This window comes from Arachis hypogaea, chromosome 9, assembly GCF_003086295.3.
Source record: "Arachis hypogaea cultivar Tifrunner chromosome 9, arahy.Tifrunner.gnm2.J5K5, whole genome shotgun sequence".
NCBI classification, from domain to species: Eukaryota; Viridiplantae; Streptophyta; class Magnoliopsida; order Fabales; family Fabaceae; genus Arachis; species Arachis hypogaea.
In genome coordinates, this window is record NC_092044.1 from 50,408,242 (window position 1) to 50,480,330 (window position 72,089).

The 72,089-nt window shown below is 38.6% G+C and overlaps 2 non-coding genes across 2 annotated transcripts; both read left to right on the forward strand.

The window, feature by feature from the left end:
• Nucleotides 1–25,590: 25,590 nt before the first annotated feature.
• On the forward strand, nt 25,591–25,698 carry LOC112713240 (small nucleolar RNA R71). Its single transcript, XR_003158214.1, has one exon. It is a non-coding gene; the product is annotated as a small nucleolar RNA R71 (small nucleolar RNA).
• A 17,928-nt stretch (nt 25,699–43,626) lies between these two features.
• On the forward strand, nt 43,627–43,730 carry LOC112714070 (small nucleolar RNA R71). Its single transcript, XR_003159025.1, has one exon. It is a non-coding gene; the product is annotated as a small nucleolar RNA R71 (small nucleolar RNA).
• The last annotated feature ends 28,359 nt before the right edge of the window (nt 43,731–72,089 follow it).

Sequence of the window (72,089 nt, forward strand, 5' to 3'; positions counted from 1 at the left end):
TATTATGGTCTGTCTGAGTTCTCTAAGATGTCACTGGACCATTCTGCAGGTGGATCTATTCACCTAAAGAAAATGCCTGCAGAAGTGATAAACCACTATTTTATGGTTTATCTTTGTGCTCAATTGAGTGGATTTTATCAACTCTTTACCCACTTATTCATAATATTTGCATAGTTTTATATTTCCTTCCTGATTTTATACTATGATTGAAAACGTGCTTCTTTGATCTTATATTTGCTTATTATTAATCCTCTCTTATTACCAATAGATGCCTTGATATGTGTGTTAAGTGATCTCAGAGATTACAGGGCAGGAATGGCTCAGAGGATGGAAAGGAAGCATGAAAAGTGGAAGGAATACAAGAAGTTGGAGAAATTGCTAAGCTGTCCAGCCTGACCTCTTTGCACTAAAACGGCTATAACTTTAGCTACAGAGGTCCAAACGACGCGATTCCAGTTGAGTTGGAAAGCTAACATCCGGGGCTTCGATTTGATATATAATTTACCATAGCTGCCCCGACGCCAGGTGATGCGAATGCGTGGGTCACGCGGACGCGTGACCTGGCAGGAACACAACCCGCGCGACCGCGTGAGCCATGCAGCCGCGTCACTTTTCCGCGACCTGTACGTACCAGAATACGCTGGGGGCAATTTCTGGGCTGTTTTTAACCTAGTTTGCGGCCCAGAAAACACAGATTAGAGGCTATAAAGTGGGGAAATCCATTCATTCTTGAGGAGGCTCTCACATTCACAATTTTAGGAGTAGATGTAGTTTTTAGAGAGAGAGGCTCTCTCCTCTCTCTTAGGATTAGGATTTAGGATTTCTCTTAGTTTTAGGAGTGACTCTCAATCCCAGGTTCAACGTTCTTTTACTTTATATTCCTCTTTTTACTTTCAGATGCTTCAATGCTTGTATTAGATATGTTGCCTATTTGGCTTATGCTACATTCATGTTATGATTTTCTTAATTAATATTATTTGAGGTAATTCAGATTTAAGATTGCTTTGCTCTGTTCAAGATTGCTTTCAATTTAATTTAGATATTTGTCTCCCTTTTGGCCTTGGTTAAATAATTGGTGACTCTTGAGTTATCAAACTCATTGTTGATTGAGAATTGGAATTCTTCAAGAATTAATTCATCCACTTAACTTACCTTCATAGTTAGAGGTTAATAAAGTGGGAGAAAAATCCAATTCTCATTACAATTGATAAGGATAACTGGGATAGGACCTACAATCTTCATACCTTGCCAAGAGTTTATTTTATAGTTATTTATTTATTTTATTTCTTCTTATGCAACATACTGCTCCCTAATTTCTCAAACCCCCAAATTTACAATCTCCATAACCAATAATAAGAACATACTTCCCTGCAATTCCTTGAGAAGATGACCCGAGGTTTGAATACTCGGTTATCAATTTCAAAAGGGTTTGTTACTCGTGACAACCAAAACGTTTGTACGAAGGGATTTTTGTCGGTTTAGAGACTATATCTACAACGCGACTGTTTTTATGATATTCTTTATTGGCAAAAATCCTAACGTCAAAATGGCACCGTTGCCGGGGAATTGCAAACGTGTGCCTTATTATTGGTAATTGTAAATATTTGCTTTTTGATTTGTTTTTATTTTTTATTTTTATTTGCTTTTTCGTAAATTAAGAGGTTATTGATTTTTATTTTAAAACTTTTATCTTATCTTATCATATTTCAAAAATCAAATTTAAAAATTTTCAATTTTCAAATTTCAAAAAAAAATTCAAATTTCAAAAAATTAAAAATTCAAATTTCAAAATTTAATTTTCAAATTCAAAATTTAAATAACCTTTTAATTTCAATTTGTTTTTATTTTTGTTTTTAATTTTTTTTATTTGCTATCATGAACTCTCACCCCTTTGGCTTTGAGTCTGGTTACAATAATGTTGCAGGAAGAAGAAATTACAATGAGAACAGGCATCAAGGTTGGAACAATCAAAGATGGGAGGAGCCACAAGGACTTGATCAATCCTCATGGCAACAACCACCTCTAATGGACTATCAACAACCACCACCATATGCCTATGAACCCTTTTCTCAACATAACTTTGGACCACCGAACTCACAAGCCCCTTTCCGCCACTCACCTTCATATGACCCTAACCCTCAACCACCATACCAACCACCTTATGAGCCATATGAACCATATATAGAACCACCCCAATTCCAACCCAATTACTCCCAAGAACCACCACTTCAATATTCATCATCTCCATATCCATCAATCCAAGAGCACTATGATCCTACTTATGAAAGCCGAGTACATCAAGAGACAAAGGATCGTTTCAAGGAAACAGTGGATCGATTTCAGGCAACCATTCAAAAATTGGAGCAAGTAGTAATTCAATGGGTTTCTAGGCGCTCAAATATACAAGGATCAGCCACAGCTCTATGTGGACAGTCTACTGAAGAGCGTAGCATGACGGAGATACCAGAAACCCCAGTGGACAAGACAGAGAATGAATTCGTACTAGAACAAGTAGAAGACGCTGTCATTGTTCAAGAAGAAGAAGAAGTGGTTGAAGACTTAGGAGATGCAGAACCTCCATGGGAAAGTCAAGACATAGAGCCTCCTTCCAAGACAGTTGAAATTGATGCTGAGGAGGGTGTACAACCTCCAAAGCATATCATAGTTGAAGACTTGGAAGAGGTTGATCAAGAGATGGAGATTCAAGAAGAAGAAGCACAACCTACCATGCCCTTGGAAAGCAATGAAGAGGAGATTGAATTGAAAGAGAGCTACCAAGAGGAAGAGGTTGAAATTGAAGAAGCTTGCAAAGAGGTGGTAATTATCAGAGAGGAGCACAAGGGAGTGGAGCTTGCAATTTCATTAAAAATACCTCCCCCTAAGTTGCCATCATCCTTCACAACATTCAAGTGGGTAAAATTCATATCCCTTAGCTTTCTAATTCCACTTGAATATGGGCTACTGGAGACGAATGGTCAACTTATAGCTCTTTGTGGCATCAAGAGTAAGAGGAAGATGGTCAGTGGTAAGAATTGTCCTGTAAGGTTCATCATGGTTGGAAGGTTTAAGTTTAAACGCAAAGGTTGGTATAAAGCTCAACCGAATGGGTCTAGGAAGCTGTTTGGTCACTACAGTGAGAATTCAGAACATCTTTCACCCGGTTGGAAAAATGCAGATCGAGACGAAAATGGGTATAAAAGTAAAGTTTGGGATCCTGGAATCTGTTCTGGCATTTGTCACCCCGGGAGCCTAAGAATCTGTTTGAAGCTTCTTAAGGGCTTTACATGCTTAGTTTGGGATCCTGGAGGACACTGGAATCACAAACATTGGTGGAGATTCCTAGATGAGTTCAAGCACAAGCCACCATAACAGGAAGCTCACCAAATGTCCAACTTAAGGACTTTAACTAAAAGTGCTAGGTGGGAGACAACCCACCATGGTACGTGATGTGTGGAAAACGATCCAACACAAAACTCACCGGCAAGTGTACCGGGTCGCATCAAGTAATAATAACTCACATGAGTGAGGTCGATCCCACAGGGATTGAAGGATTGAGCAATTTTAGTTTAGTGGTTGATTTAGTCAAGCAAATCAAGTTTTGGTTGAGTGGGTTGTATTTAACAGAAGCTAAATTGCTTGGAATATAAAGGGAGAAGGGAGAATTGCAGTAAATTAAAGGACATGAGAGTAAAATAGACTGAATCTTAAAGGACAAGAAAGTAAATGACTGAAACTTAAAGTGCAAGAAATGTAAATTGCAGTAACTTAAATGGCAAGGAATGTAAATTGCTTGAATATAAAAGGGATTCGAGGACTGGGATTGCAGAATCTAAACAAAGAAAAATTGAATTGCCACAATTAATAAAGCAGAAATTAAATTGGGAGTAATGAGAACTCAAACAGAAATTGAAAGTAAAATGCAGCAGGGTTCACAGAAGAACCAAAAGTAAATTCGGATCTCAGGACTCCAGAGACTAGGTAGCAGAGCCTAGATCTCAATTACCTTCCTAGATCCAAGTTCTCAAAGCAATTGATAAGAAAATTAAGAAGAAGCAGTAAAGGAAATTGAAATTAAACTCAATTGTGCAGAAAGATGTTTAAAGAGATTTTGAATGGAGATTGAGACAGAATTTCCTCAATTCTTCACACCCAAAACTCAAAACAAGGAAATTAAAAAGGCCTAAGCAAGAACGAGGAAGAAGAGAGATCAATTCTCCTCCCCAATTCTCTGAAATATCAGTGAAGTCACCAAGAGAAGCTCCCAAGTGCAAAAATAAAATTCAAAGCTCAAAGAAAGTGCAAAATTCAAAAGTCAAGTAAAAGGTCCTAATTACATCAAACTAGCTCCTATTTATACACTCTCTATTCTTGGATTTTGGGATTTGGATGGACTTTTGTTTTGGTGAAGAAATGAATTGAATTAGATTTTTAATTCAATTTTTGGCCCAAAATTAATAGCTTCCAGGAGGCTGCCCTACCCTTGCGGAGGGCAGGGAAGGATTTGATGCTTGGTGCGTGCATGGTGCAGCTTGGTGCGGTCTTGGTGCGCAGAACGCTACCCTGCCCTCGCGGAGGGCAGGGCAGGAAAAATTGGTGCGCCAGAATCATGCCACACAAAATGCTGCCCTGCCCTCGCGGAGGGCAGGGCAGTGTTTACTAACTGAAGTCCCGCGTTCGAATCCTGACTGCTACACACGCTTATTCATTTTCTTTGGCTTTCTTGGCACGGTAATGGAACTTAGTTCCTTGCTTCCTCATGGTCCCGTGTTCAACTCTTGTGGCAAGCATTTGGAGATATTTTCCTTTGATTTTCTCCCCTTGTGAGCCCGATACTGCCCTTGTGGAGGGCAGGGCAACATTTTCTTCTTCTTGATTCCAAGGCACAGATTTGTGCTCTGCCCTTGTAGTGGGCAGGGCAGAGTTGCCTTTTATGCCTTGTTCCCTTATGTTGCCCTCCTAGAGGGCAGTGTGCCCTTGTGGAGGGCAATGCTTGCCTCCCCCATTGCATGCGACACACTTTTCCTTCCTTTGACCACGCTTCCTTCTCCTTGGGTCACGCTTTCTTAGGCCACGCTTTTCTCTTTTATTCTTTTCTTCACCTAAAATAAACCAAAACAACCACTCCAAGTATCACTAAATTCATAAGGCTTATAAATCAATTAAAATTCAATTAAAATTAGCTTAAACCTCATGAGTTAACATTAATTTCATGGTGGTTGCTTGATTTAAAGAAGTTATGCATTTTCACTCCAAATCACTTACTTAGGATGCAAGAAAGTGTATAAAGACTAATAAAACAAGTGAAATTAGCTTGAAAAATGGGTATATGATGACTTGTCATCACAACACCAAACTTAAATCTTGCTTGTCTCCAAGCAAGCATCAAACTTAAGAGCAATTGAAATGAATTAAGAAAAGAACACATATCCTTATTAGGCATATAGTAGAACTTGATTTATGGGATCTTTATGCAGACAATGATAACTCAATTATTATTGCTGTTACATAATATACATCTTTCCTCAAAGGCTTGCTAAACTTGCTGTTAGAAGACTCACTTTTTAATTACTCCCTTGCTAACTTTTCTTGGCATATAATGCTTAACAAGCTTATTATTCCTTTAGAGGTTTGGTGTCTAATGTTGCAGTAGTAGCCTTTGGTTTTATTTTTTTTTCTTTTACTCAACATCTTTCCACCACAGACACATGGCTCACTAATTCTTCCTAGGATCATTGATGCCCAGCATCTCTTTGGATAACTAAATGTTCTGTATCTAAGTTGCTCTTTATTGTGGACTTTCAATTGGCCATCCCAAATCAGTTGATCTAAGTGATCGGGTTTTAAAATACCCCTTAGAATTTACTCATCCAAGCATATCTTAGTACAAGAACACCACAGGCATATGTCCTAGGGTCCAAGCTATTGGTGTCCAACCTTTATTCTTTGTTTTTCTTGCCATTTTGGCTTTTTCTTCTTCCTTTTCTTTCTGTTTTTGTTCCCAAGGGCTTTTTCATTATTGATAAGAGTCTTTGTAACAGCAAGCTAACTCACAATTGAATGAGAATGATATTATGCAACAATTATTTCATGAGTTATGCATTTAATCAAACACATATACCACCATTAACTTCCATTCTTACTTATGCAACATTGGATATTTCACTTTTCAATTCAAACAAATCTCTTTTATTTAAGTATGTGGGAAACAAGACAAAATTTTAAGCTAAGTGATGGATAACAAGCATTATGCAGATTTAGCATTTCTCTAGCTATTTATTAAATAACTAAAAATGAAAACAAAGAACAACAATTGCATGAAGTAAAAAGAAATAGATGATGGAGGCATATCATGTTTCAGATATGCATCTCCTTATTAGAGACATGAAAGAGGAAATATGAAAGAACTTTGCCACCTTCTAATGGTCGTGGCTGCTGCTTGATTCTCCCTTTTTCTTCTTTCTCTTCCCTGTCTTGGAATAATCTCGGATCTCTTCACCAGGACATCTTCTACCCCAAACAGAATCTAAGAGTCCTGAGAGCCCAACGTCTTCCAATCTTTTAAAAGTTGCCTCAGTATATTGATGAGATCTTGCCTGTTGCTTGGCTAAAAATTCAGGGCATTGCTCAAATGGCTTGATCTCAGGATTGAGTGTTGGCAAGTTGTGGGTCAAGTACTCCAACCTTGCTTGCATGTTTTCATCATTCTCCATTCTTTGTGCGTATCTAACTTCTCCCATGGTGTGATGAATATTCTTCCATTGATACAGGTTGTGACTATATTCCCCTGCTTTAGCTTGACTAAAATACAGCTTATCATATGATTCTTTGAATTCTTTATATTGCTCTTTTTGTCCTTCAAGAATCTGTGCTTGAAATTCTTGCTGCTGAGTCATCATTTGTTGTTGCCATCTCTCTTGTTTCTCTTCCATTTGATGCTGCCAAGCTTCTCGTTCCTCTTTATCTTTCAAATATTGCTCTATAAATTCTGGATGGGGCTCTAGATATTTCTCTTGGCCCCCCTGATTTTGGCCTTGTTGAGCCTGCATGAGTTGCTGAGATAGTTCTTCAATTGATCTTTGTAATCGGCTCATGTCTATGGCATCATGAGCTTGATTTCGTCCTTCCTCTCTTTGTGATCTCCTTTGTCTAGGAGCTACCACCCCTTCTTGATCTTCTTCTTCATTCATTCCCTCCATACTCTTTTTGGTGATTCCTTTTCCCTTTTTCACTTTTTCTGTGTCCTCATCTTCAAAGATTACTCTAGGTTTGTCACATAGCCTGAGGATGGTACTTGGATGTCCAAGACTACTTGATTTGCTTGTGCTATTGGCCATCTCTTGAATACTGTCGGCTATGAGTTGTGCGAGGTTGATTTCACCTCCATGTAAGATGCAGTACGTCAAGAGTGCCCGTTTGATTATGACCCAAGAGGCGTTTCCAGTAGGAAGGATAGATCTTCTCCCTATTTCATACCATCCCTTGGCCACAGGAGTAAGATTTATCCTTCTCAAGTGACTTGGAACTCCCTTTGAATCTCTTTCCCAATCTGTATTCTCTACACATAACCCTTGCAAGATCTCATCAGGATTGTTTTCCATCTGCAATCTGGTTTCATAACTGGGCTCTGCATAAGTTATGGTTCTCAACTTGAGGGCCCTTGTGATGGCAGCTGGGCTAAAACTCACTTCAACTCCTCTGACATAACTTGTGTAAGGGGCACTATCTTTGTTTTCTTTTACAGCATTTGCATAGAACTCCCTGATCATGACTGCACTGATGTCAACAAGAGGAGCACATAAGAGTTCCCACCTTCTTTCTTTAGTGATTTGCCTCATGATGGGATATTCTCCTTCCTTCAAATCAAGACCTTTCTCATAGATGACATTCTTTGTCTTCATGAACCTATGATATCTCCCTTCATGGAATTGGGATCTAAATTTGGTTACATCAAATGAGGGAGGTTCAGCTACCATAGGTTCCTTTCCCGGCCTCCTTTTTGAACATGAAGAGGCCATTGAATTTGAGGTGAAAAGAAAGGAAAAGTGAGAGAAGAAGAAGTATATGTTGTGTTTGGGAAGAGTTTTGGTTCGGTTCATTTGTGAGACAAGGGAATTATGTTGGTTTTAGGAGTAAAGAGGATTATGATTTTCATATGAAGGTAGCTTGAATGAGTGTGTAAACCGTTTAGTGCTACGTCTATTAATAGGCAGATTCTTCAAGCTTTCCAACAAAACCACAATGAATGAAGAAAGAGCTCATTGGTGCTTATGAAGGGTTGAGATTGAGTTGTTTATCTAAGGGGTTCATGGGATGGATGGTCTGCATGCATTGTTGAGGCTTTGACGAGGATCCTCCTCCCATTGGTTGCATGCATTTAGGCGTTCAATGATGCATGCATGCATGCAAATTCTGCTTCCCCATGAGCGCATTCTTCTAGGCACATGTGACCATCCTCACATAACTTATCCTAGCCGTGGCCCCTCCTTGCTTTTGTCTCAATCCTTTTCTCCTGCATGAATCAAGAAAGCTAGCCTTAAATCATTAATATAGTCGTTGGCAATTGATTTGTAATAAAAGATTTGTTTTGTTTTGTTTATTATTATTTATTATATATAATTTTTTTTCCTTTCATGGTCAATTGTGTCCCTTAATTAAGGATGCTAAAAGTTGGTGAACACCAAACTTATCTTTTATTGAGGGAGTGGCTTAACAATGCAAACCATTCTTCACAATTGATGCATTTTATAAAAAAAATTGATGCATGATCCCTTTGTGTATGGTTTTGAGTCCATGATTGGGAAATGATCTTCTGAACATTGTTACATATGCAGATACCAAACTTAGCGTTTGGTCATATGCTTCATCAAAAGCATTATGCATATGTTCTAAGAATAATCCCTTTTTTTTTTGAAAAATGAACTTGGGTGTGCCTTAAGGTACACCAAACTTAGAAGTTTGACATGTGCTTCAAAACAATGTATGTATTTATCAGGCATGAAAATTCAAAATCATACTCAGAGAAATCATAGCTTATTAAATGGAAGAGAAGACAGAAATCTTAAATCATGGGTTGCCTCCCATGAAGCGCTCTTTTATTGTCACTAGCTTGACATTGAATTCCCTTTAGGGTGGGTGATGTTGGTGATGTCTCAACTTGTCACCTCTCACTGTAAACTTTCTCTGTGTGCCTTGATGCTCAATTTCCATATGCTCCAGAGAAAGTACTTGGTTGATAGTGTAATAATCTTCTGTTCCTAGCTGTTGATATACTAATTGTACTTTGTCACCCTTGGAAAATCCCTCAGTTGGAATTTTCTTGTTCTTCCACCCTTTGTGAGCCTTATTCTTGCTCTTCATCTTTTTCTTTCTTGTTGATCTTTCTTTCTTGACAGTGACTTGGGTTGTGATACCTTCCTTCTTGTTTATTACCCCTGCTTCCTTTTGAATTCCTTTTTCTTCTTGCATCTGCTTGTTTTTCTGTTCTACTGCTTTGTCGGTTGTTTGCTTTGGAAGGAAGTCACCACTTGTTTTGCTTGTTTCTTCATTCCTTTGTAATTCTAGAAAGACTTTCAAGATGATGCTCTCCTCATGCATCCTAAGGGTTAACTCTCCCTGCTCTATATCCATTTTCTGAAGAATCCAGGATCACAAAATCTGCAGGATAAATGAACTTGTCAACCTTAACTAAAAGGTTCTCAATCAGACCTTTAGGATATATTACTGATTGGTCCACCAACTCCAAAGACATCTGTATTGGTTTCACCTCCTCTATGCCAAGCTTTTTCACTAAGGAAGATGGGATTAGATTTATGCTTGCTCCTAGATCACACATCCCCTTGTTGATGAATAGGTTCCCAATAGTGCAGGGTAGGAAGAAACCTCCAGGATCTTCAAGCTTGGGAGGGAGTCCCTTTTTAATAAGTGCACTGCATTCTTCACTAAGCATTACAGTCTCCTTTTCATTCCAACTTCTCTTCTTGTTGATGAGCTCCTTCAAGAACTTGGCATACAGAGGCATTTGCTCCAATGCCTCAGCTAAAGGTATGTTGATTTCCAACTTCTTGAAAGTCTCAAGAAATTTGTGGAAATGCTGATCCTCTGTCTCTTTGTGGAATCTCTGTGGATACGGTAGTGGTGGTGTTGAGCTCTTCTCCACTTGATGTTGTTTTGGATTTGGTTCTTCTATGATCTGCTTTCCTTTCTTTAGATTCTGTGGTTCGTTGTTTTCCTCTGTGAATTTTTCTGGGACATTCTTGCTTATCATGTCCTTGTTGATGGCTTCATCATTCTTTGTTGGCTCATTGTCATTATTCTTGGTTGCTCCTTGGTTACCATCCATTAACACTTTTCCACTTCTTAGTTGCACGACCTTGCATTCTTCCTTTGGGTTGGGAATGGTGTCACTTGGTAGTGAGCTTGATGGTTTTTCAATAGAAATCTATTTGGAGATTTGCCCAATTTGCCTTTCTAGGTTCTTCATGGAAGCTTCTTGGTTCTTTGTTGTCAATTCTTGGTTCTTCATCATTTTCTCCATGAGCAGCTCTAGATTAGTGATTCTCTGGGATTCTTGTGAAATTGGTTGGTTTTGGGTTGTTGATGGATGATGATAGGTGTTTTGATTTGTTGGGTGGTTATTGGGTGGATAATGGTTAGAGTTGGGGTAATTATTTTGTGGTTTTCTGTAGATATTTTGGTTAGTGTTTGGCTGGGGGTTGTGGTTTGTGCTTTTCCAATTATTCTGACTTGAGTTTCTTTGCCATGGTTGTTGATTTTGATTATGGTTGTCTCCCCATATGAGGTTGGGATGATTCTTCCAAGATGGATTGTAAGTATCACCATAGACTTCATTTGTTCCAGGATTTTGGTTGTGCATGTACTGGACTTGCTCTTGCTGTTGCTCTTCTTGAGTTTCTTCACTTTGCACCCAAGTAGTTGGTGGTTGGCTTGTGGCACTCACTGATGCAACTTGCAAGCCATCAATCTTTTTGGCCATTTGCTCAAACTGCTGTTGAATCTGCTGCTGCATTATCTTGTTCTGAGCTAGAATTGAATCCACTCCTTCCAACTCCATTACTCCTCTTCTTTGTGATGGTTGGCGTTGTCTTTGATGAGCAAAGAAATATTGGTTATTGGCCACCATATCAATGAGGTTTTGAGCTTCCTCTGTAGTTTTCATGAGTTGCAAAGAGCCTCCAGCTGAATGATCAAGTGCTTCCTGAGCTTTAAGAGTGAGTCCCTCATAGAAGTTCTGTAACTTGTCCCACTCAGTGAACATCTCTGGTGGACATTTCCTCAATAGAGCCTTATATCTTTCCCATGCTTCATATAAGTTTTCAGCCTCCATTTGAGTGAATGTCTGCACCTCAGTCTTCAATCTTAGGATTCTTTGAGGGGGATAAAATTTGGCAAGAAACTTGCTTACCAAGTCATCCCAAGTGTTGATGCTTTCTTTTGGAAAGGTCTCTAGCCATTGAGTGGCTTTATCTCTGAGAGAAAATGGAAAGAGCAACAACTTGTAACTGTCAGGAGGCACACCATTGGTTTTCACAGTGTCACAGATTCTCAAGAAGGTGGATAAATGTTGATTTGGGTCCTCCAAAGGTCCTCCTCCAAAAGAACAGTTGTTTTGAACCAAAGTGATGAGTTGTGGCTTTAGTTCAAAATTATTTGCATTGACATTAGGAGGAAGAATGCTACTTCCACAGTGTCTAGCATTTGCAAATGTATATGAAGCTAGGACTCTTCTTTGTTGTTAGTTATTGTTGGCCCCTCCTCCTGGTTGATTGAGATTTGATGGATCTCCTTCCATTTCTTGGAATTCTTCCTCTCCAATAACGTTCTTCCCTCTTTCAGCTCTTCTTATTATTCGAAGAGTTCTTTGGTCAATTTCAGAGAGAATGGGGGAAGATCTTCCTGTACCTGACATACAAACACACAACAATAAACACACAGATCCAGAAAACCAATGAAACTTCAATCTATAGCTAGAATGAAGTTTTAGTTAGTTTAAGCAAAAATTCAAACAGTTAGTGTGTTAGTCAAAATTAAAATAACAGAAAAGAAGAAAAAAAAATGCTTGATCTAGATCTCCACTTCACTTAATCATTGTCAATCTATTTCAATCCTCGGCAACGGCGCCAAAAACTTGATGTGTGGAAAACGATCCAACACAAAACTCACCGGCAAGTGTACCGGGTCGCATCAAGTAATAATAACTCACATGAGTGAGGTCGATCCCACAGGGATTGAAGGATTGAGCAATTTTAGTTTAGTGGTTGATTTAGTCAAGCGAATCAAGTTTTGGTTGAGTGGGTTGTATTTAACAGAAGCTAAATTGCTTGGAATATAAAGGGAGAAGGGAGAATTGCAGTAAATTAAAGGACAGGATAGTAAAATAGACTGAATCTTAAAGGAGAAGAAAGTAAATGACTGAAACTTAAAGTGCAAGAAATGTAAATTGCAGTAACTTAAATGGCAAGGAATGTAAATTGCTTGAATATAAAAGGGATTCGAGGACTGGGATTGCAGAATCTAAACAAAGAAAAATTGAATTGCCACAATTAATAAAGCAGAAATTGAATTGGGAGTAATGAGAACTCAAATAGAAATTGAAAGTAAAATGCAGCAGGGTTCACAGAAGAACCAAAAGTAAATTGGGATCTCAGGACTCCAGAGACTAGGTAGCAGAGCCTAGATCTCAATTACCTTCCTAGATCCAAGTTCTCAAAGCATTTGACAAGAAAATGAAGAAGAAGCAGTAAAGGAAATTGAAATTAAACTCAATTGTGCAGAAAGATGTTTAAAGAGATATTGAATGGAGATTGAGACAGAATTTCCTCAATTCTTCACACCCAAAACTCAAAACAAGGAAATTAAAAAGGCCTAAGCAAGAACGAGGAAGAAGAGAGATCAATTCTCCTCCCCAATTCTCTGAAATATCAGTGAAGTCACCAAGAGAAGCTCCCAAGTGCAAAAATAAAATTCAAAGCTCAAAGAAAGTGCAAAATTCAAAAGTCAAGTAAAAGGTCCTAATTACATCAAACTAGCTCCTATTTATACACTCTCTATTCTTGGATTTTGGGATTTGGATGGGCTTTTGTTTTGGTGAAGAAATGAATTGAATTAGATTTTTAATTCAATTTTTGGCCCAAAATTAATAGCTTCCAGGAGGCTGCCCTGCCCTTGCGGAGGGCAGGGCAGGATTTGATGCTTGGTGCGTGCATGGTGCGGCTTGGTGCGGTCTTGGTGCGCAGAACGCTACCCTGCCCTCGCGGAGGGCAGGGTAGGAAAAATTGGTGCGCCAGATGGGTGCTGTGGTGCGCTGCTGGTGCTGCCAGATTCATTCCTTGGTGCGCCAGAATCATGCCACACAAAATGCTGCCCTGCCCTCGCGGAGGGCAGGGCAGTGTTTACTAACTGAAGTCCCGCGTTCGAATCCTGGCTGCTACACACGCTTATTCATTTTCTTTGGCTTTCTTGGCACGGTAATGGAACTTAGTTCCTTGCTTCCTCATGGTCCCGTGTTCAACTCTTGTGGCAAGCATTTGGAGACATTTTCCTTTGATTTTCTCCCCTTGTGAGCCCGATACTGCCCTTGTGGAGGGCAGGGCAACATTTTCTTCTTCTTGATTCCAAGGCACAGATTTGTGCTCTGCCCTTGTAGTGGGCAGGGCAGAGTTGCCTTTTATGCCTTGTTCCCTTATGTTGCCCTCCTAGAGGGTAGTGTGCCCTTGTGGAGGGCAATGCTTGCCTCCCCCATTGCATGCGGCACACTTTTCCTTCCTTTGACCACGCTTCCTTCTCCTTGGGTCACGCTTTCTTAGGCCACGCTTTTCTCTTTTATTCTTTTCTTCACCTAAAATAAACCAAAACAACCACTCCAAGTATCACTAAATTCATAAGGCTTATAAATCAATTAAAATTCAATTAAAATTAGCTTAAACCTCATGAGTTAACATTAATTTCATGGTGGTTGCTTGATTTAAAGAAGTTATGCATTTTCACTCCAAATCACTTACTTAGGATGCAAGAAAGTGTATAAAGACTAATAAAACAAGTGAAATTAGCTTGAAAAATGGGTATATGATGACTTGTCATCAGTACGATCGTTCATTTTTCATTTTTATTTAGTTTTATTTTTTTTCTAGTTTTATTTTATTTTATTATATTGAACCTAGAGTTTTGCGTCACATTTATATTAACACTGCATTCTTCATTTTTCAAAAAAAAAGGGAATTACGCACGCGACGCGGCAGCATCGCTGACGCGTCCGCGTCGTATGTGCGTTAGGAGGAAAAGAAATTGAACAGAGAGTTACGCAGGAGCAGGGTTGGAGGCATGCCAAGGGCACAAATCGTCCCACGCGACCGCATCGCTGATGCGGCCGCATCATTTGCAAAATGGCTTCCCCACGTGTCCGCGTCACCCACGCGACCGCGTGGCCCTGGATTTCGACGTAACAAGGTGTATGGCCGAAGGTTGAGCTGGAATTGGGCTGGACTCGTGCTGGAAGGCCAAGGCCTAACACGCGACCGCGTGCCCCACGCGGCCGCGTCATTTTAAGAGAAAGGCCACCCACGCGATCGCGTCGACCATGCGACCCCGTAGCCCTGGATTTTGGCAATACTAAGTTTTGAACAGAGAGTTGTGCGACCGCGAGGCTGCACTCGCGCCACTAGCACAAATCAAGTCACGCGATCGCGTGCCCCACGTATCCGCGTCGCCTAACCTTATTGCGCACCACGCAACCGCGTCACCCACGCGACCGCGTCGCCAGCGTCGCACAACCTCTCCAGATTAGTGCCAATTTTCTTATCTTTTCTTCTCCGAATCCTTATTCTTCTTATCTTTTCTTATTTTTTTCTTCTTCCTTTCTTATTTTCTCTCACTTCCATTCTATTTTATTTAATTTATTTGCATACTTTAATTCATTGCATTTTTTCTTTATTTTGTGCATATTTTTATTTTCTTTTCTAAATTTGTTATTTTGGTGTTAAAAATTTAATTGGGAAATTATTTTCTTATAAATTATTATGAAATTGTTTGACAATTATATATTACTTTTTGAAGGGTTGCTTGCATGTTCAATTTAATACTTTTAATAGCTTATTTACCATACATGCTATATGTTTGTGAAAAAGCCCATATGGCATTATGCACTTCTCTATTATACTTTATACTATTCAATGATTGCTTTTCATAAACTCCCTTTACTATTTTATTAATTGAATATAATTGTCAATACAAACATGGTGATTTATTACAAGTGATGCTTGGTCTATGCTACTCATGCCCTTTGCCGGCATGCCAATAAACACCTTGCATTCACTTGTCCTTATATGCACTAGCTATTTTCAATTGATGGCTTTTCACATGTACTCGCGAGCATGTGTTAATGTCAATTACATCCTAATGTGCATCCATCACCACTCTTCCGTTCTCTTCCTTGCTATATATCTATTTGAATTTAATTTACTTTCTCTTCCCTTCTTCAGGATGGCCACCAAGGAAGGAAAGGAGAAAGCTACTCCCAAACCGCCGGCAAGGAAAGGAACAAAAAGAGCTCAGCTGAGAAACCACAACCCCCATCCACTTGCACATCTCAGCATGCACCGAGGACGGTGCAATCTTTAAGTGTGGAGAGGTCGATACCGATCTCCATGGGTTAGTTATTTATTGACTCAACACCAAAATTTTTTTATTTTATTTGTTTGTTCATTGTTGCATTTGCATAATTGATTGCATATTTGTTTGATTTTTTGCATATTTTACCACTTGGTTGAAGTAATATTTTCTTTTCCAAGAAACCTTTTAAAGTATTTCACTAATTTGAATAAAATTTTTGTTACACTTGTTTGAAGAAATATTATATTGGAACATGGTTTAGAGCTCGAACACACAAAACCTGTAAGATTTTTGAGCCTAATTGATTGGTTGCATTTTATCAACTAATAATTTATTTTTGATGTGTGTTTTTCTCTCTAAAATTGTGATCTTTGTCTTGCTTAATTCTATATTTCCATTATTTGATGTATACATGCACTTACATAATTGAGGCCTTTGTTTCACTGAGCTCACATACCCATATGGCCTTACCTTTCATTATCCCTTGCAAAACAATTTTGAGCCTATTATACCCATTTGTTCTTTATTTTAGCACATCATCAACTCTAAGCGAAAAACAATAATGTCCTTAATTTGAATCCTTGGTTAGCTTAGACTAGTGAAAGTGCTTATGATTTAAGTGTGGGAAAATTGTGTTTGGAAACATTTGGTTTGAGAATTGAGTATGTTAGAAATTTCTGAAAATGTGAAAGAAATGTTTAGGGCATGTTTATGCATTCAATAATTTAATCATATGCATTGAGAAAAACAAAAGAAAAATAATATAAAAAAAGAGAGAAAAATAAAAGAAAAAGAAAAGAAAAGAAAAGAAAAAGAGCAAATAAAAGGGGACAAAATGCCCCAAAGTGAGTGGTGAAAGCAATGCATATGAGTTGTACTTGAAATTAGAATGTATGAATATGTGGAAAACATAGTTAATGGATGGTTAGATGTTGTATTATGATTACATGGATTGTCTAAGTTAGGTGGAAAAGTTTAAGTTAATTAAGGATTAAGATTTTTAGTCCACTTGGCCAAATACAATCCTACCTTGACCCTAACCCCATTACAACCCTTAAAAGACCTCTTGATATGTGTATTTATGCATTAAATTTTTGTTGATTATTAGATGAAGAGCAAGCCTTAGAAAGAAAGGTTAGTAGAGAATTGAGAGAGTCGAACCTTAAACAGTTGAATGATTAGAGTGTATACACTTCCAATGAGGGTTCGATGCTCGATTCTTTGTTCCTGGCTTTCATGAGCTATTTTCTTCTGCAAGTTTACTTTTACTTCATTTTTATGATTTGAATCAGTGAAATCCAGTTCATATATGTTCTTGAAAGATTTATTTATTTTTAACCAAGTAGGTAGAAACATTCTGCATGTAGTTGCATTCATATAGATAGGATTGCATTTCATATTAATCTAACATTCCTCTTCATCTTTATAGTTTCTCTTGAGCTTAGCATGAGGACATGCTAGTGTTTAAGTGTGGGGAGGTTTATAAACCACTATTTTATGGTTTATCTTGTGCTCAATTGAGTGGATTTTATCAACTCTTTACCCACTTATTCATAATATTTGCATAGTTCTATATTTCCTTCCTGATTTTGTACTATGATTGAAAACGTGCTTCTTTGATCTTATATTTGCTTATTATTAATCCTCTCTTATTACCAATAGATGCCTTGATATGTGTGTTAAGTGATCTCAGAGATTACAGGGCAGGAATGGCTCAGAAGATAGAAAGGAAGCATGCAAAAGTGGAAGGAATACAAGAAGTTGGAGAAATTTCTAAGCTGTCCAGCCTGACCTCTTTGCACTCAAATGGCTATAACATTAGCTACAAAGGTCCAAACGATGCGGTTCCAGTTGCGTTGGAAAGTTAACGTCCGAGACTTCGATTTGATATATAATTTGCCATAGCTGCCCCGACGCAAGGCGATGCGAACGCGTGGGTCACGCGGACGCGTGACCTGGCAGGAACACAACCCGCGCGGCCGCGTGAGCCATGCGGCCGCGTCACTTTTCCGCGACCTGTACGTACCAGAATACGCTGAGGGCGATTTCTAGGCTGTTTTTAACCCAGTTTGTGGCCCAGAAAACACAGATTAGAGGCTATAAAGTGGGGGAATCCATTCATTTATGAGGAGGCTCTCACATTCACAATTTTAGGAGTAGATGTAGTTTTTAGAGAGAGAGGCTCTCTCCTCTCTCTTAGGATTAGGATTTAGGATTTCTCTTAGTTTTAAGAGTGACTCTCAATCCCAGGTTCAACGTTCTTTTACTTTATATTCCTCTTTTTACTTTCAGATGCTTCAATGCTTGTATTAGATATGTTGCCTATTTGGCTTATGCTACATTCATGTTATGATTTTCTTAATTAATATTATTTGAGGTAATTCAGATTTAAGATTGCTTTGCTCTGTTCAAGATTGCTTTCAATTTAATTTAGATATTTTTCTCCCTTTTGGCCTTGGTTAAATAATTGGTGACTCTTGAGTTATCAAACTCATTATTGATTGAGAATTGGAATTCTTCAAGAATTAATTCATCCACTTAACTTACCTTCATAGTTAGAGGTTAATAAAGTGGGAGAAAAATCCAATTCTCATTACAATTGATAAGGATAACTGGATAGGACCTCCAGTCTTCATACCTTGCCAAGAGTTTATTTTACAGTTATTTATTTATTTTATTTCTTCTTATGCAACATACTGCTCCCTAATTTCTCAAACCCCCAAATTTACAATCTCCATAACCAATAATAAGAACATACCTCCCTGCAATTCCTTGAGAAGACGACCCGAGATTTGAATACTCGGTTATCAATTTCGAAGGGTTTTGTTACTCGTGACAACCAAAACGTTTGTACGAAGGGATTTTTGTCGATTTAGAGACTATATCTACAACGCGACTGTTTTTATGATATTCTTTACTGGCAAAAATCCTAACGTCAAGAAGTTCAGGAACGTATTGAAATGGTTGTAAATAACTAATTTATGTACACTTTTGAGAGGAATTCCGTGAATAATGGGACACCTCAGAGGAAGGGAGTTCTTGAAATTGATGCTCTGAATGCCATATTAGCTCAGAACAAAATGTTGACTCAGCAAGTCAACATGATTTCTCAAAGTCTGAATGGATGGAAAAATGCATCCAACAGCACTAAAGAGGTATCTTTTGAAGAAGACGCTTATGATCCTAAAAACCCTGCAATGGCAGAGGTAAATTACATGGGGGAAACCATTGGCAACACCTATAACCCCTCATGGAGAAATCATCCAAATTTCTCATGGGGAAACCATTGGCAACACCTATAACCCCTCATGAAGAAACAGGTTTAGCAATAGCAAGCCTTTTCCATCATCTTCTCAGTAACAGACAGAGAATTCTGAGCAGAGCACCTCTAACTTAGCAAATATAGTCTCTGATCTGTTTAAGGCCACTTTAAGCTTCATGAGTGAAACAAGGTCCTCCATCAGAAATTTGGAGGCACAAGTGGGCCAGCTGAGTGGTGCACGAAATTGTGATCATCAATGGCGCCATCAACATGGTACGCTCAATTGCAATCTCAACTCTTTATCACAACTTTGCACAACTAACCAGCAAGTGCACTAGGTCGTCCAAGTAATAAACCTTACACGAGTAAGGGTCAATCCCACGGAGATTGTTGGTATGAAGCAAGCTATGGTCATCTTGTAAATCTCAGTCAGGCGGATTCAAATGGTTATGGAGGATTGATAATTAAAAGATGAATAAAACATAAAATAAAGATAGAGATACTTATGTAATTCATTGGTGAGAATTTCAGATAAGCGTATGGAGATGCTTTGTCCCTTCCGTCTCTCTGCTTTCCCACTGTCTTCATCCAATCCTTCTTACTCCTTTCCATGGCAAGCTGTATGTTGGGCATCACCATTGTCAATGGCTACAGTCCCGTCCTCTCAGTGAAAATGTTCAACGTGCTCTGTCACAGCACGGCTATTCATCTGTCGGTTCTCGATCATGTCGGAATAGAATCCAGTGATTCTTTTGCGTCTGTCACGAACGCCTCACAATCGCGAGTTTAAAGCTCTTCACAGTCATTCAATCCCTGAATCTTACTCAGAATACCACAGACAAGGTTTAGACCTTCCGGATTCTCAAGAATGGCCGCCAATGGATTCTAGCTTATACCACGAAGATTCTGATTAAGGAATCCAAGAGATATCCACTTAAGCCTTGTTTGCATGTAGAACGGAAGTGGTTGTCAGGCATGTGTTCATAAGTGAGAATGATGATGAGCGTCACATAATCATCACATTCATCATGTTCTTGGGTGCGAATTAATTTCTTAGAACAAGAATAAGCTGAATTGAATAGAAGAACAATAGTAATTGCATTAATACTCGAGGTACAGCAGAGCTCCACAACTTAATCTATGGTGTGTAGAAACTCCACCGTTGAAAATACATAAGAATAAGGTCTAGGCATGGCCATGAGGCCAGCCCCATGATCTAAGATAGCATAAGACTACTCAAAGATAGCTACCCAGATGAAAATACAATAGCAAAAGGTCATATTTATAGAGAACTAGTAGCTTAGGATTTACAAAAATGAGTAAATGACGTAAAAATCCACTTCCGGGCCCACTTGCTGTGTGCTTGGGCTCAAAATTGAAGCTTTAATGTGTAGAGACTTTTCTTGGAGTTAAACGCCAGCTTTTGTGCCAGTTTCGGCGTTTAACTCCCACTTTTGTGCCAGTTCCGGCGTTAAACGCCGGGAATTCTGAAGCTGATTTGGAACACCAGTTTGGGCCATCAAATCTCGGGCAAAGTATGAACTATTATATATTTCTGGAAAGCCCAGGATGTCTGCTTTCCAACGCACTTGAGAGCGCGCTAATTGAGCTTCTGTAGCTCCAAAAAATCCACTTCGAGTGCAGGGAGGTCAGAATCCAACAGCATCTGCAGTCCTTTTTCAGTCTCTGGATCAGATTTTTGCTCAGGTCCCTTAATTTCAGCCAGAAAATACCTGAAATCACAGAAAAATACACAAACTCATAGTAAAGCCTAGAAAAGTGAATTTTAAATAAAAACTAATAAAAATATAACAAAAACTAATTAAAATATAATAAAAACATACTAAAAACAATGCCAAAAAGCGTATAAATTATTCGCTCATCACAACACCAAACTTAAATTGTTGCTTGTCCCCAAGCAACTGAAAATCAAATAGGATAAAAATAAGAGAATATACTATAGACTCCAAATTATCAATGAAACTGAGCTCCAATTAGATGAGCGGGACTAGAAGCTTTTTGTCTCTGAACAGTTTTGGCATCTCACTTTATCCTTTGAGGTTCAGAATGATTGGCATCTATAGGAATTCAGAATTCAGATAGTGTTATTGATTCTCCTAGTTAAGTATGTTGATTCTTGAACACAACTACTTTATGAGTCTTGGCCGTGGCCCAAAGCACTCTGTTTTCCAGTATTACCACTGGATACATACATGCCACAGACACATAACTGGGTGAACCATTTCAGATTGTGACTCAGCTTTGCTAGAGTCCCCAAATAGAGGTATCCAGGGTTCTTAAGCACACTCTTTTTGCCTTGGATCATGACTTTAACCGCTCAGTCTCAAGTTTTCACTTGACACCTTCACGCCACAAGCACATGGTTAGGGACAGCTTGGTTTAGCCGCTTAGGCCATGATGTTATTCCTGTAGGCCCTCCTATCCACTGATGCTCAAAGCCTTGGATCCTTTTTATTTTTACCCTTGCCTTTTGGTTTAAAGGGCTATTGACTTTTTCTGCTTGCTCTTTCTTTTTCTTTTTCTCTTTTTTTTTTCGCATATACTCTCTTTTTTTTTCTGCAAGCTTTTCACTGCTTTTTCTTGCTTCAAGAATCATTTTTATGATTTTTCAGATCCTCAGTAACATGTCTCCTTTTTCATCATTCTTTCAAGAGCCAACAATTTTAACATTCTTGAACAACAAATTTAAAAGACATATGCACTGTTCAAGCATACATTCAGAAAACAAAAAATATTGTCACCACATCAAGATAATTAAGCTAGTTTTAAGGATGAATTCGAAATCATGTACTTCTTGTTCTTTTGTAATAAAAACATTTTTCATTTAAGAAAGGTGATGGAGTCATAGGACATTCATAACTTTAAGGCATAGACACTAAGACACTAATGATCATAAGACACAAACATAAATAAAACATAAAGCATAATTTTCGAAAAAACAGGAAAATAAAGAACAAGGAAGTTAAAGAACGGGTCCACCTTAGTGATGGCGGCTTGTTCTTCCTCTTGAAGATCTTATGGAGTGCTTGAGCTCCTCAATGTCTCTTCCTTGCCTTTGTTGCTCATCTCTCATGATTCTTTGATCTTCTTTAATTTCATGGAGGAGGATGGAATGTTCTTGGTGCTCCACCCTTAGTTGTCCCATGTTGGAACTTAATTCTCCTAGGGAGGTGTTGATTTGCTCCCAATAGTTTTGTTGAGGAAAGTGCATCCCTTGAGGCATCTCAAGGATTTCATGATGAGGAATTTCCTCATGTCCATGAGTGGGATCTCTTGTTTGCTCCATCCTCTTATTAGTGATGGGCTTGTCCTCATCAATGAGGATGTCTCCCTCTATGTTAATTCGAACTGAATTACAGAGGTGACAAATGAGATGAGGGAAGGCTAACCTTGCCAAGGTAGAGGACTTGTCCGCCACCTTATAAAGTTCTTGGAATATAACCTTATGAACTTCTACTTCCTCTCCAATCATGATGCTATGAATCATGATAGCCCGGTCTATAGTAACTTCGGACCGGTTGCTAGTGGGAATGATTGAACGTTGGATAAACTCCAACCATCCCCTAGCCACGGGCTTGAGGTCATGCCTTCTCAGTTGAACCGGCTTCCCTCTTGAATCTCTCTTCCATTTAGCGCCTTCTTCACAAATGTCTATGAGGACTTGGTCCAACCTTTGATCAAAGTTGACCCTTCTAGTGTAGGGGTGTTCATCTCCTTGCATCATGGGCAAGTTGAATGCCAACCTTACATTTTCTGGACTAAAATCTAATTTTCACCAAACCATTGTAAGCCAATTCTTTGGGTCTGGGTTCACACTTTGATCATGGTTCTTGGTGATCCATGCATTGGCATAGAACTCTTGAACCATTAAGATTCTAACTTGTTGAATGGGGTTGGTAAGAACTTCCCAACCTCTTCTTCGGATCTCATGTTGGATCTCTGGATATTCACTCTTTTTGAGTTTGAAAGAAACCTCGGGGATCACCTTCTTCTTGGCCACAACTTCATAGAAGTGGTCTTGATGCACCCTTGAGATGAATCTCTCCATCTCCCATGACTCGGAGGTGGAAGCTTTTGCCTTCCCTTTCCTCTTTCTAGAGGTTTCTCCGGCCTTAGGTGCCATAAATGGTTATGGAAAAACAAAAAGCAACGCTTTTACCACACCAAACTTAAAAGGTTTGCTCGTCCTCGAGCAAAAGTGGAAATAAAAGAGTAGAAGAAGAAGAAAATTGAGGAGATGGAGGGGGCTTTGTGGTTCGGCCAAGGGGGAGAAGTAGTGTTTAGGTTGTGTGAAAATGAAGGAGTGAAGATGGGTTTATATAGGGGTGGAGAGAGGGGTAAGGTTCGGCTATTATGGGTGGGTTTGGGAGGGAAAGTGGTTTGAATTTGGATGGTGAGGTAGGTGGGGTTTTATGAAGGATGGATGTGAGTGGTGAAGAGAATGGTGGGATTTGATAGGTGAGGGGTTTTTGGGGAAGAGGTATTGAGGTGATTGGTGAATAGGTGAAGAAAATAGAGGGTGGTGGGGTAGGTGGGGATCCTGTGGGATCCACAGATCCTGAGGTGTCAAGGATAGCTCATCCGTGCACCAAGTGACGTGCAAAAGTGCCCTTTTTGCCAATCCTAGCGTTAAACGCCGGGCTGCTGCCCCTTTCTGGCGTTTAACGCCAGCTTCTTGCCCATTCCTGGCATTAAACGCCTGTTTGGTGCCCCTTTCTGGCGTTAAACGCCCAAAATGGTACCAGACTGGGCGTTAAACGCCCATTTTGCTGTCTTCACTGGCGTTTAAACGCCAGCAAGTTTTCCTCCAGGGTGTGCTATTTTTCTTTTTTTCATTTTTTGCTTTTTTCAATTGATTTTGTGACTTCACAAGATCATCAACTTATAGAAAACATAAAATAACAAAAGGAAAAATAGATAAATATAACATTGGGTTGCCTCCCAACAAGCGCTTCTTTAATGTCAGTAGCTTGACAGTGGGCTCCCATGGAGCCTCACAGATACTCAGAGCAATGTTGGAATCTCCCAACACCAAACTTAGAGTTTGACTGTGGGGGTTCAACACCAAACTTAGAATTTGGTTGTGGCCTCCCAACACCGAACTTAGAGTTTGACTGTGGGGGGTCTGTTTGACTCTGTTTTGAGAGAAACTCTTCATGCTTCCTCTCCATGGTTACAGAGGGATATCCTTGAGGCTTAAACACAAGGGATTCTTCATTCACTTGAATGATCAATTCTCCTCTGTCAACATCAATCACAGCCTTTGTTGTGGCTAGGAAGGGTCTGCCAAGGATGATGGATTCATCCATGCACTTCCCAGTCTCTAGGACTATGAAATCAGTAGGGATGTAATGGTCTTCAATCTTTACCAGAACATCCTCTACAAGTCCATAAGCTTGTTTTCTTGAATTGTCTGCCATCTCTAGTGAGATTCTTGCAGCTTGTACCTCAAAGATCCCTAGTTTCTCCTTTACAGAGAGAGGCATGAGGTTTATGCTTGACCCTAGGTCACACAGGGCCTTCTCAAAGGTCATGGTGCCTATTGTACAAGGTATTGAGAATTTCCCAGGCTCCTATCTCTTTTGAGATAATCTCTGCCTAGTCAAGTCATCCAGTTCTTTAGTGAGCAAAGGGGGTTCGTCCTCCCATGTCTCATTACCAAATAACTTGTCATTTAGCTTCATGATTGCTCCAAGGTACTTAGCAACTTGCTCTTCAGTGACATCTTCGTCCTCTTCAGAGGAAGAGTACTCATCAGAGCTCATGAATGGAAGAAGTAAATCCAATGGAATCTCTATGGTCTCAGTGTGAGCCTCAGATTCCCATGGTTCCTCATTAGGGAACTCATTGGAGGCCAGTGGACGTCCATTGAGGTCTTCCTCAGTGGCGATCACTGCCTTTTTCTCTTCTCCAATTTCGGCCATGTTGATGGCCTTACACTCTCCTTTTGGATTCTCTTCTGTATTGCTTGGAAGAGTACTAGGAGGGAGTTCAATAACTTTCTTACTCAGCTGACCCACTTGTGCCTCCAAGTTTCTAATGGAGGACCTTGTTTCAGTCATGAAACTTTGAGTGGTTTTGATTAGATCAGAGACCATGGTTGCTAAGTCAGAGTGGCTCTGCTTAGAATTCTCTGTCTGTTGCTGAGAAGATGATGGAAAAGGCTTGCCATTGCTAAACCTGTTTCTTCCACCATTATTGTTGTTTAAACCTTGTTGAGGTCTCTGTTGATCCTTCCATGAGAGGTTTGGATGATTTTTCCATGAAGGATTATTGGTGTTTCCATAGGGTTCTCCCATGTAATTCACCTCTTCCATTGATGGGTTCTTAGGATCATAAGCTTCTTCTTCAGATGAAGCGTCCTTAGTACTGCTTGGTGCAGCTTGCAATCCAAACAGACTTTGAGATATTATATTGACTTGCTGAGTCAATATTTTGTTCTGAGCCAATATGGCATCCAGAGTATCAATCTCAAGAACTCCTTTCTTCTGATTCATCCCATTGTTCACAGGATTCCTTTCAGAAGTGTGCATGAATTGGTTATTTGCAACCATTTCAAGGAGTTCTTGAGCTTCTGCAGGCGTCTTCTTCAAATGAAGAGATCCTCCAGCAGAGTTGTCCAATGACATCTTGGACAGTTCAGACAGACCATCATAGAAGATACCTATGATGCTCCATTCAGAAAGCATGTCAGAAGGACACTTTCTGATCAATTCTTTGTATCTTTCCCACGCTTCATAGAGGGATTCACCTTCCTTCTGTCTGAAGGTTTGGACTTCCACTCTAAGCTTACTCAATTTTTGAGGTGGAAAGAACTTTGCCAAGAAGGCATTGACTAGCTTTTCGCAAGAGTTCAGGCATTCTTTAGGTTGTGAGTCCAACCATATCCTAGCTCTGTCTCTTATAGCAAAAGGGAATAGCATAAGTCTGTAGACCTCAGGGTCAACCCCATTGGTCTTGACAGTGTCACAGATTTGCAAGAATTCAGCTAAAAACTGATGAGGATCTTCCAATGGAAGTCCATGGGACTTGCAATTCTGTTGCATTAGAGAAACTAATTGAGGCTTAAGCTCAAAGTTGTTTGCTCTAATGGCAGGGATAGAGATGCTTCTCGCATAGAAGTCGGGAGTAGGTGCAGTAAAGTCACCCAGCACCTTCCTTGCATTGTTGGCATTGTTGTTGTTTTCGGCTTCCATGTCTTCTTCTTGTTTGAAGATTTCTATTAGGTCCTCTACAGAGAATAGTGCTTTAGCTTCTCTTAGCTTTCGCTTCAAGGTCCTTTCAGGTTCAGGGTCAGCCTCAACAAGAATGCCTTTGTCTGCACATATGAAAGAGAAGAGAACAAGAAAATATGGAATCCTCTATGTCACAGTATAGGGATTTCTTGAGGTGTCAGAGGAAAAGAAGAATAGAAGGAGGAGGTAGAAGAATTCGAACTTATCAAGAGGGGTAGAGTTCGAATTGTGCATTGAGGAGGAGTGTTAGTCCATAAATAGAAGGATGTGAGAAGAGGGGAAGAATTTTCGAAAATTAAAGTTGGGAAAGAAATAAAGTGATTTTGAAAAAGATTTTGAAATTAGAAATAAAAAAGATATGATTGCAAACTATTTTGAAAAATATGTGATTAAAAAGATATGATTGAAAAACAATTTAAAAAAAAAGATTTGATTTTTAAAATTAATAACTTGGCTAACAAGAAATTTAAAAGATATGATTCAGACATTAAACCTTTCTCAACAGAAAAGGCAACATACTTGAAATGTTGAATCAAATCATTAATTGTTAGCAAGTATTTTTGAAAAATTAAAGAAATTGATTTTGAAAAATTATGGAAACTTGAAAAAAATTTAAATTAAAAACAAAATCTTCCCTCTTGTGCCATCCTGGCGTTAAACGCCCAGAATGGTATCCATTCTGGCATTTAATGCCCAAAATGCTACCCTTTTGGGCGTTAAACGCCTAGCCAGGTGCCCTGGCTGACGTTTAAATGCCAGTTTTCCTTCTTCACTGGGCGTTTTGAACGCCCAACTTTTTCTGTATAATTCCTCTGCTGTATGTTCTGAATCTTCAATTATCTGTATTATTGATTTGAAAAGACACAAATTAAAATTTTTTTTTTGAATTTTTAATGATGGGGAATAATCAAAATGCAACTAAAATCAAATAAACAATGCATGCAAGACACCAAACTTAGAAGTTTGTATACTATTGACACTAACAAATTGAGAATGCATATGAGAAACAACAAAACACTCAAGACAAGAGAATTTAAAGATCAGAGCAAGGAAATCATCAAGAACAACTTGAAGATCAATGAAGAACATAATGCATGTAATTTTTGAAAATTAGAAGACTAAAGACATGCAATTGACACCAAACTTAACATTAGACACTAGACTCAAACAAGAAACATAAAAATATTTTTGATTTTAAGATTTTATAATTTTTTTGTGATTTTTCGAAAATTATATGGAAAAGAAAATAAAGAGATTCAAAATTCTTAATAAGAATTTCCAGGAATCATGCAATGTTAGTCTAAAGCTTTAGTCTAAAGAAATTAGACATGGCTAGCCAAGCTTCAGTAGGACATTACATTCAAGAGCTAAATTGATGAGAATCAATCAGTTTTTGTGATGATAAGAACATCACCTTGAAACTCTAGAATTCATTCTTAAAAATTTTGAAGAAAAATACCTAATCTAAGCAACAAGATGAACCATCAGTTGTCCAAACTCGAACAATCCCCGGCAACGGCGCCAAAAACTTGGTGCACGAAATTGTGATCATCAATGGAGCCATCAACATGGTACGCTCTATTGCAATCTCGACTCTTTATCACAACTTCGCACAACTAACCAGCAAGTGCACTGGGTCGTCCATGTAATAAACCTTACGCGAGTAAGGGTCGATCCCACGGAGATTGTTGGTATGAAGCAAGCTATGGTCAGCTTGTAAATCTCAGTCAGGCGGATTCAAATGGTTATGGAGGATTGAAAATTAAAATATGAATAAAACATAAAATAAAGATAGAGATACTTATGTAATTCATTGGTGATAATTTCAGATAAGCGTATGGAGATGCTTTGTCCCTTCCGTCTCTCTGCTTTCCCACTATCTTCATTCAATCCTTCTTACTCCTTTCCATGGCAAGCTGTATGTTGGGCATCACCGTTGTCAATGGCTACAGTCCCGTCCTCTCAGTGAAAATGTTCAATGCGCTCTGTCACAGCACGGCTATTCATCTGTCGGTTCTCGATCATGTCAGAATAGAATCCAATGATTCTTTTGCGTCTGTCACCAACGCCCCACAATAGCGAGTTTGAAACTCGTCATAGTCATTCAATCCCTGAATCCTACTTAGAATACCACAGACAAGGTTTAGACCTTCCGGATTCTCAAGAATGGCCGCCAATGAATTCTAGCTTATACCACGAAGATTCTGATTAAGGAATCCAAGAGATATCCACTCAAGCCTTGTTTGCATGTAGAACGGAAGTGGTTGTCAGGCACGCGTTCATAAGTGAGAATGATGATGAGCGTCACATAATCATCACATTCATCATGTTCTTGGGTGCGAATGAATATCTTAGAACAAGAATAAGCTGAATTGAATAGAAGAACACTCGTAATTGCATTAATACTCGAGGTACAGCAGAGCTCCACACCTTAATCTATGGTGTGTAGAAACTCCACCGTTGAAAATACATAAGAATAAGGTCTAGGCATGGCCGTGAGGCCAGCCCCATGATCTAAGATAGCATAAGACTACTCAAAGATAGCTACCCAGATGAAAATACAATAGCAAAAGGTCCTATTTATAGAGAACTAGTAGCTTAGGGTTTACAAAAATGAGTAAATGACGTAAAAATCTACTTTCGGGACCACTTGGTGTGTGCTTGGGCTGAACATTGAAGCTTTCATGTGTAGAGACTTTTCTTGGAGTTAAACGCCAGCTTTTGTGCCAGTTTGGGCATTTAACTCCAGATTTTTGCTCAGGTCCCTCAATTTCAGCCAGAAAATACCTGAAATCACAGAAAAACACACAAACTCATAGTAAAGCCCAGAAAAGTGAATTTTAAGTAAAAACTAATAAAAATATAACAAAAACTAACTAAAATATAATAAAAACATACTAAAAACAATGCCAAAAAGCATATAAATTATCCGCTCATCACTGAGTAAGAAAGTCACTGAAACTCCTCCCAGTACTCTCCCAAGCAATACTGAAGAGAATCCAAAAAGAGAGTGTAAGGCCATTGATATAATCAAAATGGCCGAACCTAGAGAGGAAAGAGAGGTCGTGAATCCCAATGAGGATGACCTCATGGGACGTCTCTCAAGCAAGAAGGAGTTCCTTATTGAGGACTTAAAGGACTCTGAATATCATATAGAGACCATAGAGATCCCATTAAACCTCTTTCTGCCATTCATGAGCTCTGAAAACTATTTTTCCTCTGAAGATGATGAAGATGTAACTGGAGAGCAAGTTGCTCAAGATCTAGGAGCTATCATGAAGCTGAATGCTAAGTTGTTTGGTAATGAGACTTAGGAAGATGAACCTCCCTTGCTCATTAGTGAACTAGATACATGGGTTCAGCAAACTTTACCTCAAAAGAAACATGATCCTGGTAAATTCTTAATACCTTGTACCATAGGCACCATGACCTTTGAAAAGGCTCTGTGTGACTTAGGGTCAGGCGTAAATCTTATGCCACTCTCTGTAATGGAGAAGCTGTGGATCATTGAGGTACAGCCTGCCATATTCTCATTGCAAATGGCAGACAAGTCAGTAAGACAAGCTTACGGATTGGTAGAGGACGTGTTGGTAAAGGTTGAAGGCCTTTACATCCCTGCTGATTTCATAGTCTTAGACACTAGGAAGGAAGAGGATGAATTCATCATCCTTGGAAGACCTTTCCTAGCCACAGCAGGAGCTGTGATTGATGTTGACAGAGGAGAATTAGTCCTTCAATTGAATGGGGACTACCTTGTGTTTAAAACCCAAGGGTGTTCCTCTGCAACCATGGAGAGAAAGCATGAAAAGCTTCTCTCAGTACAGAGTCAAACAGAGCCCCCACAATCAAACTCTAAATTTGGTGTTGGGAGGCCATAGCCAAACTCTAAGTTTGGTGATGAATCCCCACATTCAAACTCTAAGTTTGGTGTTGGGAGTCTACAACATTGACCTGATCACCTGTGAGGCTCCATGAGAGCCCACTGTCAAGCTATTGACATTAAAAAAGCACTTATTGGGAGGCAACCCAATTTTCATTTATCTAGTTCCATTTCTATTTTTATTTTTATTTTATATTTTATTAGGTTCATGATCATGTGGAGTCACAAAATAAATACTAAAATTAAAAACAGAATCAAAAACAGCAGAAGAAAAAAGCACACCCTGGAGGAAAGTCTTACTGGCGTTTAAACGCCAGTAAGGAGCATCTGGCTGGCGTTCAATGCCAGAACAGAGAATGGATCTGGCGTTGAATGCCAGAAATAAGCAACATCCTGGCATTTAAATGCCAGGAAAACATCCCGAGGAGAGCTGGCACTGAACGCCAGAAACAAGCATGGAACTGGCGTTCAACGCAAGAAACATGCTGCAAATGGGCGTTGAACGCCCAAAACAAGCATAAAGCTGGCGTTCAACGCTAGAAACAAGCATCAATCTGGCGCTAAATGCCAGGATTGCATGAAAAGGGCGTTTTACACGCCTCATTGGTGCAGGGATGTAAAACCTTGACACCTCAGGATCTGTGGACCCCACAGGCTCCCCACCTACCTCAACTCACCTCCTCTCCTCTTCACACAATCCAATAACACTCTTCCCCAAAACCCTTCACCAATCACCTCAATCTTTCTCTTCCCATCACCTCTTCACCACTCGCATCCATCCACCCTTCCCCATAAACCCCACATACCTTCAAATTTCAAAAATCACTTTCCCACCCAAACCCACCCAATATGGCCGAACCTTAACCCCTCCACCTCCACTATATAAACCCCTCAATTCTTCTTCATTTTCACACAACACAACCCTCTCTTCTCCTCCTTGGCCGAAACACAACCCTCTCTCCCTCTCCTCCATATATTCTTCTTCCTCATCTATTCTTTCTTCTCTTTCTCGAGGGCGAGCAATATTCTAAGTTTGGTGTGGTAAAAGCATAAGCTTTTTTTTTGTTTTTCCATAACCACCTATGGCACCTAAGGCCGGAGAAACCTCTAGAAAAGGGAAAGGAAAGATAAAAGCTTCCACCTCCGAGTCATGGGAGATGGAGAGATTCATCTCTAAAGCCCATCAAGACCACTTCTATGATGTTGTGGCCAAGAAGAAGGTGATCCCTGAGGTCCCTTTCAAACTCAAGAAAAATGAGTATCCGGAGATCCGACATGAGATCCAAAGAAGAAGTTGGGAAGTTCTGACCAACCCCTTTCAACAAATCGAAATCTTAATGGTTCAAGAGTTCTATGCCTGTTGAGGGTAAGCCCACAAATAGAGGCAGTGTTTGTTAGACTAGTTGGTTAGTTACTAAAGGAGAAAAATCTGTTAGTTATGTTTCTCCACCTCAGCAGCTCCCCTAACCTCTCTGCTCTATAGAGATGTATATATATACAAGTGTATGCTTCATTGTATAATATCAAATATAGAAAATAGAATCAATTCAGTTATGAATAACAAACTCTCCTCTTTACACTACATTGTTAACAGCAAGACTAGTTTCTTTGATCTGAGTCTTTTCTGCTAAAGGTTCAACTGCTGAAGTCATAGAGTCAATTCATTCATGTAACATGGTATCAAGAGCAAGGTTGTGAAGATCCATGGCGTTTCTTCTTCCGAATTCAGTCTCAACTATGAAGAATGCCATGGTTCCAATACAAGACTAGCTTGAAGAAAATAACTTCTCTACATGGCAGCAAGCTGTTCTTCTCACCCTTAAAACCCTTGAACTTGAAGATCATTTGGATCCTTCAAAAATCCCTTCTGAATTCGATCCACAAGAACCTGTGCAAGAAAAGGCAGATTCAGATTCGACAAAACTAGCTACTCCCTCTAAACCACCAGCTACTCCTTCAAGCAAGAAAGAATCCAGCAAATTCAAAGAATGGAGGCAGAATGATAAAGCCCTCATGAACTGGATCTTGGCTTCCATGTCAGTAACATTCAAGCATAAGGTGGTAAACTGCAGACACTTTTATGAGGTATGGAATGTCATTCACTCTTATTTTACTACATCTTCAAGAACTCGAATCCAAAGCCTCAAAACAAAACTTTGATCGGTCAAGAAACTTCAAGCGTGACTGAATATCTAGCTAGCATTCGAAAACTTGTGGATTCCCTTTTAGCCATTGGATATCCTCTTACTGAGGATGATCATATTCAAGCTATTTTGGATGGCCTCACAGAAGAATATCATGGATATGTTACCTTGGTAATGTCACGGATGTCAAATTTCACAGTCCAAGAAGCTGAGTCTTTTTTACTTGGCTATGAGGATTTACTTGAAAGATACAAGAAGCCTGATCAGGGAATTGCATTGGCCAACTTAGCACAAACGCCTTCCACTCCGTGGTATAATTTCAATAGAAGAACTGGTGGAAGAAGAGGGCGTGGGGGTAGGTTTGGCCGTGGTGGAAGTTTTGGTACTCAGTGACCACAGTGCCAATTATGTGGCAAACTTGGCCATATGGTGCAGAATTGCTTCTTTCGATATGATCCTCAATACCAGAATTCAACCTATTCTGTAGCCTCCACTCCCCAATACCAGAACTCTACTACTTTTGCACAGTCTAACACACCACCCCCAGCACAAGTTCCTTACAGTAATTCCTTCCCACCACCACCTTCCTCATCATTTCATCAACCAAGAGCCTATCTTTCTACAAATTCAGCTCTCCCAGACACTGCAAGGTACCCTGATTCAGGAGCTAGCCATCATCTGACTGCTGACCATGCGAACCTTCTCCATACATCAGACACTTCAAATTGTCCAAAACAAGTCTTTGTCGGTAATGGCCATGGGATTCCTATTCTGCACCATGGCCCATCTCTTCTTTATGATAAATGTCGAAATATATGCTTTAAATTAAACACTCTTTTACATGTTCCTAATATCTCTCAAAAAACTTATTAAGTGTTTCTCAATTTGCAAAGGACAATCATGTCTTTTTTGAATTCTGGCCTGATTTTTGTGTGATTCGTGATCACGCTACTGGGGGATCATCTCCTTCAAGGAATGGCTAAAGGAGGAATCTATTGTTTTGATCAATTAGTTGTTCCAAGAAATGGAGTGATAAAATCTACTACTGCTAGTCCTAAGGCCTTAGTTAATCAAGATACTTTACACAAATTTGTTACATCTTTTAATTCAGTTTCTATGTTTAATAATCAGATTTGTAATGCTCTTAATAAGGATCTAAAGATGAATAACAATGATACCCATTCTTCTCCTAGTCTTACTCCATCTCTTAGTATCAATCCTGATCCCTTGTATGACAAGCATGAATCCCCTTATACTGCTCTTAATGCTATTGCCACTAATGATGCATTGTGTGGTTCTTTTCATACCCCCATTCTGTTTATGACTGTTTTACTAATACAACAAAGCCATTTAGATATCTGTAATATAATCACACTCCTACTGCCTTGAACACGCATACTAGGCCCATCTTACCTACTTAACTCTGGCATAAAAGACTTGGACATAGTAATCTAGGAACTGTCCAAAAAGTCATGTCTAAATGCAATATATCTTTTTCCAAGTCTGATTTATCATATCAAGTGTGTGAATTTTGTACTATGGCTAAAATGCATCAGCTCCCATTTAAAGATTCTGATTCTGTGTATCATAATCCTTTGGAACTGGTTTATATTGACATTTGGGGGCCAGCTCCTTTTGTTTCCAAATCTGGTTTTAGATACTACATGTGTTTTGTTGATGCATGCACAAAATTCTCATATATCTCTCTTCTTGTCAATAAATCACAGGCACTTATAGATCTTCAAAATTACAAAACACTCATGGAAAACCAAACCGGCATGACACTAAAAAGTATTCAAAGTGATCATGGAATGGAATTTCTGTCAAAATCCTGTACCTCATTCCTTCAAAATAATGGTATCTCACATCGCTTATCTTGCCCCTACACTCACCAACAACAAGGGAGTATAGAGAGAAAGCATCGACATATAACCGAAACTGGTTTATCCCTCCTAGCTAATGCATCCATGCCTTTAGAATATTGGGATGCTACTTTTACTACTGCATGTTTCCTTATAAACAGATTACCTATAGCAAAACTAAACTTTCAAAGTCCTTATGAAATTCTCTTTCACAAACCACCAGACTATATGTCTCTAAGGATATTTGGATGGGCTTGCTATCCTTTGCTACGCCCATACAATAAAAGGAAATTAGATTTTAAGTCTGAAATGTGTGTGTTTTTAGGCTATGATTCCAACCATAAAGGCTATAAGTGTCTCAATCGCGAAGGCAAGATTTTTCTCTCAAGGAATGTGCTTTTTGATGAATTAATTTTTCCCTTTCAGAGATGGAAAGCCTCATCTTCTTCTACAATGTCCTCACCTATCTTCCCTTGTACTGCACCTGCTGGAGTTATTCCCTTGATAAGTGGTGGACGAAATTGTGATCCTCAAAGTTGGTCTCCTTGTATTTGTATGAAATCAAAAATACCCCAAAGAGATCATGGTGTGATAAATTGGGATCTTAATAATCCCTGTCGTGATCATAACTCCATTCAACTTAACCAGCAAGTGTATTGGGTCATCCAAGTAATACCTTACGTGAGTAAGGGTCGATCCCACAGAGATTGTTGGTATGAAGCAAGCTATGGTCACCTTGTAAATCTCAGTTAGGCAGATTAAATTGGTTTATGATGAGTTCGAAAATTAATAATAAATAGAAAATAAAAGGGATAGAAATACTTATGTAAATCAATAGTGGAAATTTCAGATAGGCGTATGGAGATGCTGTGCTCCTCTTGAATCTCTACTTTCTTATTACATTCATCCAATCCTTCTTACTCCTTTCCATGGCAAGCTGTATGTAGGGCATCACCGTTGTCAATGGCTACATCCCATCCTCTCAGTGAAAATGGTCCTATGCTCTGTCACAGCACGGCTAATCATCTGTCGGTTCTCAATCAGGTTGGAATAGAATCCCTTGATTCTTTTGCGTTTGTCATCACGCCCAGCCTTCAGGAGTTTGAAGCTCGTCACAGTCATTCAATCCCAGAATCCTACTCGGAATACCATAGAGAAGGTTTAGACTTTCCGGATCCTCATGAATGCCGCCATCTATCTAGCTTATACCACGAAGATTCTGTTGGGGAATCTAAGAGATAAGCGCCCGGGCTAGAGTAGAACGGAAGTGGTTGTCAGTCACGCACGTTCATAGGTGAGAATGATGATAAGTGTCACGGATCATCACATTCATCAAAGTGTTGTGCAATGTATATCTTGGAATAAGAATAAAAGAGAATTGAATAGAAAGTAATAGTAATTGTATTGAAACTTGAGGTACAGCAGAGCTCCACACCCTTAATCTATGGTGTGCAGAAACTCCACTGTTGAAAATACATAAGTGAAAGGTTCAGGCATGGCCAAATGGCCAGCCCCCCGAATAATCAAGAGACCGAATGATCAAAGACTACAAAGTCAAAAGATTAAACTGTCAAAAGATGTCCAATACAATAGTAACTTATCCTATTTATACTAGACTAGCTACTAGGGTTTACATGAGTAAGTAATTGATGCATAAATCCACTTTCAGGGCCCACTTGGTATATGTTTGGGCTGAGCTTGATCTATCCACGAGCTGAGGCTTTCCTTGGAGTTGAACTCCAAGTTATAACGTATTTTGGGCGTTCAACTCCGGATCATGACGTGTTTCTGGCGTTTAACTCCAGACAGCAGCATGTACTTGGTGTTCAACGCCACGTTACGTCGTCAATTTCCGAATAAAGTATAGACTATTATATATTGTTGGAAAGCTCTAGATGTCTACTTTCCAACGCCGTTGAGAGCGAGCCATTTGGAGTTCTGTAACTCCAGAAAATCCATTTCTAGTGCAGGGAGGTCAGATTCTAACAGCATCAGCAGTCCTTTTGTCAGCCTTTTTCAGAGTTTTGCTCAAGTCCCTCAATTTCAACCAGAAATTATGTGAAATCACAGAAAAACACACAAACTCATAGTAAAGTCCAGAAATGTGAATTTAACATAAAAACTAATGAAAACATCCCTAAAAGTAGCTTGAACTTACTAAAAACTACCTAAAAACAATGCCAAAAAGCGTATAAATTATCCGCTCATCAATAAGTCAACCCATTCAATCTGATGCACAGCTATCCCACACTGATACCCTTCCAAATTCTCACACTCATTCCTCCCTGTCCTCACCTACATCCACCACTAAAACTACACCAGTAATGATTGATAGCTCAAGCTCCTCTACCCTTATTCTCTCTACTACAACCAATCCTATCCCAATCTTTGGCATAGAGACTCAACTTCCTGCCACCATCACTCCATCCCTTTCTTCCAACATTCATCCCATGACCACCAGATTAAAATCTGGTGCTATACAGCCTAAAAATCTAGTGGCCATTGCTGACTTACCTGACTTAATCAACCATGTACCAAAACAGGCCAAGCATGCCTTGACTTGTCCTCATTGGAGACAGGCTATGGACAATGAATTTCAGGCTTTAGCTAAGTGTGGGACATGGTCCCTAGTTGATGCCCCACCCAATGCAACCATTGTTGGCTGCAAATGGGTATATGCTATTAAGAAAAATACAGATGGTAAAATCCTTAGGTACAAAGCAAGATTAGTTGCAAAAGGTTTTCATCAAGTGGAGGGAATTAATTATGAAGAAATCTTTAGCCCTGTAGTAAGGCCAGTATCAGTAAGAATAATTATTACGATTGCACTCACAAATAATTGGAGCTTGAGACAATTTGATTTTGATAATGCATTCTTAAATGGGGCATTATCAGAAAATGTCTATATGCAGCAGCCTATTGGATATAATGAGGGGCAACCACACAAGGTTTGCAAGCTGCATAGGGCCATCTATGGTCTCAAACAAGCCCCAAGGGCTTGGTATAATACTCTTGCCTCGACTTTGAACACTCTTGGCTTTAAACACACAACCTCTGATGTGGCATTGTTTACAAGGAAAACCAATTCTGATGTCACTTATATGTTAATATATGTGGATGATATCATTGTTACAGGCTCCAATTCTGTGGCCATAGACAGCCTAATCAAACAATTGAATTGCTTTTTTCCATTGAAAGATCTTGGTTTGTTTCATTTCTTTTTAGGCCTTGAAACACATTACTTACCTGACCAAACACTGTTGCTTACTCAGACAAAGTATGCGAAGGACTTAATACATCATGCAGGAATGGGTAATTCAAATCCTATGCCTACACCTATGATGACATCTGCGAAGCTAAGGAAGAATGACTCAAACCCCTATGAAGATCCAAAAGGATACAGATCCATAGTAGGGGCCTTATAGTATCTCACAATTACGCGACCGGATCTTGTATTCGCTGTGAATAAAGTTTCACAATTTATGCATTCACCAACCATTGATCATTGGAAAGTAGTCAAACGGATCCTTAGATATCTTCAAGGTACAATTCAATATGGCTTAGTGTTTTCTAAATGCACTGACTATCGTATTCTCTCCTTTGCAGATTCAGATTGGGCTTCAGACCTGGATGATAGGAGGTTGACTTCTGGTTACTGTATCTACCTAGGCACAAACCTTATAGCTTGGAGAGTGGCAAGCAGTCAAAGGTTAGCAGATCCACCACAGAAGCAGAATACAGGGTGATAGCCTCAGCACAAATGGAGATTATGAGCATCCAGCAGCTATTGGTAGAACTGGGAGTACAACAACAAATTCCTCCAACCATTTACTGTGATAATCATAGCACCTATATGCTTGCTGCCAATCCTGTACTGCATAGCAGGTGCAAGCACTTGGAGATGGACTTACATTTTATCAGAGACGTGGTCCATGCTAAGCAACTTTATGTCGTCCATATATCAACTCTTGACCAAGTGGCAGATTTATTCACCAAATCTCTCTCAATTTCCCTATTCACTAAATTTAAGAGCAAACTTAGGATAGGGACGTATCCCTCTCTAAGTTTAAGGGGGGTGTTGAGGGTAAGCCCACAAATAGAGGCAGTGTTTGTTAGACTAGTTGGTTAGTTACTAAAGGAGAAAAATCTGTTAGTTCTGTTTTACCTAACCTCTCTGCTCTATAGAGATGTATATAAATACAAGTGTATGCTTCATTGTATAATATGAAATATAGAAAATAGAATCAATTCAGTTCTGAATAACAAACTCTCCTCTTTACACTACATTGTTAATAGCAAAACTAGTTTCTTTTATCTGAGTCCTTTTCGCTAGAACTTCAACTGCTGAAGTCATAGATTCAATTCATTCATGTAACAATGCCAATGCATGTATCACTAGGAACCATGATCAAAGTATGAACCCGAACCCAAAGAATTATCTTACAATGGTTTGGGGGAAATACTTAGATTTCAGTCTGGAAAATATAAGGTTAGCGTTTAAATTGCCCATGATGCAAGGAGATGCACGTCCCTTGGTGGACGAAATTGTGATCATCAACAATGGCTCCAAAGGCTTGGTGCTCTCAAACATGAATCACACTTTGTCACAACTCCGCACAACTAACCAGCAAGTGTACTGGGTCATCCAAGTAATACCTTACATGAGTAAGGGTCAATCCCACAGAGATTGTTGGTATGAAGCAAGCTGTGGTCATCTTGTAAATCCCAGTCAGGCGGATTTAACTGGATTAAGAGATTATTGGTTTAAATAAAGATAATAAAATAAACAGAAAATAAAGATAAAGTTACTCATGTAATTCAATGGTGGGAATTTCAGATAGGTGTATGGAGGTGTTGTGTTCCTTCTGAATCTCTACATTCCTACTTCTTCCTTCTACTTTTTCATCAGTCCTTTCTATGGCAAGCTGTATGTAGGGCATCACTGTTGTCAATGGCTACATCCTATCCTCTCAGTGAAAATGGTCCAAATGCTCTGTCATAGCACGGCTAATCATCTGTCGGTTCTCAATCAGGTTGGAATAGAATCTAGTGATTCTTTTGCGTCTGTCACTAACGCCCAGCCTTCAGAAGTTTGAAGCTCGTCACAGTCATTCAATCCCAGAATCCTACTCGGAATACCACATACAAGGTTAGACTTTCCGGATTCCCATGAATGCTGCCATCAATTCTAGCTTATACCACGAAGATTCTGATCAAGGAATCCAAGAGATATGCGCCCGGTCTAAGGTAGAACGGAAGTGGTTGTCAGTCACGCGCGTTCATAGGTGAGAATGATGATGAGTCTCACGGATCATCACATTCATCAAGTTGAAGTGCAACGAATATCTTAGAACAGGAATAAATCGAATTGGATAGAAAATAGTAGTAATTGCATTAAAACTTGAGGTACAGCAGAGCTCCACACCCTTAATCTATGGTGTGTAGAAACTCCACCGTTGAAAATACATAAGTGAAAGGTCCAGGCATGGCCGAATGGCCAGCCCCCAAAACATGATCACAGGATCAAAAAATACAATTCAGGATCTAGGATGAAAATACAATAGTAAAATGTCCTATTCATAATAAACTAGCTACCTAGGGTTTACAGAAGTAAGTAATTGATGTAGAAATCCACTTCCGGGGCCCACTTGGTGTGTGCTTGGGCTGAGCTTGAATGTTACACGTGCAGAGGCTTTTATTGGGGTTGAATGCCAAGTTGTAACGTGTATCTGACGTTTAACTCTGGTTCGTGACGTGTTTCTGGCGTTTGACTCCAGAATACAGAATGGAGCTGGCGTTGAGCGCCAGTTTACGTCATCAAATCTCAAATAAAGTATGGACTATTATATATTTCTAGAAAGCTCTGGATGTCTACTTTCCAACATCGTTAAGAGAGCGCCAGTTGATGTTCTGTAGCTCTAGAAAATCCATTTCGATTTCAGGGAGGTCAGATTCCAACAGCATCAGCAGTCCTTTGTCAGCCTTCTTATCAGAGTTTTGCTCAGGTCCCTCAATTTCTGCCAGAAAATACCTGAAATCACAGAAAAACACACAAAATCATAGTAAAGTCCAGAAATGTGAATTTAACATAAAAACTAATGAAAACATCCCTAAAAGTAGTTAGATCATACTAAAAACTACCTAAAAACAAAGCCAAAAAGCGTATAAATTATCCGCTCATCACAACACCAAACTTAAATTGTTGCTTGTCCCCAAGTAACTAAAAATAAAATAGGATAAAAAGAAGAGAATATACTATAAATTCCAAAATATCAATGAATATTGATCTTAATTAGATGAGCAGGACTTGTAGCTTTTTGCTTCTAAACAGTTTTGGCATCTCACTTCATCCTTTGAAGTTTAGAATGATTGGCTTCTCTTGGAACTCAGAGTTCAGATAGTGTTAATTGATTCTCCTAGTTAAGTATGTTGAGTCTTGAACACAGCTACTTATGAGTCTTGGCCGTGGCCCTAAGCAATTTGTTTTCCAGTATTACCACCAGATACATAAATGCCACAGACACATAACTAGGTGAACCTTTTCAGATTGTGACTCAGCTTTGCTAGAGTCCCCAGTTAGAGGTGTCCAGAGCTCTTAAGCACTCTCTTTTTGCTTTGGATCATGACTTTAACCACTCAGTCTCAAGCTTTTCACTTGGACCTTCATGACACAAGCACATGGTTAGGGACAGCTTGATTTAGCCGCTTAGGCCTGGATTTATTTCCTTGGGCCCTCCTATTTATTGATGCTCAAAATCTTGGATCCTTTTAACCCTTGCCTTTTGGTTTTAAGGGCTATTGGCTTTTTTTGCTTGCTTATTCTTTTTCTTTCTATTTTTTTTGCCACCTTTTTTTTTCACAAGCCTTTTGCTTTTTCACTGCGTTTTCTTGCTTCAAGAATCAATTTTATGATTTTTCAGATCATCAATAACATATCTCTTATTCATCATTCTTTCAAGAGCCAATAATTTTAACATTCATAAACAACAAGATCAAAAATATGCACTGTTCAAGCATTCATTCAGAAAATAAAAAGTATTGTCACCACATCAATATAATTAAACTAAATTCAAGGATAAATTCGAAATTCATGGACTTCTTGTTCTTTTGAATTAGAAACATTTTTCATTTAAGAGAGGTGAAGGATTAATGGAATTATTCATAGCTTTAAGACATAGTTACTAACTACTAATGATCATGAAGTAGAGACACAAAACATAGATAAACATATAACATAAAAACCGAAAAGCAGAGAAAATAAGAACAAGGAATGAGTCCACCTTAGTGAGGGTGGCACCTTCTTGAAGGACCAATGGTGCTCTTTGAGCTCCTCTATGTCTCTTCCTTGCTTCTGTTGCATGATCCCTAGTGATTTTCGTGCTCCTATCCTTAGTTGCTCCCAATAGTTGTGTGGAGGATAATTTATCCCTTGAGGCATCTCAAGGATTTCTTGATGAGGTCCATGAGTGGGCTCTCTTGATGTGCAGTCAAATGCTCTATTACTGAGCTATGGACCCTTGAGATGGAAGCTTTTGTCTTCCCTTTCCTCTTTTTAGAGGTTTCTTTGGCCTTAGGTGCCATCAATGGTTATGGAAAAACAAAAAAGCTATGCTTTTACCACACCAAACTTAGAATGTTGCTCACCCTCGAGCAAAAGGAGAAGGAATAGAAGAGATGGAGGAGATTGAGGGATGTGTGTATTCGGCTATATGGGTGGAATTGGGTGGGAAAGAGATTTCGAATTTTGAAGGTAGGTGGGCGGTATGGGGAAAAGTTGATGGATGTGAGTGGTGAATGGAAAACAGAAGGGATGACCATGAATGGAGGGAGAGAGGGTAAGGTAGGTGGGGATTTTGTGAGGTTGACAAATCCTGAGGTGTCAAGGATTTACATCCCTGCACCAATTAGGCATGTAGAATGCCTTTGCATACAATTCTGGCGTTTAAACGCCAAAGTGATGCTTGTTCTGGGCGTTCAACGCCCATGTGCAGCATGTTTCTGGCGTTGAACGCCAATTCCATGCTTGTTATTGGTGTTCAGCGCCAGCTTTCCTCAGGGCATATTCCTGGCGTTCAAACGCCAGGATGTTGCTTGTTTCTGGCATTTAGCGCCAGATCCATGCTCTATTCTGGCGTTGAACGCCAGCCAGATGCTCCTTACAGGCGTTTAAACGCCAGTAGTCCTTCCTCTAGGGTGTGATTTTTCTTCTGCTGTTTTTGATTCTGTTTTTAATTTTTAATATTTTTTTCGTGACTCCACATGGTCATGAACCGACTAAAACACAAAATAACAATAAAATAAAAATAAAATTAGATAAATAAAAATTGGGTTACCTCCCAATAAGTGCTCTTTTAATGTCACTAGCTTGACAGTAGGCCCTCATGGAGCCTCACAGATGTTCAGAGCATGATGAGGGCCTCCCAACACCAAACTTAGAGTTTGAATATGGGGTCTTCTCAACACCAAACTTAGAGTTTGGTTGGGGCCTCCCAACACCAAACTTAGAGTTTGAATGTGGGGGCTTTGTATGACTCTGTATTGAGAGAAGCTTTTCATGCTTCCTCTCATTACCAAATAACTTGGCATTTAGCTTCATGATGGCTCCTAGATACTGAGCAACTTGCTCTTCAATCACATCTTCATCCTCTTCAGAGGAAGAATAGTCTTCAGAGCTCATGAATGGCAAAAGGAGATTTAGTAGAATCTCTATGGTCTCTATATGAGCCTCAGATTCCTTTAAGTCCTCAATAAGAAACTCCTTCTTGTTTGAGAGACGTCCCAGGAGGTCTTCCTCACTAGGATTTTCGTCCTTCTCTTCCGTTGTGCATTCGGCCATATTGATTACATCAATGGCCTTGCACTCTCCTTTTGTATTCTCTTCTGTATTGCTTGGGAGAATACTAGGTGGAGTTTCAGTTACTTTCTTACTCAGTTGTCCCACTTGTACTCCCAATTTCTAATGGAGGATCTTGTTTCACTCATGAAACTTAAAGTGGCCTTTGACATATCAGAGACTAAGTTTGCTAAATTACAGGGGCTCTGCTCAGAATTCTCTGTCTGTTGCTGAGAAGATGATGGAAAATGCTTGTTATTGCTGAGCCTGTTTCTTCCACAATTATTAAAGCCTTGTTGAGGCTTTTGTTGATCCTTCCATGAGAAATTTGGATGATTTCTCCATGATGAATTATAGGTGTTTCCATAAGGTTCACCCATGTAGTTAACCTCTGCCATTGCAGGGTTTTTAGGATCATAAGCTTCTTCAGAAGCTGTCTCTTTAGTACTGTTGGATGCATTTTGCCATCGATTCAGACTTTGAGAGATCATGTTGACTTGCTGAGTCAACACTTTGTTCTGAGCCAATATGGCATTCAGAGCATCAATTTCAAGAACTCCCTTCCTCTGAGACGTCCCACTATTCACGGAATTCCTCTCAGAAGTGTACATGAATTGGTTATTTGCAACCATGTCAATAAGTTCTTGAGCTTCTGCAGGCGTTTTCTTTAGGTGAATGGATCCACCTGCAGAATGGTCCAATGACATCTTGGAAAACTCAGATAGACCATAATAGAATACATCTAATATGGTCCATTCTGAAAACATGTCAAAAGGACACTTTTTGGTCATCTGCTTGTATCTTTCCCAAGCTTCATAGAGGGATTCACCATCTTTTTGTTTGAAGGTCTGAACATCCACTCTAAGCTTGCTCAACTTTTGAGGAGGAAAGAATTTATCCAAGAAGTCCGTGACCAGCTTATCCCAGGAGTCCAGGCTATCTTTAGGTTGTGAGTCCAACCATGTTCTAGCTCTGTCTCTTACAGCAAAAGGGAAAAGCATAAGCCTGTACACTTCAGGATCTACTCCATTCGTCTTAACAGTCTCACAAATCTGCAAGAACTCAGTTAAAAACTGATAAGGATCTTCAGATGGAAGTCCATGAAACTTGCAGTTCTGTTGCATCAAAGCAACTAATTGAGGTTTCAGTTCAAAATTGTTTGTTCCAATGGCAGGAATTGAGATGTTTCTTCCATCAAACTTGGACGTTGGTTTAGTGAAATCAGCAAGCATCCTCCTTACATTATTGTTGTTGGGTTCGGCTGCCATCTCCTTCTCTTGTTCGAAAATTTCAGAAAGGTTGCCTCTGGATTGTTGTAATTTAGCTTCTCTTAGTTTCCTTTTCAGAGTCCTTTCAGGTTCTGGATCGGCTTCAACAAAGATGCCTTTTTCCTTATTCCTGCTCATATGAAAGAGAAGAGAAAAATAAAAAGGAAGAGGAATCCTCTATATCTGGACAAAGAGGATCCTTATTACTAGTAGAAGAAGAAAGGAATAAGAGTGGAGAATCCAATCACAAGGGTGAGGATAGAGGCAGTGATTGGAGATGAAGAGAGGTGAAGAGAAGTGTTAGTAAATAAATAAATAAATAGAAGAAGAGAAGAGAGGGAGAATTCGAAAATAATTTTGAAAAAGTAGTTAATGATTTTCGAAAATTAAAGATAAGATATAATTAAAATTAAAATTTAAAACAATTAAAAACAATTTTTGAAAAAGAGATGAGATATTTTCGAAAATTAAAGAGGAAAAAGTAGTTAGGTGGTTTTGAAAAAGATAAGAAACAAACAAAAAGTCAAATAGTTAGTTGAAAACGATATTAAAATCAAATTTGAAAAGATAAGAAGATAAGAAGTTAGATAAGATATTTTGAAATCAAATTTTTGAAAAAGATAAAATTTTGAAAAAGATATGATAAAAAGATAAGATAAGAAGATATGATAAAAAGATAGGATTGAAAAAGATTTAATTTTTAAAATTAAAATTAATTACTTAACTAACAAGAAACTAAAAGATATGGTTCTAGAATTTAAAGATTGAACCTTTCTTAACAAGAAAGTAACAAACTTCAAATTTTTGAATCAATCATATTAATTGTTAGTATAATTTCGAAAATTAAGATAAAATTAAGAAAAAGATTTTTTTTTGAAAAACATTTTAAAGAATTTTCGAAAATTAATAAGAAAAATGAAAAAGATTTAATTTTTGAAAAAGTTTTAAAAAGATAAGATTTTTTTTAAAATTGAAAATTTGACTTAACTTGTAAGAAACAACTAATTTTAAAAATTTTGGACCAAGTCAACTCAAATTTTTGAAAATTTGGAGAGAAATAAGGAAAAGATATTTTTTTATTTTTAAATTTTTATTGATGAGAGAGAAAAACACAATTATGACCCAAAACATGAAAATTTTGGATCAGAACCAATTATGCATGCAAGAACACTATGAATGTTAAGATGAACACCAAGAACATATTTTTTGAAAAATTTTTATGCAAAGAAAACATGCAAGACACCAAACTTAGAATTCTTTAATGCATGGACACTATGAATGCAAAAATGCATATGAAAAACAACATACAACACAAAACAAGAAAACATGAAGATCAAACAAGAAGACTTGTCAAGAACAACTTGAAGATCATGAAGAACACCATGAATGCATGAATTTTCGAAAAATGCAAGAAAAGTTTTTAAAGCATGCAATTGACACCAAACTTAAAAATTGACTCAAGACTCAAACAAGAAACACAAAATATTTTTGGTTTTTATGATTTTATGATTTTTTTGTATTTTTATTTTTTTCGAAAATTATATTTTTGAAAAACGAAAATAAAGAAAAAATTTTTGAAAGATTTTTGAAAACTTTTTTGAAAGGAAAATAAAAAGAAAATTACCTAATCTGAGCAACAAGATAAACCGTCAGTTGTCCATACTCGAACAATCCCCGGCAACGGTGCCAAAAACTTGGTGGACAAAATTGTGATCATCAACAATGGCTCCAAAGGCTTGGTGCTCTCAAACGTGAATCACACTTTGTCACAACTCCGCACAACTAACCAGCAAGTGTACTGGGTCGTCCAAGTAATACCTTACGTGAGTAAGGGTCGATCCCATAGAGATTGTTGGTATGAAGCAAGCTATGGTCATCTTGTAAATCATAGTCAGGCGGATTTAACTGGATTAAGAGATTATTGGTTTAAATAAAGATAATAAAATAAACAGAAAATAAAGATAAAGTTACTCATATAATTCAATGGTGGAAATTTCAGATAGGTGTATGGAGGTACTGTGTTCCTTCTGAATCTCTGCTTTCCTACTTCTTCCTTCTAGTTTTTCATCACTCCTTTCTATGGCAAGCTGTATGTAGGGCACCACCATTGTCAATGGCTACATCCCATCCTCTCAGTGAAAATGGTCCAAATGCTTTGTCACAGCACGGCTAATCATCTGTCGGTTCTCAATCAGGTTGGAATAGAATCTAGTGATTCTTTTGCGTCTGTCACTAATGCCCAGCCTTCAGGAGTTTGAAGCTCGTCACAGTCATTGAGTCCCGGAATTCTACTCGAAATACCACAGACAAGGTTAGACTTTCTGGATTCCCATGAATGCCGCCATCAATTCTAGCTTATACCACGAAGATTCTGATCAAGGAATCCAAGAGATATGCGCCCGGTCTAAGGTAGAACGAAAGTGGTTGTCAGTCACGCACGTTCATAGGTGAGAATGATGATGAGTGTCACGGATCATCACATTTATCAAGTTGAAGTGCAACGAATATCTTAGAACAGGAATAAATTGAATTGGATAGAAAATAGTAGTAATTGCATTAAAACTTGAGGTACAACAGAGCTCCACACCCTTAATCTATGGTGTGTAGAAACTCCACCGTTGAAAATACATAAGTGAAAGGTCCAGGCATGGCCAAATGGCCAGCCCCCAAAACATGATCACAGGATCAAAAATACAATTCAGGATCCAGGATGAAAATACAATAGTAAAATGTCCTATTTATAATAAACTAGCTACTTAGGGTTTACAGAAGTAAGTAATTGATGCAGAAATCCACTTCTGGGGCCCACTTGGTGTGTGCTTGGGCTGAGCTTGAATGTTACACGTGCAGAGGCTTTTATTGGAGTTGAACGCCAAGTTGTAACGTGTATTTGGCGTTCAAATCTGGTTCGTGACGTGTTTTTGGCGTTTGACTCCAGAATGCAGCATGGAACTGGCGTTAAGCGCCAGTTTACATCATCAAATCTCGAATAAAGTATGAACTATTATATATTTCTGGAAATCTCTGTATGTCTACTTTCCAACGCTATTGAGAGCGCGCCATTTGGAGTTCTGTAGCTCTAGAAAATCCATTTCGAGTTCAGGGAGGTCAGATTCCAACAGCATCAACAGTCCTTTGTCAGCCTTCTTATTAGAGTTTTGCTCAGGTCCCTCAATTTCAGCCAGAAAATACCTGAAATCACAGAAAAACACACAAACTTATAGTAAATACCAGAAATGTGAATTTAACATAAAAACTAATGAAAACATCCCTAAAAGTAGTTAGATCATACTAAAAACTACCTAAAAACAAAGCCAAAAAAGCGTATAAATTATCCGCTCATCACCCCTACACAAGAAGGGTCAACTTTGATCAAAGGTTAGACCAAGTCCTTATGAACATATGTGTGGAAGGAGCTCAATGGAAAAGAGACTCCAAAGGCAAGCCGGTTCAATTAAGAAGACTGGACCCCAAGCCTGTGGCTAGAGAATGGTTAGAGTTCATCCAACGCTTTATCTTCCCCACTAGCAACCAATCCGAAGTTACTGTGGATTGGGCCATCATGATTCATAGCATCATGAATGGAGAGGAAGTAGAATTTTATGAAGTCATCTCCCTTGAATTCTACAAAATAGCCGAAAAGTCCTTCACCATGGCAAGGCTAGCTTTTCCTCATCTTATTTGCCATCTATGTTACTCAGCTGGAGTTATCATAGAAGGAGACATCCCCATTGAGGAGGATAAGCCCATCACTAAGAAGAAGATGGAGCAAATAAGAGAGCCCACTCATGGAGCCCAAGAGATGCATGAGGAAGCTCATCACCAAGAAATCCCGGAGATGCCTCAAGGGAAGCACTTTCCTCCCAACAATTATTGGGAACAACTCAACACTTCTCTAGAAGACTTGAGTTACAATATGGATCAATTAGGGGTGGAACATCAAGAACACTCCATCATTCTCCATGAAATTAGAGAAGATCAAAGAGCAATGAGGGAGGAGCAACAAAGGCAAGGAAGAGACATAGAAGAGCTCAAGGACATCATTGGTTCTTCAAGAAGAAAGCGCCACCATCACTAAGGTGGACTCATTCCTTGTTCTTATTTCTCTGTTTTTCGATTTTTAAGCTTTATGTTATCTATGTTTGTGTCTTTATTACATGATCATTAGTATGTAGTAACTATGTCTTAAAGCTACGAATAATTCCATGAATCCTTCACCTTTCTTAAATGAAACATGTTTTTAATACAAAAAGAACAAGAAGTACATGAGTTTCGAATTTATCCTTGAATTTAGTTTAATTATATTGATGTGGTGACAATACTTTTTATTTTCTGAATGAATGCTTGAATAGTGCATATTTTTGATCTTGTTGTTTATGAATGTTAAAATTGTTGGCTCTTGAAAGAATGATGAACAAAGAGAAATGCTATTGATAATCTGAAAAATCATGAAATTGATTCTTGAAGAAAGAAAAAGCAGTGAATAGCAAAAGCTTGTGAAAAAAAAAGTGGCAAAAAAATAATAGAAAGAAAAAGAAAAAGCAAGCAGAAAAAGCCAATAGCCCTTAAAACCAAAAGACAAGGGTAAAAAGGATCCAAGGCTTTGAGCATCAATGGATAGGAGGGTCCAAGGAAATAAAATCCAGGCCTAAGTGGCTAAATCAAGCTGTCCCTAACCATGTGCTTGTGGCATGTAGGTCCAAGTGAAAAGCTTGAGACTGAGTGGTTAAAGTCATGATCCAAAGCAAAAAGAGTGTGCTTAAGAGCTTTGGACACATCTAACTGGGGACTTTAGCAAAGCTAAGTCACAATCTGAAAAGGTTCACCCAGTCATGTGTCTGTGGCATTTATGTATCCGGTGGTAATACTGAAAAACAAAATGCTTAGGGCCACGGCCAAAACTCATAAAAGTAGCTGTGTTCAAGAATCAACAAACTTAACTAGGAGAATCAATAACACTATCTGAAATTCTAAGTTCCTAGAGATGCCAATCATTCTAAACTTCAAAGGATAAAGTGAGATGCCAAAACTGTTCAGAAGCAAAAAGCTACAAGTCCCGCTCATCTAATTAGAATTAATATTCATGATATTCTGAGCTTTATAGTACATTCTCTTCTTTTCATCCTAATTGGTTTTCAGTTGCTTGGGACAAGCAACAATTTAAGTTTGGTGTTGTGATGAGCGGATAATTTATACGCTTTTTGGCATTGTTTTTAGGTAGTTTTTAGTAGGATCTAGCTACTTTTAGGGATGTTTTCATTAGTTTTTATGCTAAATTCACATTTCTGGACTTTACTATGAGTTTTTGTGTTTTTTTGTGATTTTAGATACTTTCTGGCTGAAATTGAGGGACCTAAGCAAAACTCTGATAAAAGGCTGACAAAGGACTGCTGATGCTGTTGGATTCTGACCTCCCTGTACTCGAAATGGATTTTCTGGAGCTACCAAACTTCAAATAGCGCGCTCTCAACAGCGTTGGAAAGTTGACATTCAGAGCTTTCTAGCAATATATAATAGTTCATACTTTATTCGAGATTTAATGACGTAAACTAGCGCTCAACGCCAGTTCCATGTTGCATTCTGGAGTCAAACGCCAGAAACATGTCACGAACTAGAGTTGAACGCTAGAAACACGTTGCAACTTGGCGTTCAACTCCAAAAGAAGCCTCTGCACGTGTAAAGCTCAAGCTCAGCCCAAGCACACACCAATTGGGCCCCGGAAGTGGATTTCTGCATCAATTACTTTTGTAAACCCTAGTAGCTAGTCTAGTATAAATAGGACGTTTTACTATTGTATTAGACATCTTTGGTCTCGGTTTTATTCCATTATTCATCTTAGGAGACTATTGATCATTCATGAGGGCTGGCCATTCGGCCATGCCTGGACCACCATCACTTATGTATTTTCAACGATGGAGTTTCTACACACGATAGATTACTACTATTTTAATGAAATTACTACTATTTTCTATTCAATTCAGTTTATTCCTATTCTAAGATATTCGTTGCACTTCAACATGATGAATGTGATGATCCGTGACACTCATCATCATTCTCACCTATGAACGCGTGACTGACAACCACTTCCGTTCTACCTTAGACCGGGCGCATATCTCTTGGATTCCTTAATCAGAATCTTCGTGGTATAAGCTAGAATTGATGGCAGCATTCATGAAAATCCGGAAAGTCTAAACCTTGTCTGTGGTGTTCCGAGTAGGATTCAAGGATTGAATGACTGTGACGAGCATCAAACTCGCGATTGTTGGGCGTGATGACAAACGCAAAAGAATCAATGGATTCTATTCTGGCATGATCGAGAACCGACAGATGATTAGCCGTGCTGTGACAGAGCATTTGGACCATTTTCACTGAGAGGATGGGATGTAGCCATTGACAACAGTGATGCCCTACATATATCTTGCCATGGAAAGGAGTAAGAAGGATTGGATGAAGGTAGTAGGAAAGCAGAGATTTAGAATGAGCACAGCATCTTCATACGCCTATCTGAAATTTTCATCAATGATTTACATAAGTATTTCTATCTTTATTTTCTGTTTATTTATTATTATTATTCAAAAACTCTATAACCACTTATTATCCACCTAACTGAGATTTACAAGATGACCATAGCTTGCTTCATACCAACAATCTCCGTGGGATCGACCCTTACTCATGTAAGGTTTATTACTTGGATGACCCAGTGCACTTGCTGGTTAGTTTTGCGAGGTTGTGAAGAAAGTGCTGAGTTATAAAGGCACATACCAAGTTGAATGCCATTGTTGATGATCACAATTTCGTGCACCAAACGCCCATTGAAATTCGTCATGGGTTCTCTTTGGAAAGTATAACTGGCGTGCCACGCCCATAGCAATCCTTGAAATTTGCTCCCTAGATATCACAACTGGTGTGCCACGCCCAGTGGTGGCGTGGCACGTCCATTTAAGGATCTTGGCGTTTGGTTGAAGTGGCACGCCCAGCTCATACGCCCAGCTCCTTTTCTTGCTATCTTCCTCTTTTGTTGTTCTTTTCACCTGAAATCCAAGCAAGACTTTTTTCAAAGTAATGTCCCATAAATTCATCATATAGTTCTTGTAAATGCATCAAATGAATGAGAATTCATCAATTCTATGGTCCTTTTAGGATAGAGAAAAAGGTAGATGATGCAAGTCATCAATGGCCCAACATATAAATAACCTAACTCAGCCTCGTTCCTTCCCCATTCATCACAAACACGCTGAGATGGAAGAGAGGTGAGAATGAGGGTTCCAATTCCAATTTCAATCTTCAATTCTCCAAAACTTTCAATCTGGAGCTCTCACTACATGAAAATAAGCTTTCTGCCACGTTTTTAAAGCATGCCGAAAAGTGCAAAAAAGCATGCCGATAGCTTTTCACCACGCTTTCTGAACTATCAGCACGCTTTTGAAAGGGTCACATCCGCTAGCGTGGTGGTTGCTCTATCGCCACGCTTTTGTTGATCTATCGGCATGCTTTTTTGTTGGGACGCTTTCACCTATTGGCACGCTTAAAAAGCGTGGCCATAGGTCTTAACCTATAGCTACGCTTGAGAAGCGTACCAAAAAGTGTACATATCGCTACGCTTTTGGAAGTGTGCCCAATGGAGTGGTTTTGGCTACCCTTCGAAAGCATGCCAATAGGGGAAGATATGGCTATGCTTTTTAAGCATGCAAATAAGAGAAAATATGGCTATGCTTGATAAGTGTGGCTGTTGTTGATTACGAAAAGATATGGCTACATTTAAAAAGTGTGCCAATAGCAAAAAATATGACTATAAGTTAGATAAAAATACTTATAGCTATACTTGTTTATGAATCTTCCTAATTAAACATTGCAAAATTGATATATAATTTTACATTATAATTTGAATGATTAATTTAAACAGAGGAAATTTTTTATATAATTTTAAATTAACCAATCCAACATACATAAACTTTCATCACATTTGTCAACAAAAAATAAAAATTATTATTTGAAAAATACAACATACACATCATCAAAGCCACAATAAAAGAAAAAGTCAAAATTTGTTATTTGAAGAACAAGAAAACTGTTCGTGTGAAGACCAAAACAGCTTTGTCCAATTGACAGCTTTCACAAGCTCTGATATGAGTGACTCCACGCCTTCCTCATCAATGACCAAAACCACTATTTCAGCTGCCTCCTTAGTGAAGCTTGAACCTCCTAGAATATAAAATAAATAAAATCAAATTATGTATTGAATCAGTTAAAATACATCCAGAATCAACAGGAACACTCATAATTCTTGAAAAAGAGCATGTAAGAATCAGCTTTCTCTTAATGCAGAATAATACATAGAACCATCTTAATATGCTAATCAATTCTAGTTCATACCTCAAACGCAATGCTCCAAATGCATTTGCAAAATACATGAGATCATAAAAAAATGCACATGTCGTAGAGTACTTTCCAAATGTTATTGTCGAAATAGTTTGAATCAAAGTATCCAACAAAAAATGAATGTCTATTCTGCAAATCTATAAAACCAAGTAAACTAATTCCATGATTAATGTGATAGTCATCATTCAACTAGTTGGATTTCGTTCATCAATCCCTGCTTAATTAACTAATAATCAAGAACATTGAGAAATGCCTAAGTCAATATGCATTTGAAAAACCATTCTCAATCATATTTAAAGCACTTTAGCACTTTCAATGCAAAGGTAATCGACTCATGGATTCATTGATTCAGGGGTCTTCAAACTTAATGGAAATAGGATAAGTACTCTATTGAAACCAAAGAAAAAATGAAGAATCATTTACAAACACCGTGATTATCCACAGAAGAATAAAAGTGAAAAGAGGGAAAACCAGAAAAGGTGGCAGGAATAATCACCTTTCAAAGGTGGCCTTAGAAAACCAGAATGTGGAATTGTTTGGAGGGAGAACGAAGCTATTTTCTCATGAACACCACCACAAAACACTACCAGCTCACATCTAGAGAGAAAAAGGATAAAACCCAAAATTCCAAAACCCATCCACTAATCTTGGAAACCAAAAAAGATTAATTCTTGAGATCATAGAAATTCTGGCTGTGATTTCTCTTTTAATATAAATAGATTGCACATGTGAATTGCTTCAGTTTAGCAGAAATTAAGCCAAGATACCAAAGTTGAGTGTCGGTACCACGTTACCTATTTATTTATGTTGTAAAATGCTTGTCTAGTTTACCGGTAATAGATGTACTCAAGTAGTTAAGTGTAAAGCATAAAGTAAAACAAATAAGCTCAAATTTATAGAGAACCAATTAGCATTTTTCATGTGATAGTTTATGATATTGTCTTGGTGAGGAACTGCGAGCCAAGAACAAGTAGGTGCTTAAAAGTAAAGCAGACATAACACCTTAACAGAATTTATTCGAATTATGGTTCATGGAATTCATATGTAATAATCCTTATTATTCTTTCATAGCTTTGAGGCTAGTTTGCCAGGTGCCATGCACAACTTCATATTATCTCTTACTATATGCTACTAAAAGAAGCATAGCCCTCATTTGTTAGCAGCATATATATAAAAACAAATACTGGTAAACCAGAAGAAGGCAAATTTGGTTTAAAAAAATGGGAGAGGAGTAGGTGTTATCTAAACATACCTGTTCTTTCATATAATTACGTCACAAAATTAATTATGTAACATTCCCTTTAATTTGTTATTTTACTATAGACCTTGTCATCATGCATATATAAAGTGACACAAGCTTAAATATATGTTGTTATGTTTTGAAGTCAACAAGTTATTCCATTTAATTAACTAACCAGAAATCAAGATCAAGCAACGTCATTATAGTGATTAAGAAAAAGGAGCATATATAAAGAGTACAAACGTGTAAAAACAGTTATAATAATCTATAATTCATCTACCGCATGTTAAATTTATTCGGTCATATTTTAATATAACTTGTGCATGCCTTTCTCCAATAGAAAAATATGCAAAAAAGATATGAATCAAAAAGAGAGATATGCAAAAAGAGCTTTGAAATATTCAACATTAATCTAAAGCAATGGTTAATCCTTGCTTTTGTGTCAATTCTCACATTGAATACTCAATAATATGAAGACCGACATTGAAGTCAACATAAGAAGGTGTAGACTCCCTCGATAAGGCAAAGAAAAAAAACATTTACAATAATTAAAAGAAATGCACAAAAGAAAAACACATGCATGCATAGCAAAAGGAAATAAAGTACATGTGAAAAAGTCTCATTAGGCTAAATCATTGTTTTGTATAATGAAAAGCAGACCATAGTGCTTAAGAAGTTAATGCAAGAAAGGATTTGACGCGGGTTTAAACAAAATAAAAACACCCAATGATAATATATACATAGATTTCAATGCAAGAATAATGTAGGAACTAGGGTCTAATAATGCCTTCTAATAATTAGTTAAGCTTAAGCTTAAACACTTTTGCTTTACACCATGCTCAAAACATTACCTGGTTTTGGTTGGTGTGAGTTGAAACACTACAAGTTTTACAATCTCTTTGTGGTGTAGATCAATGTCTTGTCCTAATCATAATTTGAGGATAATTCTTTAAAAAACAAAGGTCCCACATAGAAAACAAACAAAGAAACCATGTATGATTGTGTACAAAACTGTCTACAAGATCAAATAATGATTTGAATGCCAAAATTTTATTACACTTATAGTAGCAAGACTGTAGTTATCTCGAAGATGTTCAGAGAATGCCAACATTAATGCTGTTGTCCTGCATTATCAAATCAGAACTAAAATTCAGAATAAGAAATCGGTTCAGAAACAACATTCAAAATAAGCAAAACCCAAAACCAAAAATTAGAACCGGCAACAAATAATCATAACAAAGAAATCAGAATAAAAAATAATAACAACCAAGAACAAATAATTAGATCCAAAAAAATAGAACAAATAATTAAAAGTAAAAAAGGTAGAAATTTAACAACTAACTGCAAATAAGAAAAATAGATGCAAAGTGACGTAAGCGGAAATTGGCAGATTAAGAATTGTTTAGAAAAATGGTGTTGCAAGTACAGTTCTTAACCGGTGAAAATTCACTTATTAATTTAGAAAAGAGTTGTCACAAATTTTAGAAATAAAATACTGGGAGTATGAGTCCCAGGTCGTCTCCCAACGAGTTGCAGGAAGATGTGCTATTTTATCAATCAGAGGTTTCCCAAATGGGTTTTAAGTTTGATGAATAGAAAATTAAATTAGAGAATTTATATGATTTAAATAAAAATCTTGACCGGGAGAAGATTAATTGGAAGTTCTATCCTTGTTGGAGTTTTGTCAACATCAATTAATAATTAGTCATTGTTTTCATTTAGTCAACCCTCAACGAATGAAGGAAAGTCAAATTAAAAGTCAACTTCTATTTACAAGTCCTAATCCTCTCCCTTGGGAAGGATTAGAGTTAGTGACTAACAAGCCAACCAACAATGAACCAATTACAATTGAACTCTTGAGTATTCCAACTCAAGGTTCTCCTTTTAATCAACTCCCAATCAAGTTAGGGAACTACTCCATTATCATAAATGTAAACTTCACAAAATTAATGGGGAAAATAAAAAAAGGCATAATAAACATTAATCAAAGAGATTAATTAAAAGTAAAAATAGTCTTGTATTAATGAACTCTAAAAATAATCCAATGTTAATTCTGGACAATTTAAGAATATGGAAGAGTAAATGAAAAGTAGATAAATAAAATAGAATGACCAGTTCCGGAGGTAGACTCTTCTCAAAAGCCAAAGCCAAAAAATCTTCAAATCCTAAATTATGAATGTCAAAAAAGAGAAACCTAGGGGAGCCGTAAAATCAGATCTAAAACTAGAAATTATGCGGAATGAATTGTTCTCCTTTTTCTCTGCATGTTCCCTGGCTCTAATTTGTGTTTCTGGGCCAAAAATTGGGTTGAAACGCATCCCAGAATCTATACCAGCGGCTTCTGTAATTCTGCAGATCGCGCACATCACGCGACTGCGTCGTCCACGCGTTCGCGTCACTTAGCATTTCCCGTGCCATGCATTCGCGTCACTCGTGCAGCTTCCAATCCACGCGGTCGCGTCAGGTATTGATGTGTGGAAAACGATCCAACACAAAACTCACCGGCAAGTGTACCGGGTCGCATCAAGTAATAAAACTCACGGGAGTGAGGTCGATCCCACAGGGATTGAAGGATTGAGCAATTTTAGTTAAGTGGTTAATTTAGTCAAGCGAATTAAGTATTGGTTGAGTGATTTTGTATCCAACAATAAGTAAATAGCAGAAAATGTAAAGGGAGAGGGATAAATTGCAGAAATTAAAGAGAACTGAAAGTAAAGATGCTGAATCTTAAAGAACAAGAAATTAAATGATTGAAACTTAAAATGCAAGAAATGTAAATTGTAGTAACTTAAAGTGCAAGAAATATAAATTGCTTGAATAGAAAAAGGGATTTGAGGACTGGGAATTCAGAATTTAAGCAAGGGAAATTAAATTGCAACAATTAACTAAACAAAAGATGAATTGAAATTGACTAGATCTCAAACAGCAAATGGAAATTCAAATTGCAGCAATGGTTTATCAGAAGAACCAAAAGGAAAAGTGGATCTCAGGACTCCAGAGACTAGATAGCAAAGTCTAGACCTCAATTGCCTTCCTAGATCTAAGTTCACAAAGCAATTAACAAGAAATTAAAGATTGCAGCAATGAGGAAATGAAATTTAGCTCAATTATAAAGTAGGAAAAATCCAAGAGATCTTAAATGGAGATTGAGACAGAAATTCCTCAATTCTTCACACCCAAGACTCAAACAAGAAAAGTAAAAGTGCTCAAGCAAGAACAAGGAAGAAGAGAGATCAATTCTCCTTCCCAATTCTCTCAGATCTCAGTTCAAAGCTCTCAAAGAAAATGAAGTCTCCAAAGGTAAGAATTCAAAAATAAAAAAAGGGTCCTCATTACATCAAACTATCTCCTATTTATACACTTTCTATTCTTGGATTTTGGAATTTTGATGGGCTTTTGATTTGGTGAAGGAATGAATTAAATTGGATTTTTAATCCAATTTTCAGCCCATGAAGAAGTTGGCTCCAGGAGGCTGCTCTGCTCTTGTGGAGAGCAGAGCAGGGAAATGGTTCATGCGGCCTCATTGCGTGCTCGTGCTGCGTGTGATGGGCGTTCAAGATGCTGCCCTGCCCTTGCGGAGAGCAGGGCAGTGTGCGTGCATGCTTGCCTTCCGTGCGTCCAAGCTGCGCGTGATGCTCCTGGCCGTGCGTGCTTGTGTGTTGCCCGTGCCAAGAAATGCTACTCTGCTCTCCTTGTGGGTAGCGCAGCAAAGCAACCAAGGGTGAGGTCCCAGGTTCGAAACCTGGTGGAAGCACACACTGCCCCTTTTTCCTTGGTTTTCTTGGCACCAAAGTAGCGCCTAGTTCCTTGCTTCCTCATGGTGCTGTGTTCGATTCTTGGAGATTGAAAACAAGCCAAATTTGTTTGTTTTCCTTGTACTTGAGCGCTACTCCTTTGTTTGATTTAAAGAAGTTATGCATTTTTCATTCCAAATTACTTACTTAGGATGCAAGAAAGTGCATAAAGACTAGTGAAACAAGTGAAATTAGCTTGAAAAATGGGTATATGATGACTTGTCATCACAACACCAAACTTAAATCTTGCTTGTCCCCAAGCAAGCATCAAAATTAAGAGGAAATGAAATGAAAAAAGAAAAGCATACATATCCTTATTAGGCATATAGCAGAACTTGATTCATGGAGTTTTTATGCAGACAAAGATAACTCAGTTATATGTTGCTGTTACATAATATACACTTTTCCTCAAAGGCTTACTAAACTTGCTGTTATAAGGTTTACTCTTTATTTGCTCCCTTGCTAACTTTTCTTTTCCTTTTTTACTTAACAAGCTTATTCTTCTTTGAAGGCTTGGTGTCAAATGTTGCAGTAGCATTTGGCTTTACTTTTACTCAACATCTTTCCACCACAGACACATGGCTCACTATTTCCTCCTAGGATCATTGATGCCCAGCATCTCTTCGGATAACTAAATGTTCTATATCTAGGTTGCTCTTTATTATGGACTTTCAATTGGCCATCCCAAATCAGTTGATCTAAGTGACCGGATTTTGAAATACCCCTCAGAATTTACTTGTCCAAGCATATCCTAGTACAAGAACACCACAGGCATGTGTCCTAGGGTCCAAGCTATTGGTGTCCATCCTTTATTCTTTGTTTTTCTTACCACATTGGCTTTTTCCACTTCCTTTTCTTTCTGTTTTATTTTGTTCTCAAGGGATATTATTTTTTTTTACTGATAGGAACCTTTATGTCAGTAAGCTAGCTCACACTTCAATGAAAATGACATTATGCAGCAATTATTTCATGAGTTATGCATTTAATCAAACACATATACCACCATTAACTTCCATTCTAACTTATGCAACATTGGATATTTACTTTCTAATTCAACCATTTCTCTTTTATTTAAGCATATGGGAAACAAAACAAAATTTAAAGCTAAGTGATGAATGACAAGCATTATGCAGATCAACATACTTAATCAAACAATTTCACTTGCAACTAGATGAACACTTTTAGCAAGGCATACAAGAATTCCTGAATTAAAACTTTTCACAACAACAAGGATCAAGTGTAGATACAACCTTTTGGGTTGCAACTTTTCATTCTTCCTCTTGTTGTATCCCTTTTGAGTCATAATGCAAATTGTCTTCAATTGTTGGCTAATTTCCTGCATAATTCTCAAAAGTTGCTTGCTTCTCAAGCCCTTAAATGAATGGTTAGTATGCATAAATTGAGTGTGTCTTTTGGATTAATTTTGGTGTAGGAACACCAAACTTAATTGCTTGCCACTGCCTCTGATGCAACAAGTTAACCAATTATAGATTCTCTTAGCCTTGCCAAAGGTTATGTAACTATGAACTAGAAAATAGATAAATAGTTAAATGATTTGTCTGATTGCTTGGAGCTAGCATTAGGCAGAAAGTGAGAACGTGTTTTTAGATCAAATTTTGATGGAACACCAAACTTAGAATGCTTCATTTTCTCTTAATTTGCTTTGGTGTGGAACACCAAACTTAGAATCCTTCATTCTCCCTTAAATTGTTTTGGTGTGCAACACCAAACTTAGCTTCTTGCAATACAAGTGAATCTACTTAACCTTTTTATTGAACTAGCTATGAAAAAAAAAAGAACTACCTTAGGTTGGGTTGCCTCCCAACAAGCGCTCTTTTAATGTCACTAGCTTGACATCCTTCATTCTTTGATCATGGGGGTTGAAAATCATAGTGCCTCAACTTTTCTCCTCTTACTGTGAACTTCCTTCCAATCTCCTCTTTGATGATCTCTAGGTGTTCAAGTGAAAGGACCCGATTCACAGTGTAGTATTCAGATAATTGTGGAGACACTTTCATTGGTTGTGTGTTTAACACTACTTTATCCCCTGGTGTGAAGCCTTAAGTAGGGATCTTCTTGTTTCTCCACCCTTTTGGCCTCTTCTTCTTTTCTTTCTCAGAAGATAATTCATGTCTTGGTGGTTCTTTATTTGGGGTGTTGAGGTTCTCATCTAGGGGTTTTGGATCTAGTTCCTCCCTGATTTCTTTGGTCTGTTGCACCATCTCTACTTCTTTTAATCGTGGATTTAGAAGTCTTGGATTTGACTCATTGAATGCCTCCTTCAAGCTTTTATCTCTGGCCTTATCCTTCATACAATCTTCTTCTTGAGTGGGCTCATGCAGGGTTTTAAAAACATGGAATGCTAGGTGCTCATTATGCACTCTCAGCAACAATTTCCCTTTTTCAACATCTATCAATGCTCTGCCCGTAGCTAGGAAAGGCCTCCCCAGAATGATGGGAGTGTTAGGGTCCTCTTCTATATCTGAGATAACAAAGTCAGCAGGGGGAAAGAATTTTCCCACTTTTACCAACACATTCTCCACGACTGCCAGTGCTTGCTTAATGGATTTGTCAGCCATTTGGAGAACTATTTGTGTGAACTTCAGCTCAGAAATTTTAAGTTTCCTCATTAGAGACAAAGGCATCAAGTTTATGCTTGCACCGAGGTCACAAAATGACTTCTCAATTGTTATGTTTCCTATGGTGCAAGGTATGTAAAAACTCCCAGGATCATCTTTCTTCTCTGGCAACTCTCTTTGGAGGATAGCACTACATTCCTTTGTCATCTCAACAATCTGTCCTTCCTTCAAGGATCTTTTCTTTGTCAGCACTTCCTTTATAAATTTGGCATATAGTGGCATCTATTCAAGTGCTTCCAAGAAAGGAATATTGATGCTGAGTGTCTTGAATATGTCCAGGAATTTTGAGTATTGCTTATCCTCATTTTCTTTTTTAAACCTCTGAGGGTATGGAAGTTTGGGGACACAAGGATTTACTCCTTCCCTCTTCTCTTGTAGTTGTGGTTCAAGGATGTTCTTGTATCCCTTTGAAACTTGTGCATTTTTGGTTTCTTGATCCTTTTTACTTCTCTCCTCTGGCTCTTCTTGTGGAACTTCTCTGTTGTGTTTGTCCTGATTGATGGCTTCCTTCTTCATAGTCTTCTCACTTCCCATTGTGATTGCTTTGCACTCCTCCCATTTTGTGGCCTTTCCTTTATCCCTTGGGTGTTCTTCAGTAATATTGGGGAAGGCATTTGCTCTCTTCTCACCCATTTCTAAAATTTGCTTAGCCATTTGCCCTATGTGTCTCTCAAGGTTTTTGATTGAGGCCTCTTGGTTTTTGAATGCCAGGGCCTGATCTTTCCTTGCAGTTTCCTGATCTTGTCTTGCCATCTCTTGATTTTTAATGAGTTTCTCCATCATTTTCTCTAGACTTGAGATTCTTTGAGAGTCTGGATTTGGTTGTGGTTGTGTGAAATGAAATGGTTGTTGCTAGAAGTTGTTTGAATTAATTGTGGGGGTACTTTGAGGGTGGGATGTGGATGTAGAAAAGTTATTCTGGAGGTTTTGTGAGTTGTTATGTGGTTGGTGATATGTGTTTTGTGGGTTTCTGAATTGGTTAGTATTATTGGATGAATGGCTTTGGTTGTTTGTGTTGCTAAGGCTGCTATAGTTGAAGTCCCTTTGTCCTTGATTCTGGTACTCAGCCCACTTTGAATTAGAATGAGTCTTCCAGGGTGTCTTGTGTGCATCACCATGAAAATTGTGTTGAGATGAACTTGAAGTGTTATTCATGCATTGCACCTGCTCAGGGCTTTCTTGCTCATAATTGAATGTCCCAAAACATTCTTCAGATTGCTTCCACCCATGTGAGGTTTGAGATTGGCTTTGTGTATTTACTGCAGTGATTTGCAGTCCATCAATTTTTTTAGCCATCTGCTCAAATTGTTGCTGAATTTGTTGATGCATCACTTTGAAGATGGTATCCACACCTTCCAGCTCCAATACACCCCTTCTCTGGGCTGGTTGAAGTTGTCTTTGATGAGCAAAGAAGTATTGATTGTTTGCCACCATCTCTATGAGGTTTTAGGCTTCCTCTGCTATCTTCATTAGCTGTATGAGCCTCCTGTTGAATGATCTAATGCTTCTTGAGCTTTCTGGGTCAATCCTTCATAGAAGTTTTGGAGTCTATCCCACTCACTGAACATTTCTGGGGGACACTTCCTGATTAAGGCCTTGTATCTCTCCCAGGCATCATACAACGACTCTCCATCCACTTGAATAAATGTTTGCACCTCTGTTTTCAACTTGATGACTCTTTGAGGTGGGTAGAACTTGGCTAGGAATTTGCTCACCAATTCATCCCAATTGTTGATGCTCTCTTTGGGAAAGGTTTCCAGCCATTGAGTAGCATTTCCCCTCAAAGAAAATGGGAACATAAGTAATTTGTAAATGTCAGGATGAACCCCATTTGTCCTGACCGTTTCACAAATCCTTAAGAAAACAGACAAATGTTGGTTGGGGTCTTCAAGAGGGCCACCTCCATAAGCACAATTGTTCTGCACCAAGGTGATTAGTTGAGGCTTCAACTCAAAGTCATTTGCCTGAACATTTGGGGTGAGGATGCTGCTCCCATAATGTCTTGGATTGGGGATAGTGTAAGAGGCCAACACCCTTCTTGCAGGCTGGGTATTGTTGCTCACTCCCTCTTCGCGCACCTCAGCCTCCATAACTTGCAAAAATCACAAACAAACCAAATGAAACATGGACATTCTAATGCTAGAATGTGGTTAGAGGGTTAGGTGATAGAATGTGTCAAACAGTTAATGTGCTTATAAAAAAAGAAAAACAAAGAAAAAGTGCTTAATCTAGACCACCACCTTACTTAATCATTGTCAATCTATTTCAATCCCCGGCAACGGCGCCAAAAAATTGATGTGTGGAAAACGATCAACACAAAACTCACCGGCAAGTGTACCGGGTCGCATCAAGTAATAAAACTCACAGGAGTGAGGTCGATCCCACAGGGATTGAAGGATTGAGCAATTTTAGTTCAGTGGTTGATTTAGTCAAGCGAATCAAGTATTGGTTGAGTGATTTTGTATCCAACAATAAGTAAATAGTAGAAAATGTAAAGGGAGAGGGATAAATTGCAGAAATTAAAGAGAACTGAAAGTAAAGATGCTGAATCTTAATGAACAAGAAATTAAATGGCTGAAACTTAAAATGCAAGAAATGTAAATTGTAGTAACTTAAAGTGCAAGAAATATAAATTGCTTGAATAGAAAAAGAGATTTGAGGACTGGGAATTCAGAATTTAAGCAAGGGAAATTAAATTGCAACAATTAACTAAACAAAAGATGAATTGAAATTGACTATATCTCAAACAGCAAATGGAAATTCAAATTGCAATAGTGGTTCATCAGAAGAACCAAAAGGAAAAGTGGATCTCAGGACTCCAGAGACTAGATAGCAAAGTCTAGACCTTAATTTCCTTCCCAGATCCAAGTTCACAAAGCAATTAACAAGAAATTAAAGATTGCAGCAGTGAGGAAATGAAATTTAGCTCAATTATAAAGTAGGAAAAATCCAAGAGATCTTAAATGGAGATTAAGACAGAAATTCCTCAATTCTTCCCACCCAAGACTCAAACAAGAAAAGTAAAAATGCTCAAGCAAGAACAAGGAAGAAGAGAGATCAATTCTCCTTCCCAATTCTCTCAGATCTCAATTCAAAGCTCTCAAAGAAAATAAAGTCTCCAAAGGTAAGAATTCAAAAATAAAAAAAGGTCCTCATTACATCAAACTATCTCCTATTTATACACTTTCTATTCTTGGATTTTGGAATTTTGATGGGCTTTTGATTTGGTGAAGAAATGAATTAAATTGGATTTTTAATCCAATTTTCAGCCCATGAAGAAGTTGGCTCCAGGAGGCTGCTCTGCTCTTGTGGAGAGCAGAGCAGGGAAATGGTGCATGCGGCCTCATTGCGTGCTCGTGCTGCGTGTGATGGGCGTTCAAGATGCTGCCCTGCCCTTGTGGAGAGCAGGGCAGTGTGCGTGCATGCTTGCCTTCCGTGCGTCCAAGCTGCGCGTGATGCTCTTGGCCATGCGTGCTTGTGTGCTGCCCGTGCCAAGAAATGCTGCTCTGCTCTCCTTGTGGGCAGCGCAGCAAAGCAACCAAGGGTGAGGTCCCAGGTTCGAAACCTGGTGGAAGCACACGCTGCCCCTTTTTCCTTGGTTTTCTTGGCACCAAAGTAGCGCCTAGTTCCTTGCTTCCTCATGGTGCTGTGTTTGATTCTTGGAGATTGAAAACAAGCCAAATTTGCTTGTTTTCCTTGTACTTAAGCGCTACTCCTTTATTCCTTGTTCTTGGGTTCGAAACCCATGGGTAACACTAGGAGAGCAATTTCCTTTGAATTTTTCTTGGATGAAGCCCGATATTGCTCTTGAGGAGGGCAGGGCAAAATTTTTGCTTCCTTTGGTCTTTGACATAGAATTGTGCTCCGCTCTTATTGTGGGCAGGGCAGTGATATTTTGGAGGCTTGGTTTATCATGCTGCTCTCTTGGAGAGCAGTGTGCTCTTGTGGAGAGCAATGTTTGCTTCCTCCTTCTATGTTGCACCACACTTCTCCTTCCATGGCCACACTTCTTAAGCCACGTTTTTCTTCTTTTCTTCCTTTCTTCACCTACAAGAAATCAAAACAACCAATCAAAGTATCACTAAATTCACAAGGTTTATAAATCATCAAAAATCAATTAATTTTAGCCCAAACCTCATGATTTAGCATCAATTAAATGGTGGTTGTTTGATTTAAAGAAGTTATGCATTTTCATTCCAAATTACTTTCTTAGGATGCAAGAAAGTGCATAAAGACTAGTGAAACAAGTGAAATTAGCTTGAAAAATGGGTATATGATGACTTGTCATCAGGTATGCGACCGCGTAACTGTGATTTCCTCCATTTCTAGCGGTCGCGTGAGCCATGCACCCGCGTCACTTCTCGCTGATCATCTCCTCAATTCCTTGTGTTCCTTCCATTTTTGCAAGCTTCCTCTCCATTCCTTATGCCATTCCTGCCCTATGAAGCCTGAAACACGTAATACACAGATCACGGCATCGAATGGTACAAAGGAAAATAAAAATATACAATTAAAAGGTCTTTAGGAAGCATGTTTTCAATCATGGAACATTTTTAGGAAGGAATTGTAAATACATGCAAATTGTATGAATAAGTGGGTGAAGACTTGATAAAACCACTCAATTAAACACAATATAAATCATAAAATAATGGTTTATCAACCTCCCCACACTTAAACATTAGCATGTCCTCATGCTTAGTTGAAGAAGATAAATCTAAATGAATAGGGACATGTGAGACTCATGCAATGCAATGCAACCTATATACACATGAATGCAACTATATGATTTTTGTCTATATGATTAAAAATAGATAAGTTCTCTAAGACAAAACATGGGGCATATTCCACTAATTCAAATCATACAGTAAAAGCAGGTAAATTTGTAAGAAGATAGCTCGTGAAAGCAGGGAACACAGGATCGAGCATTGAACCCTTACTGCCGGTGCGTGTGCACTCCAATCTTCTCTAGTATATGGGGTAATCACTCTATCCTTCTCTAATTATGATTTTAAATTTTTGTTTTTCACCTAACCAATCAACAATCTTAAAGTGCCAATGCAAACATCATGAGGTCTTTTCACGGCTGTAATGGGGCTAAGGTAAGGGTGAGGGTCTATATATGGCTAATTATACATTGAATCTTTAGTTAACTCGAGCTTTCACCTAACATACATATAATCTATATAATTTTAACATTCATACTTAGCTACCCAAAATTTCTTTTTCACATTCCATACTCATGCATCAACCTTTATTTTAATTTTATCACGTGTGCATTAATTTTATTGCGATGATTTTGTCCCCTTATTCACTAAAATAAAGATTTTTTTACTTAGCTTATCAATGCACATAGATTTGTAATCTTTCTTTTATGGTTTCACATGAATAGGTACCCAAATTCCCCTTATTTTATCATGACATATTCCCCTATTACCCTTTATTCCCGCAATTTTCTCATACTCAGTTAACACACAAATTTTTTCTTAAGCTAACCAAAGATTCAATTGGGATTTTCAATTGTTTTTCTGCTTAAGGCTAGTAATGTGGTAAAATGTAGAACAAATGGGATTAAAGACGATTCAAAGTGGTTAACAAAGGTAATTAAAAGGGTAGGCTTATTTGGGATACGTGAGCTAAACAAACAATGGCCTCAATCATATTCATGCATATAACACATTAACGTTGGACATATAGGATAAAATAAAATTCATATTACAATCATAGAGAAGTAAACACACAAGAAAAAAAGTTTATGGTTAAATAGTGTAACCATGTATTAAGGCTCAAAGTTTCACGGGTTGTGTGTTCTTTAGCTCAAAAACCCTGTTCCAATTACAACTTCAAACAAATTTAACATAAATATTTTGATTCAGATTAGTGAAATTTTTAAAAAAAAATTAGGGTCTTAAAAGAAACTTATTATCTTTTCAATCAGGTTGAACATGCATGCAATTAACCTACTACTATGCGATCTATCCTATTCTAAAGAAAAAGAAGTTGGTGTTAGGGGAAAGAATTACCTCTGGAAGTCAGGTACTGACCGACCTCCCCACACTTAAGGCTTTGTACTGTCCTCGGTGCCATCTTTCAGGAACAAGGGTGGGCTGGTGGCAGTATCTCCACAGTCGGGACCGTCATGGCTCCCTGTGCTGGTAAAGGAAGTGGAGTCCGGAGTGCCTGGGTCCTCGTCAGATCTGTGGTTGCCTGTGAGTAGCTCCTTGAGGTATTTGAATCGGCGCTGGTTGTGACGCTCTCGTAGCTTCACTTTCTGGTCTTGCTGTAGCTGACTATTAGAAGGTGGAATGTCTGCAGCATGTTCTGTGCACTGGCTGGTAGTGGCTAGTGGTAGCCTGAGATATCTCCCGTTAGAAACGTATTGATCATCCTGTGGAAGTATGGCTTTGGAAGTATAGCTTTCTCCTTGCCTTTCTTGGTGGCCATCTTGAAAGGGAACGGGTAATGACATGAACATTTTAAGGGTTATAGCAAGGAAAAGAATGGGAAAGGTGGTAATCAATGCATATTAAGGAATAATGATGTTAACACATGGTCATGACTACATGTGAAAAATCAACAACGGGAATATAGCAAGTGCATGTGATGACAGTTAAAGGCAAGGTGTTTATTGGCATGTCGGCATGGGCATAAATAGCATAGATCAAGCATTCAATGTCCAAGTTAGATTACCAAGTCTTCCAAACTAACAATATGCTTGTAATAACAATTATATAAAAATTAATAAAATAGAAAAAGGATTTTATGAAAAGCAAGCATTTAGAGTAGTAGATTAAAAGAAATCTAAATATAGTGCACAATTCCATATGGGCGTTTTCATAAACACATAGCATGCATGTTAAATAAGGTATGGAAAGTATCAATTGAACATGCAAGTAACCCTATAAAAATAATATATAACTGTTAAACAAGTCCTAAACAAACCACAAGCAACATATAAAAATAATGACCCAAATAAATCTCTAACACCAATAGGAGGAAAAAGAAAGAAAAAGAAAACATGGATAGGGAAAGTAGAAGAGAAAGACAAAGAAAACATGTAAATAAGAAGAAGAATGAAAAAGTAGGGAGGGAAGAAGAGAAGAAAAACCTTGATAATGGTGGTGAGAAAGAGGGAGGAGAAGGGAAGAAGAAGGGATAAGGAAGAAGGGGGAAAAGTAGGATTGGGGTAAGAAAAGATAAGATAATCTGGCAGATTTGAATGAGTTGGGCGGCGCAAGCAACGCGGATGCGTGGGTCACGCGGTCGTGCGGACAACCCTTGAATGAGGTGACGTGGACGCTCGGTCACACGGACGCGTGACATGATTTGCGCTAGTGGCGCAAGGGCAGTGGTGGACGAAATTGTGATTCATATGTTATTGTATTTTGTAAAATTCATTGCTTTTTCTTTCCCTGGCAATGGCGCCAAAAACTTGGTACCAATACCATGGTTTACAACTATGTGTGGTCACAACTCCGTTCAACTTAACCAGCAAGTGTACTGGGTCATCCAAGTAATACCTTACGTGAGTAAGGGTCGATCCCACAGAGATTGTTGGTATGAAGCAAGCTATGGTTACCTTGTAAATGTCAGTTAGGCAGATTAAATGGTTTATGATAAGTTTGAAAATAAATAATAAACAGAAAATAAAATAGGATCGAAATACTTATGTAAATCAATAGTGGGAATTTCAGATAGGCGTATGGAGATGCTGTGCTCCTCTTGAATCTCTACTTTCTTATTACATTCATTCAATCTTTCTTACTCCTTCCCATGGCAAGCTGTATGTAGGGCATCACCATTGTCAATGGCTACATCCGATCCTCTCAGTGAAAATGGTCATATGCTCTGTCACAGCACGGCTAATCATCTGTCGGTTCTCAATCAGGTTGGAATAGAATCCCTTGATTCTTTTGCGTCTGTCACTAACGCCCAGCCTTCAGGAGTTTGAAGCTCGTCACAGTCATTCAATATCGGAATCCTACTCGGAATACCACAGACAAGGTTAGACTTTCCAGATTTCCGGAATCCTACTCGGAATACCACAGACAAGGTTAGACTTTCCGGATTCCCATGAATGCCGCCATCTATCTAGCTTATACCATGAAGATCCTGTTGGGGAATCTAAGAGATATACGCCCGGCCTAAGGTAGAACGGAAGTGGTTGTCAGTCACATGCGCTCATAGGTGAGAATGATGATGAGTGTCACGGATCATCACATTCATCAAGTTGAAGTGCAACGTATATCTTGGAATAAGAATAAAAGAGAATTGAATAGAAAATAATAGTAATTGTATTGAAACTTGAGGTACAGCAGAGCTCCACACCCTTAATCTATGGTGTGTAGAAACTCCACCGTTGAAAATACATAAGTGAAAGGTTCAGGCATGGCCAAATGGCCAGCCCCCAAAACGTGATCAATAGTCTCCTAAGATGAAGAATAAAACAAAACTGAGACCAAAGATGAAACGTGGTCAAAAGACAACTAATACACTAGTAAAAAGTCTTATTTATACTAAACTAGCTACTAGGGTTTATAGAGATAAGTAATTGATGCATAAATTCACTTTCGGGGCCCACTTGGTGTGTGTTTGGGCTGAGCTTGATCTATCCACGAGCTGAGGCTTCCTTTGGAGTTGAACGCCGAGTTATAGCGTGTTTCTGGCATTCAACTTTGGGTCGTGACGTGTTTCTGGCGTTTGACTCCAGACAGCAGCATGTACTTGGCGTTGAGCGCCACTTTACGTCGTCAATTTCCGAATAAATTATAAACTATTATATATTTCTGGAAAGCTCTGGATGTCTACTTTCCAACGCCGTTGAGAACGCGCCATTTGGAGTTCTGAAGCTCCGGAAAATCCATTTTGAGTGCAGGGAGGTCAGATTCCAACAGCATCAGCAGTCCTTTTGTCAGCCTTTTCCAGAGTTTTGCTCAAGTCCCTCAATTTCAGCCGGAAATTACCTGAAATCACAGAAAAACACACAAACTCATAGTAAAGTCTGGAAATGTGAATTTAACATAAAAACTAATGAAAACATCCCTAAAAGTAGCTTGAACTTACTAAAAACTACCTAAAAACAATGCCAAAAAGCGTATAAATTATCCGCTCATCACAACACCAAACTTAAATTGTTGCTTGTCCCCAAGCAACTGAAAATCAAATATGATAAAAAGAAGAGAATATACTATAAATTCCAAAATATCAATGAATATTAATTCTAATTAGATGAGCGGGACTTGTAGCTTTTTGCTTCTGAACAGTTTTGGCATCTCACTTTTTCCTTTGAAGTTTAGAATGATTGGCATCTCTAGGAACTTTAGAATTTCAGATAGTGTTATTGATTCTCCTAGTTAAGTATGTTGATTCTTGAACACAGCTACTTTTATGAGTCTTGGCCGTGGCCCTAAGCACTTTGTTTTCCAGTATTACCACCGGATACATAAATGCCACAGACACATGACTGGGTGAACCTTTTCAGATTGTGACTCAGCTTTGCTAGAGTCCCAGTTAGAGGTGTCCAGAGCTCTTAAGCACACTCTTTTGCTTTGGATCACGACTTTAACCACTCAGTCTCAAGCTTTTTCACTTGGACCTGCATGACACAAGCACATGGTTAGGGACAGCTTGATTTAGCCGCTTAGGCCTAGATTTTATTTCCTTGGGCCCTCCTATCCATTGATGCTTAAAGCCTTGGATCCTTTTTACCCTTGCCTTTTGGTTTTAAGGGCTATTGGATTTTTCTGCTTGCTTTTTCTTTTTCTTTCTATTTTTTTTCGCAAGCTTTTTACTTTTCACTGCTTTTTCTTACTTCAAGAATCAATTTTCATGATTTTTCAGATTGTCAATAACATTTCTCTTTGTTCATCATTCTTTCAAGAGCCAACAGTTTTAAAATTCATAAACAACAAGATCAAAAATATGCACTGTTCAAGCATTCATTCAGAAAACAGAAAGTATTGTCACCACATCAATATAATTGAACTAAATTCAAGGATAAATTCGAAATTCATGTACTTCTTGTTCTTTTGAATTAAAACATTTTTCTTTTAAGAGAGGTGAAGGATTAATGGAATTTATTCATAGCCTTAAGACATAGTTACTACATACTAATGATCATGAAATGAAGACACAAAACATAAATGAACACAACATAAAAACCGAAAAGCAGAAAGAAATAAGAACAAGGAATGAATCCACCTTAGTGGCGTCTTCTTCTTGAAGGACCAACAATGTCCTTAAGCTCTTCTATGTCCCTTTTTTGCCTTTGTTGCTCCTCCCTCATTGCTCTTTGATCTTCTCTGATTTCATGGAGAATGATGGAGTGCTCATGATGTTCCACCCTTAATTATTCCACATTGTAGCTCAAATCTTCTAAGGAAGTGTTGAGTTGTTCCCAATAGTTGTTGGGAGGAAAGTGCATCCCTTGAGGCATCTCAGGGATTTCTTGATGATGAGCTTCCTCATGCATCTCTTGAGATCCGTGGAGGGTCTCTCTTGCTTGCTCCATCCTCTTCTTGGTGATGGGCTTATCCTCCTCAATGGAGATGTCTCCTTCTATGATAACTCTAGCTGAGTAACATAGATGGCAAATAAGGTGAGGAAAAGCTAGCCTTGCCATGGTGGAGGGCTTTCGGCTATTTTGTAGATTTCATTGGAGATGACTTTATGAACTTCTACTTCCTCTCCAATCATGATGCTATGAATCATGATGGCCCGATCCACAATAACTTCAGATCGGTTGCTAGTGGGAATGATGTAGCGTTGAATGAACTCCAACCATCCTCTAGCCACAGGCTTGAGGTCCAGTCTTCTTAGTTGAACTGGCTTGCCATTGGAGTCTCTTTTCCATTGAGCTCCTTCCACACATATGTCCATTAGGACTTGGTCCAACCTTTGATTAAAGTTGACCCTTCTAGTGTAGGGGCGTACATCTCCTTGCATCATGGGAAAGTGGAACGCCAACCTCACATTCTCCGGACTAAAATCTAAGTATTTCCCCCGAACCATTGTGAGATAATTCTTTGGACTCGGGTTCATACTTTGATCATGGTTCCTAGTGATCCATGCATTAGCATAGAACTCTTGAACCATTAAGATTCTGACTTGTTGCATGGGGTTGGTTAGGACTTCCCAACCTCTCCTTTGGATCTCATGTCGAATCTCCGGATACTCATTTTTCTTGAGCTTGAAAGGGACCTCAGGGATCACCTTCTTCTTTGCCACAACATCATAGAAGTGGTCTTGATGGCTTTTGGAGATGAATCTTTCCATCTCCCATGACTCGGAGGTGGAAGCTTTTGTCTTCCCTTTTCCTTTTCTAGAGGATTCTCCGGCCTTAGGTGCCATTGATGGTAATGGAAAAACAAAAAAGCTTATGCTTTTACCACACCAAACTTAAAATATTGCTCGCCTTCAAGCAAGAGAAGAAAGAAGAGAAGAAGAAGAAGAAGAAAATATGGAGGAGAGTGAGAGATGGTGTTTTCGGCCAAGGTGTAGAAGAGGGGGTTTGTGTTGTGTGAAAATGAACTAGAATGGAAGGGTATATATAGGGAAAGGGGAGAGGGTAGGTTCGGCCATGTAGGGTGGGTTTGGGTGGGAAAGTGTTTTTGAATTTTGAAGGTAGGTGGGGTTTTTGGGGAAGAGTGGATGGGTGTGAGTGGTGAAGTGGTGATGGGGAAGAGAGATTGAGGTGATTGGTGAAGGGTTTTGGGGAAGAGTGTTTAATGGGAGGAGAGATTCAGAGATTGAAGTTGTTGGGAAGAGGGGAGAATATGTTAGGTAGGGATCCTGTGGGGTCCACAGATCCTGAGATGATCCTGTGGGGTCCACAGATCCTGAGATGTCAAGGATTTGCATCCCTGCACCAATTAGGCATGTAGAATGCCTTTGCACACCATTCTGGCGTTTA